At 36.8% G+C, this 60,948-nt stretch overlaps 3 protein-coding genes across 3 annotated transcripts; 2 read left to right on the top strand and 1 right to left on the bottom strand.

Annotated features, from left to right (window-relative positions):
• Positions 1-1,049: 1,049 nt before the first annotated feature.
• Positions 1,050-21,832, top strand: LOC105445308 (deleted in malignant brain tumors 1 protein-like). Its single transcript, XM_030985106.1, has 13 exons — positions 1,050-1,224; positions 12,135-12,206; positions 12,677-12,808; positions 13,216-13,347; positions 13,755-13,886; positions 16,135-16,266; positions 16,485-16,616; positions 17,058-17,189; positions 17,756-17,869; positions 19,105-19,425; positions 19,929-20,246; positions 20,953-21,090; positions 21,780-21,832. The coding sequence occupies exons 1-13, from the start codon at positions 1,050-1,052 to the stop codon at positions 21,830-21,832; spliced, it is 1,983 nt and encodes a 660-aa protein (XP_030840966.1).
• A 13-nt stretch (positions 21,833-21,845) lies between these two features.
• On the top strand, positions 21,846-28,697 carry LOC115923747 (low-density lipoprotein receptor-like). The gene is made up of 5 exons (XM_030985030.1): positions 21,846-22,144; positions 23,534-23,791; positions 24,091-24,253; positions 26,123-26,250; positions 27,473-28,697. Exons 1-5 carry the CDS (start codon positions 22,054-22,056, stop codon positions 27,763-27,765), a joined length of 933 nt encoding a protein of 310 aa, XP_030840890.1. The 5' UTR covers positions 21,846-22,053; the 3' UTR covers positions 27,766-28,697.
• A 29,424-nt stretch (positions 28,698-58,121) lies between these two features.
• On the bottom strand, positions 58,122-58,598 carry LOC100893319. Its single transcript, XM_003727535.1, has one exon. It carries the CDS (start codon positions 58,596-58,598, stop codon positions 58,122-58,124), a length of 477 nt encoding a protein of 158 aa, XP_003727583.1.
• Between the last annotated feature and the right edge of the window lie 2,350 nt (positions 58,599-60,948).

Below are 60,948 nucleotides of genomic sequence, written 5' to 3'. Positions count from 1 at the left end.
TACACTGTGTCGGAGTCATGGTGGCAACCATTTCGTGAACAGCTATGTACCGAAAGCTTGATCTGACACCGAAAGCGATCCACAGCTCATCAGGAGCTGCCTTGCTGAATGCAGCCACGGCAAGTACAACCACATCAGTATCAACGGTACGTATGGTTACCTTTTTGCACCCTTTTTGCACAGCATCTGCCACATGCAAAAGTAGACGAGTGTCAGCCTCCTCGTGCGAGCATGGGGCAAGGCCTGCCAAGTGTGACTCAGCAGGAAAACAGAGTACTCCACTTCCATCTGTTGCGTATAGTTCCTTGTCCTGTGGTAGAGGAAGATTAACGGCTTCGCGTGACAGGAAAGCAAATAATTCAGTTTTGCTCTCATCGACTCGGAGGAAGTCCTTCCAGTTTTTTTGGCAGCACAGTAGAATGAGCCACCCTTTTCCTGGTGCCCTTTCCCTTTTCTGTCTTGTTGAGGCTTTCAGGCCAGCAGGTAAGTATACATCCCAGACAAGGTCAATGCGGATGCTTTTCTCTATTTGAGCAAAGATGTATGGGACAAACACTCTTTCTCCATACTCTTGAAATGTTCTTGATGTTCCAGGATTGAGTATTTGAACCACAGCTGCACCATCAAGAATTATTGCTTGGGCCACAGGTGCACTATTGTTTTCGAGCAGATTTGATTCCAGGCAGCAAAGTAGATCTGCTTTAACTCCAAACCACATTTTTACTCCAGTTGCCAGAGCTGGCGGGGCTGCCTGGTTTTCATGGGAGAAGATATTGTCCATGTCTCCATCCCGTGTCTGACACGAGATGTACAGCCTCGAAAATAGACCACAATCACTCTTAAGTGCTGCGATCTGTGCCTCCTGTTTTGACATAACCTTGGCATTCGCTGGCAGAGGAAAGAAGACTGTCTGGGAAACGTGGAAGTCTTTCCCAGAGGTGAATGATGCTTTAAGTGAACTCCTGTGCATGCCAAGTGAGGTCAGTGAAGGATCAATGTTACTGCTAGAGCTATTTGTAGTGCTGATGTACGACCGAACCAGTGAGAGCATGGAAGTGAATGATGCCAGGAAACAGCTCTTCGCACAGAAATCTAGAAACCTTGAGAACTTTCATCCAACCCAGGCAGCACTTAAGCAGCACATCAAGCGCACTTGCTACCAGGCCATCTGTTGGAACCAGACATTGACCAAGAATCCAGAGATGCCAGAGCCATCTGACTGGGGCTGGACAAATGAAACAACTGGGTGGCAGCCTCTTTGGACCACTCTCCCGGAGGCATCAAAATCGTGCCATGAATTGATACACTGTCGCTGCAAGAAAGGGTGCACTGGACGTTGCAAATGTGCCAAAGCTGCACTCAAGTGCACTGCACTGGGCTCTTGTTCTGGAGACTGTTATATTTTGATTTTGTGGACATGCAGTGCTAAATTTATGTGGATAACTATAGCTGTGGTAATGAGCAGGTTCGTATTTGGAATAGCTTTTTTTTTTCTTCTGGGCCCAGGTTCATAAAGCTGCTTACCGGTAAGCTAATTTTTGTGCCAACTGTAGCAGACAAATTTGCTCAAGCAGGTTAGCATATAGGTCTCACATGTTATCGAGAAAACAAGGTGTCCACCTTGCGCGTTCACAATGGATTTGCATTGCTAAAAAATTCATTTTCCTGCAGTAAGCACCGTTAGGTTTATATTATGCATTTTCGTGTGCTTATACGGTTAGCAGCGCTATGAAGTAGTAACTCGTACGTAAGCACATAATTGGCCGTTAAGCAGCTCTACGAAATTTTGCCCTGGGTAGTCAAAGTGGTGGTACATGTGTCCTTTTTATTCATTTTTTGGAAAAAATGACTCCTTTATTGTCAAAATAGAGGCAAAGTTTAAACAACAACAAAAAAAAAACAAAAAAAAACAAAAACAAAAAATCACTTTTTGGGCCTAATTTGACCTTGACCTTGACCTTATTGCAAATCCCTGATTTCAAATCTGACTTCCCTCCACATCTGAAAATGAATCTAATGGTCTGCAGGGGAACCACTCTTAAACAAAATTGAGATCATAGGGGTAAACAAATGACAAATAAATGGGATTTTGTTGTTGTTGTAAACATTCAAAACTCAATTTTGACCTTGACCTTGACCTTAATGCAAAACCCTGAATTCTGGCGATCTCAAAAGTATTACTAAATGAATTGGCATCCCCAATTTAGTTGGAAATGATACCTTGAATGTGTTTCTGGACTAATGGTTCAAAAACTAAGCGTGTTTGTACATTAGACCATGCGGACTGGCGGCCATTTTGAATTTGACCTCTCAGGGTCATCAGAGGTCAAATCTCATTTCCCTCCACATCTGAAATCAAATCTTATGGTGAAAGCTTACTATGCTAGAAGTTTCATGCTTTTATCAAAAAGTGCACAATTTTCTTGCTAAGCCGCTGCACTACAATATTGCTATAGCGCCATATGTGGCCTTTAACCACACTACTGCATATATTCAATTCATTTCAAAGACTACAATGCGTTCTTTCTCCGAGAAAATTGGCAAAATTGACCAAGATAAGCAATTTTGATCGTAACATTTTGCTGTAATATAAAAACAATTTTCACTGAATGTTGTGGTGTATGCAGATATTTAGGGGTGGCTCTTAAAAAGTAGTTTAAAAAGGAAGTTTATGAAGTGTGCCAACCATCACAGAAAACTTATGGCCATTGTGTGTTGTGAATGGGTGTTGCAATCCACATTATGAATGGTGTCTGATCAGAAATGTGTGTAGACAATGGGGGACACCAGGTCCAAGATGGGGGCCTACTTTCCCCCAGTTGTTCATTTCATGTTGAAAGGCACTATTATGAAACATATTTGGTTGTACGGTGTCACCATTCTAATTTGAATGCATTTTATTTTAAAGATAAACTCGAGTTCTGGTTAAAAAAAAAGAAAATGAATTCTCACAGAATCAAAAGAAACTTACACTGAAAGTTCAAGATTACAAATAAATGTCATGTGCCAAACAATTTTGGAAGAAAATGTATACTGGATGAGTAATTAGCATAGAAAGATAAGGAAATCAAGGTAGGTATACGTAGCCCCTGACACCTGTTGTGTAGTCCCATATACATCTTTCTGTGTTCAGTGCTTGTTACTTTACCGAGACTGGGCCAAATTTATTATGATTTTGATGACTCCAGAACCTTGCAGTGCACACCAATACTTACATGCTACATGATCAACTTTCTCTGATCAATTCCACACCTTTTCTTTCACAATGAAATCGCATTACCAGAACTCACATTTATCTTTAAGAAGTTGTTTCTATGCTGTGAGTTTGATCAACATAATTTAAAGCACCTTTATTACTCTAAACAAAAAAACAACAGAAATATTTTGGGCCACATTGTTTTAAAATCGTTATAGTAAGTTCATTGGCTGCATGTAAGTAGTTATAGCAGTGAGTTCCGGGACGGCCATAGGTTTTGTACACGAATTTTTTCGTACTTATACTATTTCTAATTGACTCGTGTACATTAACTTTGACATAGTCTATTTTCGAGAAAAAACGGACTTATAACACGCGTGTCTATGGGGTTTTGACGAAGTCTTGACTTTTTGAATTTAATTTGGGATTTGTCATTTTGGACTTGTAAATTTTTTCGAAAAAAACTGACTTATAACACACATGTCAATGTGATTGTGACTTTATGAATTTTACTTAGTGATTTTCTCTGTTGGACTTAGATTTTTTTTCAAGCAAAAAGTGAATTATAACACGTGTTTCTATGTGAATTTTGATACTTTGAATTTTACTTAAAGATTTATAGGAATTATTGACCTTTTGAATAGTGCATGATAGGAATTTTCTTTTTTGGAACTGACTTTTAACATGTGTGTCTATGGAATTTTGACTTTTTGACTTTCTTTCTACCAGTATACTTTGTGTTTGACTTTCTAAGGAACGTTTACAAAGCCGTTGTAGGTTGGATCAATATCTACTGTTCGATCAAATAAATAAAGGAATGTGTATTTACCCATACTGTGATCCTCGCATGGCAACACGGGGAAGCGTATTGTAGCCTATATATGTGTAAAGGGTATTGATTTTGTATACCGGTGGATGTCTTTTGTATTTGAATTACGTTTCAGCAATAGTACCGTTGTTTCTTATTGATCGTGCATTGACTTTATGAACCTCTCAATAGCCTTTCGACAAACGAAGCTCGTTTTACTCCGCCCTGTTCATACCGTCCAGTTCTTTGGACTTTCACACAACACTTTGATAATTATAGTTCAGGGCTATGTTTGGACTCTCTTAAAACATCATCAAAACAGATTTGAATACAAAGATAAGAATTGTAATTTAGTCATGTAACTAGGGAAGAGAGATAAAATATACAAAACATTTTTAACTAGAGAAATAGAACCCAAGTCACATTAATGTATTATTTAATCGTAAATATGTTTTATTTTAATTAAAAAAAGTTAACATAATTGTACAGTAAACATACACACCATAAATCCGTAGTTTAGCGCCGTAACATACCGTAACGCCGCATTTGACGGATCATTCATATCTATGCTTTATCACCAACTTTTCTAGAGCACCCACTCTCTTTTAGAGGTCTAACACTCTAGTATCAACTCCGTAACTCTATTTCATACTTTCACCATCTCGACTCTATTTCATACTTTCACCATCTCGACTCTATTGCATACTTTCACCATCTCAACTCTATATCATACTTTCACCATCTCGACTCTATTTCATACTTTCACCATCTCGACTCTATTTCATACTTTCACCATCTCGACTCTATTTCATACTTTCACCATCTCGACTCTATTTCATACTTTCACCATCTCGACTCTATATCATACTTTCACCATCTCGACTCTATTTCATACTTTCACCATCTCGACTCTATTTCATACTTTCATCATCTCGACTCTATTTCATACTTTCACCATCTCGACTCTATTTCATACTTTCACCATCTCGACTCTATTGCATACTTTCACCATCTCGACTCTATTTCATACTTTCATCATCTCGGCTCTATTTCATACTTTCCCCATCTCGACTCTATTTCATAATTTCATCATCTCGGCTCTATTCATTCTGGACATACGGTGTATGTTGTACGACTATTGTGACGTAGAATACACACATCCATGAAATAAAACAATATGTAGTACGGATATTTTACTTTATTTTACTTTATTTGTTTCCGTTTCAATGTGGACAACTTTATGCAAAACAGATTTGAATACAAAGATAAGAATTGTAAGTTAGTCATGTAACCAGGGAACAGAGATCAAATATACAAAACATTTTTAACTAGAGAAAATTAATAGAACCCAAGTCACATTATTGTATTACTTCATCGTAAATATGTAAAAACTGTTAACACAATTGTACAACAAACAATTAGTGTTTATAAATAAATATCTTTAAAACATAAAACACAATAGAAAGTGTTTTTTTTCTCAGAAAGGTCGATTGATGTACAACATGTTGAAATAGAGTAAAATTTTCATCTATTATTAGGGTTGTCTACGAAGTGTTCTTTGTCAGGGTGATGTCAAGCCTTAGTTGTCGCTTCCATCTGCACCCTCCGTCTCCGTCTCTTCTTCACTATCATCGTCATTCTCATCCTGATACTGGAATAACCCCTCGAATTGTGCACCATGTCTCGATAAGACTCTTTTACGGCTTTCAGAAGATTCATGCCATTTTCTACTTTTTCCGTGAGATCAGACATAATTTCATGATTGATGTCAGCGCTTCCAAGGTACACGTTGTGCTGCAAGAAGTTGGAGTAAAGATCGAAAAAGCTGCGTTTGACAGCCCATAGAACTTTCACGTGAGCCTTTTCTTTAGCTACTTCTTCTTCATCCATACCATCGGAGATATATGCGAGACCGTATGTCCAGAATGAATAGAGTCGAGATGATGAAAGTATGAAATAGAGTCGAGATGGTGAAAGTATTATATAGAGTCGAGATGGTGAAAGTATGAAACAGAGTCGAGATGATGAAAGTATAAAATAGAGTCGAGATGGTGAAAGTATGAAATAGAGTCGAGATGGTGAAAGTATGAAATAGAGTCGAGATGATGAAAGTATGAATAGAGTCGAGATGGTGAAAGTATGAAATAGAGTCGAGATGGTGAAAGTATGAAATAGAGTCGAGATGGTGAAAGTATGAAACAGAGTCGAGATGATGAAAGTATGAAATAGAGTCGAGATGGTGAAAGTATGAAATAGAGTCGAGATGATGAAAGTATGCAATAGAGTCGAGACGGTGAAAGTATGAAATAGAGTCGAGACGGTGAAAGTATGATATAGAGTCGAGATGGTGAAAGTATGCAATAGAGTCGAGATGGTGAAAGTATGAAATAGAGTCGAGATGGTGAAAGTATGAAATAGAGTCGAGATGGTGAAAGTATGAAATAGAGTCGAGATGGTGAAAGTATGAAATAGAGTCGAGATGGTGAAAGTATGAAATAGAGTCGAGATGGTGAAAGTATGAAATAGAGTCGAGATGGTGAAAGTATGAAACAGAGTCGAGATGATGAAAGTATGAAATAGAGTCGAGATGGTGAAAGTATGAAATAGAGTCGAGATGGTGAAAGTATGAAATAGAGTCGAGATGATGAAAGTATGCAATAGAGTCGAGATGGTGAAAGTATGAAATAGAGTTGAGACGGTGAAAGTATGAAATAGAGTCGAGATGGTGAAAGTATGAAATAGAGTTACGGAGTTGATATTAGAGTGTTAGACCTCTAAAAGAGAGTGGGTGTTCTAGAAAAGTTGGTGATAAAGCATAGATATGAATGATCCGTCAAATGCGGCGTTACGGTATGTTACGGCGCTAAACTACGGATTTATGGTTCTTATCTTTGTATTCAAATCTGTTTTGATGATGTTTTGAGAGAGTCCAAACATAGCCCTGAACTATAATTATCAAAGTGTTGTGTGAAAGTCCAAAGAACTGGACGGTATGAACAGGGCGGAGTAAAACGAGCTTCGTTTGTCGAAAGGCTATTGAGAAGTTCATAAAGTCAATGCACGATCAATAAGAAACAACGGTACTATTGCTGAAACGTAATTCAAATACAAAAGACACCCACCGGTATACAAAATCAATACCCTTTACACATATAGGCTACAATACGCTTCCCCGTGTTGCCATGCGAGGATCACAGTATGGGTAAATACACATTCCTTTATTTAGTTGATCGAACAATAGATATTGATACAATAGAACAACAATTGATACAATAGAACAACAATTGATACAACCTACAACGGCTTTGTAAACGTTCCTTAGAAAGTCAAACACAAAGTATACCGGTAGAAAGAAAGTCAAAAAGTCAAAATTCCATAGACACACATGTTAAAAGTCAGTTCCAAAAAAGAAAATTTCTATCATGCACTATTCAAAAGGTCAATAATTCCTAAAAATCTTTAAGTAAAATTCAAAGTATCAAAATTCACATAGAAACACGTGTTATAATTCACTTTTAGCTTGAAAAAAAATCTAAGTCCAACAGAGAAAATCACTAAGTAAAATTCATAAAGTCACAATTACATTGACACGCGTGTTATAAGTCAGTTTTTTCGAGACAAATCCCTAATTAAATTCAAAAAGTCAAGACTTCGTCAAAACCCCATAGACACGCGTGTTATAAGTCCGTTTTTTCTCGAAAATAGACTATGTCAAAGTTAATGTACACGAGTCAACTAGAAATAGTATAAGTACAAAAAAATTCGTGTACAAAACCTATGGTCGTCCCGGAACTCACTGCTATAACTACTCATGTATCTCTTTCAAAAGTGTTTGAACTAACTATAATAATCCCACTTTCATTCAAATTGTATTTAAAATGTCTTGATTAGTAACTGTCCCTTATTACCTACACATGTAGGCATGGGTGTCGATCCCGGGGGGGGGGGGATGGGGGAGGGGGGGAGGGGGGAGGGGGGAGGGGGGGATATATCCCCCCAATATTTCAGGTGGGGGGATGGCTTGTACAATCATCCCCCCAATAATTCACATTAAAAACAAAAAATGAAGAGAACAATTAATGATGAGAGCACGATGAGAGTAGTTAATGGTTATTACTCGCAAGATGACCATCAATATACACATTTTGCTATGATTTGTAAGATAGTTCACTAGTTGTTATGTTGTTTCCGTTCATCCTTTTTAAAATTCACGTCATTGTATCTTTATTTGTTTGTTTTTTCACTCATTTTATTTCCTGATATTTCCTAAAATATTTTTCAAAACGCGCTAAAAGTTACTGTCGTGTATTTGTTTAACTCTTTTAATTTGTGCATTATTGCCAAGAAAAAAAAATTCAACAAATTCCTCAATGTAAAGAACTCTTAAAGGTAAAGGAAAGCATCTGGGCAAGAATATCCCATGACTTGTGGCCAGTTGAATCTGAAGTGATTTTAAAGCTAAGTGGGGTTGATGATGCGTTATTTTTTCATAATGCAAGTAAAGTAATAAAATATTGTATCATTGAAGAGAAAGACTGTTTTGTCCAAATGGCAGCATGTAGGACACGTAACTTCCAGTTTGTTCCCTGATCCATACTCAGTATCTATTTTGTTTTTATGATTTCATCCATTTCTTTGTTTATTTATATGTCTACATGTAAAACATTTGAAGAGCTATTTTCCGAAAGGAGCAAAATCTTTTGATAGCAAATAGAGATAATGATAAACGTTTTCCTCTATTTACCTTGAACAAAATTATAAAGCTAAATTACGAGAGAAATTATGAACACATGCATCTTTTAATAACAATTTTCCATGGACACCTGAACAAAATCGGGTAAACAAATAGATCTTTCTTAAATTACACACATGGATCTAGTGCCTCTTGAAAATAAGCTCTCTGTATGTACATAAACAAGCAATACAAGAGAATACTCCAGTTCGATATTTAGGAGAAAGATTATTATGTCACAACTTATTTTTGTTTTATTGAAAAGCTGATGTAGGCCTATGTATTGTATTCAAACGTAACAGGCATAAGATAATTAGGGTGTTTTTTTAAGGTTAGAATGTTATTAAGTTTGAAGTTTTATTTATAACACCCTTCCAATAATAATGCACCTTCTAAGACTGGTTGTAGTTTTTGAAGAAAAAAAATAGTGCTCTGGTCAGGGCCTTAGGGGAATATTGTGCTTATATTTTAGAGCGTATAATTATGGTGTGATAAGTATATCTGGGCGAAGAAGGAGATAATGGAATTTTGTTGTTTGGTAGTTGGAACGTAAGTTTTATATTATGTTTTTAAGTAACAGACCAGAGGCGGCCCTCCCGGGGGCAGAGAGGGCACAGTGCCCCCCTCCAATTTTTCACGCACCCGGCACTTACCCCCTTTTAAACAGGAAAAGTCCCCCTTTTTACATAAGAATAGTGCCCTTTTACTTTGACAAATGCCCCTATTAATTAGTAAAAGTGCCCCTTCAACTTTTAAACTCTGATAAGTGCCCTTTTATTTGGTAGTGCGCCCCTTTTCCTTCGACAAGTTCCCATTTTTCTTTGCAATAAGTGTCCATTTTCCATTCTCATAAGTACCCTTTCTCTGGTAAATGACCCTTTTCAGGTACGAGAAGTTACTCTTTTTCACTACAGATAAGTGCCCCCTTCACCTTCTATAAATGCCCCTTTAAAATCATTTTCTTTCAACTAGTGAACATTTTCCTTTCTTATAAGTGCCCCTTTTTCATTCACATAAATGCCCTTTTTTGATATTTGGTCATTGCCCCTTTTCAGGTGCGATAAGTGCCTCTTTTCATAATTTTCCTTTTAACAATGATACGTGCCCATTTTCGTTTCTAATAAGGGACCTATCACCTTTTCATAAATGCCCTTTTTCATCTTTTATAAATGCCCCTATGGGAGTCCATTTTCCGTCGACAAATGCCCGGCATTCCCTATTCCCATGACTGACCTTTTCCCCTGGTGAGTGCCTCTTTTTGAGGGTGTAAGAAGTGCCCTATTTTTCACCTCTGACAATTAGTCTTTGTATTTTTCGCACTGCGACCTCACAAATCTTAAAAATTTTCCTCGGTCGCTTCGCTCGCTCGCAAATAAATAAACAGACCAACATTTAGCATGTTATTAATTTTATTACCACGATTTTATTCTCTGAAATGTTATCTTTATTGAGGGTGACTTGAAAAAGTTAATTACTTGGAAGGTAGGGGGCAACCTGCCATACGCTTCTACCTCTTTGTTGCTTTGATCCATTGCCGAACATTTGTTGGCACCTATCATCCCCCCTACCACGGATACAAATCGATACCCTTGCATGTAGGTAATGAGAGACCTTCGGTGATGGCGTCATTAATCATTGTTATCTTATTAATCATTCCTACCTGGTAGGAATTTATTCCTTGAAATGCTAGAGCGCCGTATGGCAGCCGTGCTAAAGCCAGGGTAATAATCGGGAGCGCCAGGAGGGTCAAATCTGACTGACATGAGCGCTATACAAGAACCCACTATTATTATTATTATTATTATTTACATCATGACCACAATTTGTTACCAAATAAAGAGAAGAAGTTACTGAAGAGAATACAACACTCTCTGTATGTGTAACATTTTTCATGTTTATGTATATTATGCAAATGTGCTTAAGGGTCTCCAATTCCCTACACCTACCCTACCCCTAAATATTAATAGATCAACAATTTTTTCAAGACCAAGAAGGGCGGGTGTATCGGAGTGGGGAGAGGGGCGTTGGGGAGATTGAACGTGTCGAATTCCCCGTTACAACATATGTTCAGATTTCTATGATTAAGATCCATGACTACATGTCCACAACGGTGCAACTTGTAAGAACTAAATCCTCACATTCAATTTTAAAAGTGTTCCGATGGTACCTTTCGGGAGGGACTTCAACCAGTGTTTCTAACCGAGTACTCCAATAGAAATGTCTTATTGTTAACCTACAGACTGTTCTAGCAACCCTTGTCAGAATGGATGGTGTGAGGAGACTAAGAAGTCGTTCAGATGCCACTGTCACCAAGGCTTTCGGAGTCGTTTGTGTGATAAAGGTAATGGATATGTATTTCTCAGTCAAACCGACACCGCGACAACTGACCGAACAAAATATTACATTGTGCTAAATTGGTCTGTTTGGAATCAGTTTGGAGTCCGCTACTTGGCTTTGTGACCGAGGTATAGGTCGAATACGGAAAAGTGGAACTACGGCGAACATTGTCTTTTTCTGAGCAAAGTACTAATCTAAACCTATATGCTAAAGATGTTTAGAACCTGAAATTTGTCAGACAAAATTCACCTGTTTCAATGTGTGACTCAGCATCTACCCCCGAAACTAAAACCCAAAGATCTACCCCTCAGACATGGATCAGCGGACAAGTACCTCAGGCCAGTTACCCCCGGTCATCTGTCTACTAGGGCGCTTTTATACTCGGACAAGACAGTATCCCCTAAACACATAACCCCCTTGCTAACATCAGTCTTAAAGAAGAGATAATTTGTTGGATTATTTATCCAAGGGATGCTTTTATAGATGGTAGTTGTCAGGGAGGAGGGGGGGGGGGGGGGGACAAATGTCCAGGATAGTTTTCCTAGGATACCAAGAATAGTCCGGGGTTAGTTGTCTAATAATTATCGATGTAGCGTAATTTCTTTATTCCTGATAGTTGACATGTCTAACGTCACGCTAAGATATGTTCTAAAAACCTACTCACTCGAATGCCCCCTTCCTAGAATTGAGGGTTTTTGTGAGGGGAGGGGGGGGGGGGGGGGGTAGTGGACTGACTGGTTATAATGTTGTTGATAAGAAGATAACGGGACGCATTGTAATTGTAGTATTTTTTCTCTCGCTCCACTTAATTTGGCTAAATATCAACATTATTAAATTGAACATCATAATCTATATTCCATCTCTAGTTTAATCAACATTGAATAAATCACATATTTCATATCAAATCTGTGGAAGAAGAGCAACTTGGGTAGATATCTACAAATTCCACAAAAGGAGAGAGAAGTTATAAGATACAAGTAACGAAATTCGATATCAACATAGTAGGATGATATGTGCATATATACCCCACAATTGAATGTTTACCCTAATCCTTTTTTCAGTCGATGTTGACCCCTTACCAACTGGTGATGTTCCTGTTCCCATAGTAACCGTCGCATCTACATCCGTAGGAGGTAGGATGAATTGAGAGGACCAGTGTCTCCATCATGCAACTGCAGTTTGTTATTCACGCGCAAGTAATGTTGCTCTCCTCTTCTACATGGGGCCTCCTTTTAACAAAAAGGCTGATGCATATGAGGGTTTTAGTCAGTGGAATGGACGATTGTGATATTGATATGTAAAGTTACTACACTAGAATATGCCCGCCTGGGTATACTTCTACTCGGATTCCAACAGAAGAAAGAAAAAACTGAAGTAGAAATTTAGACCAGAATGCTCAAGTTAAGGGTTTAGGATGACACATAATTTATCGAAAAATCAACCCATTCTTAGTGAAATAGACTACTCAATTACCTAGATACATGTATTGGAAAATCACAATGAAGTATTACGTGATGCAGATATGATTTTATCTGGCTCACTCAATATCTATGTGTGTGTTTATTTTTGTTCATTTTTTCCTTTCAATTCCACTTCCATACAGATGTCGATGAGTGTGATGTTCATTCAGACTGGTGTGATACGACTAATGGAGTCTGTACGAACTTGCCTGGTTCATTCAGTTGTTCCTGTACTGCTGGTTATGAGTTAGACATGGACGGAAGAACTTGCAATGGTAAGATACCCATATTTAGAAAATTTGGTCTTGATATAGAATACGGCATAACATTATGAAGGTAATTTAAGAGAAAATACAGGAATAACAAAATCTTTGAAAGCATTCACAAGCCTATAAGGTATGATGATATGACATGAATATTGTTTAAAAGGATACTTTGAAATTTCTAAACCCTAATAGGTTATCTAGGCCACAAATATTCAGAGATAACTAAACACACTTAAATATTTTGGCTAAAAGAACCGAATCTTCTTATTCACCTTTTAAATTGATATCGTCACTATTTTATTATATCACTTATTTTGTTGGACCTGCACAACATGCATTCTTTGATGCACCATATTATTCAATATTATTTTCAATTAAAATTTCTTTTAATTGTTTTCAATTTCCCTTTCATATAGATGTCGATGAGTGTGGTGTTCATCTAGACTCGTGTGATCCGACTAATGGTGTTTGTACAAACATGCCTGGTACATTCAATTGTTCCTGCACTGCTGGTTATGTGTTAGACATGGATGGAAGAACTTGCAATGGTAAGATATTCATATTTAGATTATTGTGTCTCGATATAGAATACGGCATAACATTTTAAAGGTAATTTAAGAGAAAATACAGGAATAACGAAATCTTAGAAAGCATTCACAAGCCTATAAGGTATGATGGTATGACATGAATATTGTTAAAAAGGATATTTTGAAATTTTAAAACCCTAATAGGTTATCTAGGCCACAAATATTCAGAGATAACTAAACACACTTAAATATTTTGGCTAAAAGAACCGAATCTTCAAATTCACCTTTTAAATTAATATCGTCATTATTTTATTGTATCACTTATTCTGTTGGACCTGCACAACATGCATTCTTTGATGCACCATATTCTTCAATATTATTTTCAATTAAAATTTCTTTTAAATGTTTTCAATTCCCCTTTCATATAGATGTCGATGAGTGTGGTTTTCATCTAGACTCGTGTGATCCGACTAATGGTGTTTGTACAAACATGCCTGGTACATTCAATTGTTCCTGCACTGCTGGTTATGTGTTAGACATGGATGGAAGAACTTGCAATGGTAAGATATTCATATTTAGATTATTGTGTCTTGATATAGAATACGGCATAACATTATGAAAGCAATTTAAGAGAAAATAAGGGAATTAACTGTCACCAAGGCTTTCGGAGTCGTTTGTGTGATAAAGGTAATGGATATGTATTTCTCAGTCAAACCGACACCGCGACAACTGACCGAACAAAATATTACATTGTGCTAAATTGGTCTGTTTGGAATCAGTTTGGAGTCCGCTACTTGGATTTGTGACCGAGGTGCAAGTCGAATACGGAAAAGTGGAACTACGGCGAACACTGTCTTTTTCTGAGCAAAGTACTAATCTAAACCTATATGCTAAAGATGTTTAGAACCTGAAATTTGTTAGACAAAATTCACCTGTTTCAATGTGTGACTCAACATCTACCCCCGAAACTAAAACCCAAAGATCTACCCCTCAGACATGGATCAGCGGACAAGTACCTCAGGCCAGTTACCCCCGGTCATCTGTCGAGCGCTTTTATACTCGGACAAGACAGTATCCCCTAGACACATAAACCCCTTGCTAACCTCAGTCTTAAACAAGAGATAATTTGTTGGATTATTTATCCAAGGGATGCTTTTATAGATGGTAGTTGTCAGGGAGGAGGGGGGGGGGACAAATGTCCAGGATAGATTTCCTAGGATACCAAGAATAGTCCGGGGTTAGTTGTCGAACAATTATCGATGTAGCGTAATTTCATTATTCCTGATAGTTGACATGTCTAACGTCACGCTAAGATATGTTCTAAAAACCTACTCACCCGAATGCCCCCTTCCTAGAATTTTTGTGAGGGGAGGGGGGGGGGGGGAGTAGACTGATTGGTTATAATGTTGTTGATGATAAGAAAATAACGGGACGCATTGTAATTGTAGTAATTTTTCTCTCGCTCCACTTAATTTGGCTAAATATCAACATTATTAAATTGAACATTATAATCTATATTCCATCTCTAGTTTAATCAACATTGAATAAATCACATATTTCATATCAAATCTGTGAAAGAAGAGCAACTTGGGTAGATATCTACAAATTCCACAAAAGGAGAGAGAAGTTATAAGATACAAGTAACGAAATTCGATATCAACATAGTAGGATGATATGTGCAAATATACCCCACAATTATTGAATGTTTACCCTAATCCTTTTTTCAGTCGATGTTGACCCCTTACCAACTGGTGATGTTCCTGTTCCCATAGTAACCGTCGCATCTACATTCGTAGGAGGTAGGATGAATTGAGAGGACCAGTGTCTCCATCATGCAACAGCAGTTTGTTATTCACGCGCAAGTAATGTTGCTCTCCTCTTCTACATGGGGCCTCCTTTTAACAAAAAGGCTGATGCATATGAGGGTTTTAGTCAATGGAATGGACGATTGTGATATTGATATGTAAAGTTACTACACTAGAATGCCCGCCTGCTGGGTATACTTCTACTCGGATTCCAACAAAAGAAAGAAGAAACTGAAGTAGAAATTTAGACCAGAATGCTCAAGATAAGGGTTTAGGATGACACATAATTTTCGAAAAATCAACCCATTGTTAGTGAAATAGACTACTCAATTACCTAGATACATGTATTGGAAAATCACAATGAAGTATTACGTGATGCAGATATGATTTTATCTGGCTCACTCAATATCTATGTGTGAGTTTATTTTTGTTCATTTTTTCCTTTCAATTCCACTTCCATACAGATGTCGATGAGTGTGATGTTCATTCAGACTGGTGTGATACGACTAATGGAGTCTGTACGAACTTGCCTGGTTCATTCAGTTGTTCCTGCACTGCTGGTTATGAGTTAGACATGGACGGAAGAACTTGCAATGGTAAGATACCCATATTTAGAAAATTTGGTCTTGATATAGAATACGGCATAACATTATGAAGGTAATTTAAGAGAAAATACAGGAATAACAAAATCTTTGAAAGCATTCACAAGCCTATAAGGAATGATGATATGACATGAATATTGTTAAAAAGGATATTTTGAAATTTCTAAACCCTAATAGGTTATCTAGGCCACAAATATTCAGAAATAACTAAACACACTTAAATATTTTGGCTAAAAGAATCGAATCTTCTTATTCACCTTTTAAATTAATATCGTCATTATTTTATTGTATCACTTATTCTGTTGGACCTGCACAACATGCATTCTTTGAAGCACCATATTCTTCAATATTATTTTCAATTAAAATTTCTTTTAATTGTTTTCAATTCCCCTTTCATATAGATGTCGATGAGTGTGGTGTTCATCTAGACTCGTGTGATCCGACTAATGGTGTTTGTACAAACATGCCTGGTACATTCAATTGTTCCTGCACTGCTGGTTATGTGTTAGACATGGATGGAAGAACTTGCAATGGTAAGATATTCATATTTGGAATATTGTGTCTTGATATAGAATACGGCATAACATTATGAAAGCAATTTAAGAGAAAATAAGGGAATTAATTAATTAATTTTATTGTATCACTTATTCTGTTGGACCTGCACAACATGCATTCTTTGAAGCACCATATTCTTCAATATTATTTTCAATTAAAATTTCTTTTAATTGTTTTCAATTCCCCTTTCATATAGATGTCGATGAGTGTGGTGTTCATCTAGACTCGTGTGATCCGACTAATGGTGTTTGTACAAACATGCCTGGTACATTCAATTGTTCCTGCACTGCTGGTTATGTGTTAGACATGGATGGAAGAACTTGCAATGGTAAGATATTCATATTTGGAATATTGTGTCTTGATATAGAATACGGCATAACATTATGAAAGCAATTTAAGAGAAAATAAGGGAATTAAGAGAAAATACATGAAAATAAATCTTAGAAAGCATTCACAAGGTCTATGAGGTATGATGATATTGACATAAATATTGCTTTAAAGGATATTTTTTTACCCTAATGGGTTATCTAGGCCGGAAATATTCATAGATACCTATAACACACACTTTCATATTTTGGCAGCATGAAATAAATTATTCAATCCACCATTTAAATTGATATCGGCACTAAATTGTATGACTTAGTTTGATACTGTCCAACACAGCATATGATTGGACCTGCACAGCGTGAATTCTTTGATACACCATATTCTTCAATATTATTTTCAATTAAAATTTGTTTTGATTGTTTTCAATTCCCCTTTCATACAGATGTCGATGAGTGTGATGTTCATTCAGGCTCGTGTGATACGACTAATGGAGTTTGTACGAACATACCAGGTACATTCAACTGTTCCTGTACTGCTGGTTATGAGTTGGACATGGATGGAAGAACTTGCAATGGTAAGATACTCATATTTAGAAAATTGTGTCTTGATATAGAACACGGCGTAACATTATAAAGGTATAATGATATTGACATGATTTTGTATAAATAAATATAAATATATATATATATATATTTATATAAATGTGTGTGTGTGTGTGTGTGTTTGTGTGTGTGTGTGAGACAGGGGGTGGGCTTTATAGGAACCAAGCATTTCAGAAATCATACAGCAGGATTCCTGTTGAGAATGAGCATACAAGCCCTTAATAACGTTGTTCATTTTTTAAGGGATATTTTACTGAGTTCTGAGACAAATGTATAACAGTTCAAATTCAGTTACGACAAATCATCATGGAGTTTGAATACAGTGTATTTTTTTAAAAATCAAATTACAGCGCAATCGACCGAAGTTCTATGAACCGAATACTTCGAACATCCAGTTTTTCCCTATTTGAGTTGGACACGGTCTCGTGATATTCGAAATCTTGAAATCATGTTTAAAATCGCGATTCCATTGTAGCTTTTTATGTTAGCAATGTTTGGATTAAAATACGTTGCAGCATTATTTATGCTTCCTCTGCAGAAGGAGTTCTGTGTGGATCAGTGATGTGCGTGAATGGGGGTGAATGCGGAACGACCGAAGGCAACGTGAAGTGCCAGTGTCCGCAAGGATACGCAGGAGAAGACTGCGGTACTGGTAAGTAGATAGCCATAGGCAACTTCAACTTGTAGATCTTATACTATTCTGACTCTTTAACAACTCCGCCGCCGACGATAACAATAACAACAATGACAACAACAACAACATCGTTAAATTGTATTACTTTTAGGGCAAATTTCTAAACAGAGTCACAAATTCATTGCAATATTGTGCGGTATAGGTACGTCGGTTACCATAAGGGAACTAAAACTTGCAGACCTTTTTACTATTCTAGTTTGCCATCACCAACAACAAAACCACCATAAAAACAACGGTAGTATATTGACAGTATTTTACGGGCGAATTTCTAACCAGAATTATTGTCATATTAAGAGGTGTATTGGTATAGTGGTTCATTAATAGACTCTCAATCCAATGGTTGAGGGTTCGAATCCGAACCCGGCACTATTAAACGTACGTTGGAAAGACATTAACCCAAATTTCCACTCTTCACCCAAGTGTAAACGGGTACCTGGTAATTACTGGGGTAATCGTAATTGAAGGGCTCTCAAAAAGAACAGCATTGAAGTTAATGAGGCCTCCCTGGGTAAACAAAACCCAAGCTTGATATTATCTATTATCTATTATTTATATTTTGAACATTTTCCCATGTCCACTTCAATCCGTACAGAGGAATTTCCTTGTGGAACTCTAATATGTATGTAGGAAAGGGAGTTAATGCCACAGGGCCAATGACAACGTGGAGGGTCAATGTCCTCGTGGACACGGAGGGTAATGCTGCAGTGGGTGTATAGGTACAGCAGGTAGAAGAAAAAGAAAATCCCCAAAATTCATATACATTTAATGGCGACGAGAACAAATGAACCTTGAAGATCTGATAATCATCCACTGTACTGAGTAAAATTCTCATTGCTTAGGGAGTTGGATGTTGGACGCCTAGAACCGATAAATCCAGTCTTGGTCATTCGGTGTTATGCATTTTGGGGGGTTAGGTCCCCTAACTGTGGACCACATGGTTTGCTGTTTGATTCCATGCCCTAACGTCGTGTTGCAAGAAATTAATATACCCGTGAGGCTGTCCACCCAGGTGTAGTAAATAATAAGAATGAGTTGCCTGAATGTTTTGAGTGGCTTAGGGCAGCTGGGCTAAATCCAGGTTGATAATAGTAAGGCGCCTTAAGCATAATAGGCGCCTCAAGCAGGAACTGGAGAGGATATGTGCACAGTATGCACGTATATTCTTTTATTATTCAATTTCATATCGTTGACAGAACCTTTAGAAACGCGTTTGGTCAATGGAAGCGGTGCATTCGAAGGCAGAGTTGAGGTGTACTACCAGGGATCTTGGGGTACCGTGTGTGATGATCTATGGAACACGGTAAACTCCAACGTTGTGTGCCGATCCTTAGGATATATTACAGCAGCTGGCGATTACGTTACACGCACCAACGTTTTTGGAAATGGGACGGGGGATATTATCTTGGACAACGTCCAGTGTGTAGGTACTGAAACCAATATCGCCTTCTGTCCACATGTGGGTTACGGGAATCATAATTGTGGACACGATGAAGATGTTGGTGTCATTTGTGCAGGTAAGCGTTAGATTAAGAGTTTAAGTGATGAATTTACTCTAAAATAAAACTATAGTATTACCTCTTTGTGATATGCATTGACTTTTATAAAGAGGCAGCTGATAAAAACCTTCTATCATGGTATTAGCTCACGCAGGACTTGTATGGAACATGGTGGTTGTGTCTTACAGGGGTGCGCTCTCGTAATCACAGAACCCCCACCATATCCGAGGGTAGAATTGCATCTATGCAACAGCTGCAGCTTGACCGTATTAATATCCATCTGCCTCTGTTCAACCAGGTGTAGTAAATAGTAAGAATTGATTGCTTGCAAAGCCTTGAATGATCTAAGCATTGGATCTAAGTAGCTTAGGGCAGCTGGGCTAAACCAGGGTATTAATGGTAAATGTTGGAGCCGCCAAGCTGCAATCATCAACTGGTGTGGATATGTGCGGCATATCGCGTGTAGCTTTTCTAACATTGATATTATCTTGGTATTAATTAAGTTTGTATGTCGTTGACAGAACCTTTAGAAATCCGTTTGGTCAATGGAAACGGTGCATTCGAAGGCAGAGTTGAGGTGTACTACCAGGGATCTTGGGGTACCGTGTGTGATGATCTATGGAACACTCTAAACTCCAACGTTGTATGCCGATCTTTAGGATATCCACAAGCTACCGATTTTTTTAGAAGTGCCGACAAATTTGAAGAAGGGACGGGGAATATCATCCTGGACAATGTCGAGTGCGTAGGAAATGAAACCAATATCGCCTTCTGTCGACATGCGGGTTACAGGAACCACAATTGTAAACACTATGAAGATGTTTGTGTCATCTGTGCAGGTAAGCGTTAGATTAAGAGTCTAAGAAGTGATACATTTAATCTAGTTATAATATTTCCTCTTTGTGATATGCATTGACTTTTATAAAGATGCAACGGATGAAAACATTATGTCGTGATATAAGCCCCACTCAGGACGTGTGTGGGAGCATGGTTGTATCTAACAGGGGTGCACTCTCGTAATCCCAGAACCCCCACCATATCCGAGGGTAGAATTGCATCTATGCAACAGCAGCTTGACCATATTACCTTACAAGTTCTACAAGCATCGTCGTCGCATTCAGTGTATATGGCATCCATTTTCTGGACTTCTTTTTTCCCTTCAAAATTAACTATGGTTTGACCGACAACTACGCCTACATCTCAAATAAACGTACTTGTTTTCTTCATCCCACCCCTCCTAAAACGATAAGCAATGGAAGGGGTGTAACAGGCCTGGGTCCCCTTTTTACAGTCCCATCTTCGTGAATAGCTTTAAGTGCACAGATATAAAAACGAATGCCCCCAATCTCAAGTGTTAAAGCTACTTTGAATGCACCTAAAAATGCAATAAACCTCTTTCCGTCAGAGATGTTTTGGTATTGTGCCCCACCTCTTTACAAGATCCACCCCTGGTGGCTAGTAAATACATTCTCCTTTAATTGTGCATATTGAAAATGTATATCAACTCTTGTGTTATTCGCCCCTTTTTTCTTGAATGAATTGTAGAGAACCCCGTAGATGGCGCAGTGGGTGGAGATTTGTGTGGATCTGTGATCTGTCTCAATGGGGGTCAATGTGACATGACTAATGATGCTCCGATTTGTACATGCCCTTCCGGATACGAAGGAGTAGACTGCGTTACAGGTATGTCGAAACCATTGCCATCTATACGTAGAGTTTGGCCAACTTGGTGTCATTTGGTCACAACATGGCGGATGATGGGGATGGGGGGGGGGGGTAGGCCTGTCTGGACACTTATCAAACATAAAGCCTTCTCCTTTGCCTTCAGATTGAAAGAAAAATATTAACAAAAAACCACTAGCCGCCACGAATAATTGTCCTTCATAATATTGTCCAACATAACTCCGATATGAAATATTGCTTTTAAAATTCTCCAAACCCCTGTTTAAAATCAACAGTCCGGACACACAACGTCTGGGTTTATATTATTTGTTTTTTCTTGCAAAACAAAGTAGTATTCAGAACTGCAATTGTATCAACCTTTGTCAATCCCATGATAACAAGTAAAACGTCATTTTCATTGATTGTTTTTTGGTGGAAAATCTATCGGGGGAGGTGAAATGAATCCCTTACCCCTTCGAACACTGAAATAATGAGTCAAAAATTTGGTATTTTATTTTGTATAATGTATATATATATATATATATATATATATATATATATGTATGGGGCACAGGGAAAACTCATTGTCCCTTCAAATACACTCGCAATCACTACCATCATTTATATCTTTCCGATTTCTTTTCTCCTTCTAATGCTGATTGCGAGTGTGTTCTAAATCCCTACATATGCATATTCTTTTTCTTCTCGAGTCACTACACAAAGCCGGTCCAGTGGAGGACGCGTGATCTGGCGTTGGAGCTGAAAACTTCTAGGTCTTTGGGTAAAGGGTTCTGGGAGGAAGGGGGCAGAGCGAACTGTGTTTCATCGTCTGTTCCTCCCCAAAGTCGCACCTAATATGCTTATTGAACGATCTTCTGAATCTTCAATTTCTTCAATTTCTGTTCCATTTAAAAACAATTCGTTGTAGTCCTAGTTTCCCCGACGGACTCTTCTGAAGGTGTTGCATGTGGATTACTGAATTTGATGTGTTTGAACGGCGGTGAATGCCTTAAGACAGCTGCTGGTCATCAATGCGACTGCTCATTTGGCTACACAGGGGTAAACTGTGCGATAGGTAGGTCTATCAAAACGTAACATTTTATACCATCTGACTAGAAAGGTCTTGGTTGATTGGAAATATCTTCCGAGGGGGGGGGGGGGGGGGAGGGGTAGGGGGGATTACAATAACCTCCCTGCCCTTAAAATATGATGGTTATTCCTTTACGAAGGAACAAGTTTGTGCTAAAATTCGGACAAAAATCAATTTGACAAAAAACAAAGGAGGTTTATGTGCGTCATAAATTATGACGCGTTTCGATGCGTTTCAGACATCAATAAACAAACAATTCATGTTTGGGAGTGCATCAGTGTATATGCACTGCGCGCAGGTTCAGTCACAACTGGATAAGTGTCGAACGAGACTGGTCAAGTTCATTATTCGGTTACCATCATTTAGAGAAAGCAATTCCATGTTGTTTTATGATAAATATTTCTGGCTCTCCAATGTTGTTTTATCTTTGAAGAATATTTCAAAGAAACACGGTATTTCGCTCTCCGAATGAATCGCAGCTAATACCTTTACCAAATTGGCGACTATGATATCCTACACCCTAAGTCACCGATGATGAACAACATAGATTCATATAACAGGTCGGTGTATGGGGCCTATGATTCTATTATTCATAAGCCAGCGTTGATCCAATTCAAGAAATGGGTCTAAACCCCGATTGATCATTACTATTACTTACCATTGTTCTTACGTACCATTGATACCTGTTGCCAATTCCTATTTATCAAGAAGTCGGCGCCGCTTTACAGAGTGAGTCAGAAAAAATGTCCCACTTTTTTAAATGTTGTATTGTTTGAAGTATGAATATTTAATCTGTCTGACTGTCTTTGTTCATTGCACTGTTTTATTCCTCACCCAGTAACTTGGCGCAAGTGAGATCTGGCAGTCTTGTAAAGATTGTCTGAAGTTCAGTCATGCATGCAGAGATTCAAATGACAATGGTACCCAAATGTACTGGGACGATAACTCTATCAAGACATATCATGAAACCCATGATTAAATATTCATACTTCATACAATACAACTTTTAAAAAGTGGGACATTTTTTCTGACTCACTCTGTATAGCCAGACATTGAACCTATCCGTCTGCAATCCTGTCCATTAATCAGCACCGACCCCGTATTATGTAAGACGGCGCTATTTCAGCGCTTTTGTCATCTGTCTCAGGATTGGCTATCTATTACGTCAGCGCCGATACATAAACACTCTACAGAAAATATCTAAAGCCAAAATTTAATAGATGATTTTTATACTCACACATTATTTTACCAAGAGTAAGAATCGTTAACAGCTATTCAGATGAATTATATACTCGTCAGAAACATACAGTTTTTGTGTCAATGAATATGAACACTTTTAAATACTTCTTTAATTTCCACCTTCTTTCCGTGCAGCCGGGGATGATGATGCTGTTACGGGTGAAGACAAGATCTTTTTGACGGATATCACTGCTAGAAAGGTTTACGTTGCCGTCTTAGGGATCTACACGTTCACTGCCCTGAACGAAGATGATGATCCTATCGAAGCGTGGGACATCGCGTTCGATGAGACCAAACAGAAACTCTACTGGACCAACAAAACTGACAACAAGATTTACCGTGGCAACTGGGATATGACAGAAAGAATACCTGTGTCGCACGGAAATTACTCAGGTATCAGTTGACGTAAATGATTAAAAGAAGACATTACCAACTATCATACCGCTCAAGCACTCTCAAGGAATTTCTTTTCATACCGGTTATCTATTTTCGTGACGACACGATTATCGCTTTCCTCTTCTTGTACACTGTTATATAATATGAATGCAGGAACATCAGGAAGAATGATGTTAATATCAATGAGGCTGCCTTGGGTAAACATTATTATAATTATGGTTATTATTATTATTGTCATTATTACCATTATGTTTATCATCATTATCTGTATTATTATTATTATTATCGTATTGCAGATCCAACTTCGATCTCCATCGATGAATCGAGAGGCCAGATCTACTGTGCATATCTAGGGGACCAGGTGATTACTCGCATTGATCTTGATGATCCAGACTCGGAGATCAATCTTTTTGGCCAGCTGACCAGACCTAGCGCAGTAGAACTGGATGAAACTAATGGGTAATGCTCAAATTAAATGGAAATCCAACCTTGATAGCACACTACTCTAGAGAAGAGCAGAAAACTCAGAAAAGTAGACTGGTGAAAGTTTGAACGAAATCGTACTAACAATAGAAGTTTATGAATTAAAAAAAATTGTTATCACTATAGGTTTGGTCTATTCAAATTGACTGCATCAGTAATGTCTATGTAATGTATTTACAGAGGAGTTCAGTCTCCCATTCGTCCCAATACCCCAAATGACTAAAGATTTCAATTTTACAAACTTGTATAACCCGGGAGGGTCTTTTCTCCTTAGAGGACCTATAATAATATGCTGTCCGTAATATATTTTGAGGAGTGCCCAAAAGAAGAAGGCATTTAGGAGAAAACAGAAATTAATTATATTTCTGTACACGTCACATGGGAGAGTAGTATCAGCGGCTACGTCACAATCCACTGTCTAAACCGTCAGTTTGAGATCCACATAGACTTAAACATCTCATAATTGTGTCAAGCATTCATAGCTTAACTTATTATTGATCTGATTTATTTCAAACTTTCTAACTACAGGTTATCTTATTTTTTTAATCTGCTTTCATACAAATCAACTTATCAAAAGTGTTGGATTGCCCTTAACGAGACGGTTGAACTGAGTTTTGGTCATGCGATTATACATTGTACAAGAATTAACCAATTCGACAAGCGATGATATGATCCGCTAAAGATGAAAGAATCAATTCCCTCACAGAATTAAAAAGCAGATTAGCCTCTTTACAGTATAATAATAATGATGAAAATAAAAAGTAATAACAATAGTATCCTAATAACAGCGTTACTTCTACTACTACAACTAATCATTATCATCGTCATCATCATCGTCATCCTTTATTAAAGTCAGCATTTAACTCTTACGAGAGTTTACTGATTTTCGTGCCGTGATGACACTCCCCCTTCTTCTTCTGGTCGCGAGCATCATCCACATCCTCCTCACTACAACTATTACTACTACTACTACTACTACTACTACTACTACCACCCCACCACCACCACCACTACTAATACTACTACTACCACCACTACTACTACTACTACTACTACTACCACCACTACTACTACTACTACTTCTACTACCACTTCTATTACTACTACTACTACTACTACTACTACTAGTGATATTAACCTTTTTTGTAACAAACACAATCTCCTCACGCAATGACACTACTGGTAGACCAAAATTAACATCGCTTCATTAATAGCCGATTCGCTAATAATGTAGTGCTCAAGCAAATATTGACCAGTTGTCTTGATATAGGCCTACAACTTTTCTTTCAGACATATTAAAGGGATACTGAACTGATAAACTTTCTACCCTGGCGTAGTGCTTTATTGCACAGCGCCGTCTCATGATCAGCTAGGGAAGCTTAAGACTAAAGATTTGCGCTAGAGGGAATATTACGGTTTTACCTCTAGTACAGTATAGCGTTAAATCGAGCACCACTGGTCAGGGAAAAATATCGACTACAATAAAATGAGCCCCTTTCTATTCACATACACAGATTCTTCTTACGAGTCCTTACGAATCGACAACTCGTATTCAATCGCTGGTATCCGTAAATAACTTGTCACAACTTGTCACAACTCGCAACAACTTGCAGACATTCTTAAGGATCCGATCCATGTCAAAAATCTTCTTAATACCCCCTTCACATACACAGATTTTTCTTACAAGTCCTTACGTAAAAGTCGCCAATCGTAAGGATCCGGGAAAGATCCGTGAATTTGCGCGATCTGTAAGGACTCGTAAGCAAAATCCGTGTACGTGAAGGGAGTATTATATAGAGAGGACAAATTGACTGTACACGACATTATTATTTTCTTTCTTTACAGATATCTGTACTTCACTCAGACTGGTAGAGTTTACCGCTGGAATTATATATCTGAGTCCAATTATGACAAGTTATACAGCAATTACCCTGACGTCAATGATATTGACGCAATCGCAATAGAAGTACCAGGTCAGTTAAAGGCATTGTTTAACAATGTTAAATCTGAGATGACGGCCCTATGTGTTATCAGTGTCTGTGATATGGTGTAATATTAAAGACCTAAACAAAAGTTGTGCTTCAAAATAACCAAGAAGTGCCTCAAAAAAGTAAAAATCTTTGAGTGACCGGTTTTACCATACTCGTTTTCCCCAATAGACTGTAGTGTTATGAAAACCGTTGTAGGAAAACGCAAAATTTGATTTCGATTTCCAATCATAAATATCTTGATAATCAGATAGGCGAGAGGCTTGTAAAAGTCATGGGGCTCCTGACTGTCCTAAAGGTTTATAATTATCACTGCGCATGAGCTAAATTCAGGATTTTGTTTCAGAATCTGAGGCAAAGTTATCCAATCCCTTTAAGAGATAACAGTCCGCCCATTGCATACGATGCGTCATTTGGTTGATGTAGGTCTGCGTCAGGAAATGGCGTGGTCGTTACCACACCGTGTGAGTGTAACATCGTACAAATGGGAAATGAAACATGAATAGTCCAAGCAATGTGTTGAATTACTGACGTATGGGCTAATAGCGTTCAGGCATGGCTCGAAGAACGCTGCTATAATAACGCAACGGGAGTTACGCCTCTTGTAAAACGGCAAGGCATCAAGGACGAGTCAGGTGGAGGCACTGCCTGAGAAAGGTGTAGGTGTGTGTGTGTGTGTGTTTATGGGAGGGGGAACGATCAGCAAAATGTTAAAAAACAATGATGAAAACTTGCTGAAAATCACGACTTGCTTGCAATTCCTATCTTGATTGTCTGCTAATTACTAAATTCTTTCTATCAGCATCGTCATTTATTAACATCGAATATAATTCAATATAAGTGTAATTTCAATATGCGAAATAAGACTTCCAGTTACCCCATATATCTCGAATATTACCTCTTAATAATTATGCTCGTTCACATATTAAGACATAAACCGGAGGGGTTCATCACAGTGTTTTTTTTGTAAAATGTTGTTTGTGAAATGTTTTTTGATAATGGCGCTTCAAATTACAATCTCACGCGCAGATAAGTGAGTAGGAATAATGCGAGAAGCTATTTTATTCATCCACACTTGCCATTCATCTAAAAACAAAGAAACTGACCAAATAACTTAACAAACAAACAAACACGAACAAATTACAAACATAAAAACACGAGAAACAATTCAACAATTTGTAAACGAGACTTCTCTTTGTCTTGGCAGCGAACCGGTTAAGCGTGTGCGACTACGGCAACGCCAAGGTCATCACAATGGACTTGAATGGAAACGATCCTAAGGAGGTAGCGATCCTGTCAGACTACAAAATATCCGACATCCTACTCTACAAAGGGGCCTACTACATGAGTCATTCAGGCGCCGAGGATGGGCAGATGACGTTACTGAAGTATGCTCTCGATTCTGAATCCCTTCTCAACGTTTTCAATGATTCCGACCATCTATTTGGTGATGTGAAGAAAATTCAAGTTGCCAATGTCGCTATGTTGAGCCTTAATTGAGCGATGAAGAACGAATGAACCCACATGTTGTGTGTCCGGACAGGTTTGTTATCGAACAATTGATTTCAAACAGCAAGAAGTGCAATATTTGCAATGCCAGTGTTTCCTAAATCTTTTTTTTTAACTTAAGACTCATTCAGAAATGACGCAATAAACCTAAAAATTGATGACAACTGTAAATACAGCAATGTGATTTTTTTATTAAACTGCCCCGGTTTTAATTTGCAGAGGCTTTAATTGTTGGACTATATCATAAAGGACAGATATTTGTCATGATTAGTGCTATGTGATTCAAATTTTTCCTTAAAATTCAATGGCAAAAGTGAAATCTTTATTTTTTGTTTAGCGTCCGGACACACAATCCACGTCATAAAGGTGGGGAAAACTTCTTCGATGATTTTATACACAATTCGTTTAATGTGTGAGAATCAATTGGGAAGATAACCTTGGCAGTGTTCGTACAAATATGAAAACTTTTGTGTTTGAGATTTACATTTATGCAGATCAAATGATCTAAATTTTCAAGATTTTATTGTTATTATTTTCATTATTGTCCGCTTTCTTTCAAATTTAGACTCAGCGATTTTTCTTTTTTCTGATGTCCAACTTGTTACACAAGTTAGTTTTACCATAAAATAATGGAAAACTGTGCTTTGGCCTATTTTAACTATTAATCATGAGCTAATACGTACAAAAGTAGAACATCTTCTTCTTAGTTGATCCCTCCACTATTTTGGAGATTCCTGGAATCCAAATAAAGTAGACGTGTAAATCCAACTGGTTAGTCGTTTTGGATAGCATTAGACCGACAGGCATTACTTTTGTATAGAAAAACAAGGATAGATGAGGGAGGATGTTTTGAATTTCGGATGGCAGACATGAACTAATAGACTTTAATGACTTACAGTATGTATTTTACTTTTGCATATGTGTATATCTCTCCATATTTTATTTTACTTGTTTGTAAATTGAACATTTATATATATACTAAGAGGAAGAGGACATATATATATATACTATTTTTGAAAATTTGAAAAATTGAAAATTTGATCGATCGACATTTCGTTCCGTTGGGGGGGGGGGGTAATGTCATCTTTTTTAGGTCATCTCTTAGGATTTTTTAATTTTTATTTATTTAATTTAAAAAAAACAAAAAAACTCAAAACTCAAAAGGGGGGGGGGTTCCCCATAAAACGTACACATAACAAAAAATGAAGGGGGGTTAACGCCCCCCCCCCTGCGTACGTGCCTGGTCACATGGACCTGCTGGACCAGGTTTCATAAAACTTGTCACGACTTACAAGTCTCACTGTTCTATGACAAACTTGCTCTGGCCAATCAACAAAAATAACTTGAGGTAATGTTCGTACAAATATGTTAAATTTTAATATTTTACAAATACATACACGCAGATCTAATGTTCTTAATGTTCAGGCTTATATCAGTTCACTAACAAGTCTAATATTTAAATGACAAACTTGCTCTGGCAAATCGAATTCAATGATGATCATTAGCTTGTAACAGTTTTTATATTAGACATTTGTATTGATAGCAAGTTTTTATAAAACTGGACTCCGGATTTTTGAAACCAAGCTTTCTTACTACTATCCTTGGATTAATATTTTGTTTAATCTTTTTCTCAAACCATGCTGGATGTGGCTCATTAGGTTTAATTCTTTGTTGTTGGTTGTATCAGACGTTTCTTTAATAACGAAATGATCTAATAGTAATCTATTCTATAATTAAGCGTAAAAAGACATTCTGATAATGTATTCGCGTCTTAATCTTTAGAATAGATCATGATGGCCATGATATATTTCAGTCCACAATTCGACAGGGCATCGTCAAATTTAATTTTAAATATCTGAAGCAAACTTACTACCATTACAAATTTGCATCCTAGTTGAAATAACACGAAATTTATTGTAAATACTTGCACATTAAATATGACTTATTATACAGCACCTACGTGGATCCTTGTCATTTGATTGGAGGATTGTTGGTCTCATGATATTCAATAGATGTTCTATTGCACGGGCGTGCATTTTTGGTTATATCCCGACTGCGTACCTCTCTGCCGTGCGCGTATCCCTGCGTGTATCTGACGCGAAGGGAATCTGAATGCACGTAATCGAGTAGGCTTGACTCCAACTTTAATTTATCTTTTATATAAGGAGTAATTTGTTGATTAACGTTCTATTAGATCTTCTTCGATGTTGCATAAATCAAATAACGAATGTTTTTCATTCGTTCAATAGTGCGAATATTTTCATGAGTTGAAAGATTAACATTCTATTCAACGAGGCGTCACTATTGAACTCACAACCATTCATTATTTGTATAATAATCTACAGCTGTAAAAAGCTAAATGCTTTTTGTTTATATAAATCATGTTCATCGATCGATTGTTACGTCACAAAGTGGCCAATGCAGGTTTCGCTGAAGGATCTGTGACCTTTGATTTTCGTGGTTCTGTGATCATAGCGTAACCATAACATTTTTTTCTCAGTTATTTTCCCGCTAAATAAAATGTAAATTTCGCAAATTTTTGATTAGGAATTATCGATTCCAATCCATGCGGTAGTGCTAGAAACGGTGCCATCTTCAGTTGCTCAAACAGGGGTATATAGAGGGCAGCACACGGACGAGCGATACCTATACCATCTTGCGGATTTTTTTACGCACGGGAGCGTAATACTTGTTGGCTCAGTGATATACAGTGCGTCCCAAAAAAAACTATACACTTTTGAAATGGCTGCCGAATAAAAAAATATATGATTCTGGGGGAAAAGTTTTATATGGATGGAAAGCTCATAAACTCAACTTTCATATGACACCAAAAAGTCCGAAAATAATTCATGCTTGGTTGAGCACTGCTCACTTTTGTAAAGGGTATGACAATTAGGTTGCGCAGGAATTAGCCTTCCAATTTGTGAGAGGTAAATCCTTTGGTGCTTACAAAATCGAGGGTGATATGATACATTCATGATTTGCTGAGTGAATTACATGGTTTATAAAACCAAACTTTTATGCATGAGTGAACAGGAATTTCATTTTTTATTGTAGCATTGTAACTTTCCCTGGTAGACTCAGTGGATAGGTGTGTTCATGGGAGTCAAGATGGGGTGATGGTACATGTTGTAATTTCCATCTTACAAACTGTTATTTTTTACATCTGTGACTTTGAATAAAAACCTTCACCCCACATTTCAGTTATTGTAAGATACGTTGAACATCTCATTGATTTACTTAATAACCAGATGGGGATTATGTAAATTGATTATTCAAATACGCTTTGTTGAAAAGAGGAACATCACATAATTATGTTGGCTACTTATTCTTCAGGTTACCCATTTACCATTTACATAAACTCAAGTGCTAAAATGACTGGTTGGTTGGTTGATAGATTGAGTGATTGACTAAGTTATTGATTAATTATGATTGAATGCTTGATTGATTAATTGATTGACTGATTGGCTGATACCGTACATTGTTGATTAAGTGATTGATAGCTGAATGTAATGGATTGTCAAGTTATGCACAAGCACACCCAGGCAGAGAGAGAGAGAGAGAGAGAGAAAGAGAGGGGAAGGGGCATACATGTCCTCTTGACCCTTATCCAATCTACCAAACAAAGTCCTACCCTACATTTCACCTTCCCTGCACCATGTACCATCACCCCGTCCTGACTCCCATGAACACTTAACTGAGTCTACCATGGAAAGTTACATTGCTATACGGTAATAACAAATGCAATTCCTGTTCACTCATCCATAAACCACAAATTTCACTCAGCAAACCCAAACTCATCAAAATTTATCATAAATTAGTCATATCATCCTCAATTCCGTAAGCTCCAAAGAATTTACCTCTCACAAATTGGAAAGCCAATTCCTGCGCAACCTAATTTGCATACCCTTTACAAAAGTGAGCAGTACTCAACCAAGCATGAATTATTTTCGGACTTTTTGGTGTCATATGAAAGTTGAGTTTAAGAGCTTTCCACACATATAAAACTTTTCCCCAAGAATTATATATTTTTTTATTCAGCAGCCATTTCAAAAGTGTATAGTTTTTTTCGGGACGCACTGTATAGTGATCGCCAACTTGCCTACTTCACGTTCGATTTACTGTTTGTAATTTAGTTTTTAAATATCAAATTTACTTATGTGTGATTAATTGAATACATTTAAAAATGCACTTTTTAATAGTTCTGTAAAATAAATGTATTTACAATTTAATCTTGGAAGTTTTATTTGATATTTAATGGGAATTCGAAGATTATGTTATGTATAATGGTCAATATCCGGGCGTTGTTAGATCACGTGAGCGAGCACGCAGCGTACGCGTACATGATATTTCACTTTGAATGCACTGTACGTACACTGCAAATGTTCATGCAGACTTCCTAGGACTACATTGTGTACGATAATTATGGTATTACGCGCGGTATTCAGAAACCTGAGTTTTCTTCGGGAGATAATGGCGGCGTCCGTGTGCTGCCCTCTATATACTCAAGCTTGAACATTTTTAAAATTCATTAAATTATCTTATATTTTAAGTGTCGTTAAATTCAATCCTGTGTGCCTGTGTTTTATTTGATGCGGGTGTGTGCGGCTGTGTGTGTGTTCTTTCGTATATGTGGGTGGTGTTTTGTTTGGGGTTGGGAAGTAAGCGAAGGGTTTATAATTTGTTTTATATTATAACTGATTTCATTCCACAAAACAATTGAATGTAACTTACGAGTTGTAATAATAGTAATAATAGTGCGTTCTTGTACAGCGCTCATATATGTAATACTTGACACTCCTGGCGCTCCGCAATCATTACCCCGGCTTTCAAGTTCAAGTTCAAGTTCAAGTTCAAGTTCAAGTTCAAGTATACACAAAACATGATATAACATTTAACATAAAAAAGAACTGGTTATAGTCCATTAAATTGATTACATCATTAAATGAATGGTCTTAGGACCCCTTTAAAAGCTAAGCTAAGTTTGTGAGCGGGGCCCTACACTGTCAACAAAATACATACATTATTAATATGGCAAGGTGAATACAAATAATGTAACGTATCTACAAGGGATGGAAATTCAAAGCTACTGAACACACAAATACTCACATGCGCGCGTGCACACACACACACACACTCACCCACACCCACACAAAGCAAACACACCGATGGGTAGGTCCTTAGAGATCGAATTATTAAGATGCAAAGAAATATTATGTCAGTCTTTCAAGTAGGTACGTTTGAGATAACCTAAGTCTGTTGAATTATGTTATTATGATAAAAGGAAGTGTATTTTAAAGAATAATTTGTATTATTTTGATATTATATGAAATAGAAATGAGAATATGTGGGAGGGTGCGTGTGTAGTTTGAAAGGAAAATGTTATGTTTGCTGTTCCAAATACACCAAGCAAACTATCAGCGAATCGGAATGTCCTTTTGACATTCTCTTTAAGACTCACGAAAGACTCATTATTATATTTTAGTCTGCCAATGACAATGTGGGCAATTTCTCTCTTGATTTAATTGTAGCGGGAGGGTGAATCAACTTAAGATTTTGCTAATTGTAGATTATTGATATAAATGTCATTGTCCGAGAGACCATGTTGATGTGCAAGAGGGATTATTTTAATAATTCTTCAAAATTCTATAGCCATGAAATAATTATGTTATTATTACAGCATGTTGGAAGGAACCCCTATATGTATCAGCTGAAGACAAAGCCATTACAGTGGAAACTATTAAGAAACCTGAAGTGTAAGTTTGTCCAAATGCTGGTTTTAATCCATTTTGCTTTGATACAAACATTCCTGGCTAAAGAAATATAAGAGAAATATCCGAAAGATATATAACAGAAGTGAAAAAAGGAAACAATATTCTGGCTTCTGTTTATTGAACTTTAACTGACATCAAGGTCCACCACCCTCAACAAGATTACAGATATGTATTATGATGTTAGTCATGAAATGAAGTGAAATAAGTACAAATACAACCTCAAGTTAGGTTGCAATAAAGAAAGAAAGAAATAAAGAAATAAATGTAAAGACCGAACTACATTGATACATTTAGAAAATTTGTTCGTTTGGGGACCATTAAAGATACTATGTTCCTTTTGCAGCCAACATCAAATTCTGTAGAACTTTGCAGGAATTACGAATATATCATGTATGTCCAACATTCAAAATACGCAAGGAAACCCGTTTACTTGTTAGACTTCACTGTCAGACCCTATTGAGTGACTGACTGGCTTTCTTTCTTCTTTGGTAATAACATACATAACATGAGCAGAAAGGGTACATGAGCGTTTGTCTATATCAAAAACACATTTCTTGTAATGGCCAACATTAAACTGATTGAATCTTTGCGCAGCATAAAACGTACGACCATTCGGTACAATGGTCTGAAAATCAGACTATTACTTACTGGCTCTATAGCTCTTAAGTCGATTCGACAACTGATAGTCGTTATTTTCCCACTTAAAGACATTTTCAAGACCCCCTTTTTTAAAGGAAGTTTTAAATTAGTATTATCTTTCAAATGCCGTTGGAATTTAATCTTTTCATTTTGTTGGCCTGCAAATGAGACATATTACCTTTAAAAGCATATGCTATGCATCTCATTTGATAAATTCAATTCATTCTCTCATTTTAATACTCTCATGAACACATAACACACACAAATGATACCAAACGATTCAGGATATAACACTTTTTCAAAACACATATGATAACCTTTCGTTTATAGCTGATTTTTAAAGTAAATGACAATTTTCTGAATGTAAACTTTTTTTTTCATGATCTTCTTTTTCAGAACTCATGTTTATAATTGAAAGGTATATTTTGATGTTTATAACGGCGTAGCGTTTAAATCTGAATCATGTATTTGTGAATGGGTAGTCTGTGAAATGTGGAGCGATCATTGCGTGTTTGTATTTTTCTAATGTTTTTCTTTCTCTCTCTCTCTCTCTCTTTCTTTATTCTCCCCTCTTCCCTCTCTTTCTATCTCTCCCCCTCTCTCTTCTCTCTCTTCCTTCCTCTCTCTCTCTCTCTCTCTTTCACTCTTTCTTGGTCCGTCTCCTTCTTTCAGAGTCTACTTACACCACGCTTTTCCTCTCTTACATACACTCTCCAGTCCAATCCTTTCTTATTTTCTGTGAAAAGCGCTTTACCCTCTTTCTTTCTTCTTTCCCACCTCTCATCCGAATTATTCCTATTTACGTGAATAAAGCTCTGACGCGATAATTTGAAAATGTACATGGCTTTCATAATTATTTTATTCGATTTCTTGCGATATTTCCCCGTCCACCATATCTCAACAACAAAATCCCATGAGTTCAATCAGTTATAAATCTAACTTTCTCTTTTATACATTATGTACAAAAACATATTATCTGTTTGTCATTCTCTAAAATTGTGAATATTTATCATTATGTACACAGGTACAATAAACACAATACATAACTCTATTGCACAGTCAGTGTTGGTATAAGTTTAAGGAATTATATTTTCTTCAATTAACAATTTCCGAGGTTGATGATAAAAAGAAACGACTAGTAATATGTTATGTCTTGAAATGTCTGCATTTTTTTAGAAATCTCACTTTGAGAGATTTAAAAAAAAAAAAAAAAAAAAAATCGATATTATTTGTAACCATTCGAAATCTTGGGTCAGAGTTGGTTCACTAAATTATTGATATGTCAACGATGAAAATATAGGGTCAGTCTAGATGAAACTCTGGTAATGCTGATTAATCTCACAATATACAAAAAATAGGAATTTATGAATAATAACAGTGTATTTCGATTGACAATATAGATATTTCTTGCCGGACAAAAAACCCAACGTAACTGTTGTCTTCCCGGAGCTTGCAATCGATTATATCTCAGAATAAATAGCTGCACACACACATTCAAAAGATTTTCACAAAATTACCTCATCAACAATTTGTGTTACCTTTATGAACAAAACTCACAACTGGAACAAACATAACATTAATATAGCCACGGATCTATTAGGTCTACGACATTACCAAATATGTCGTTTATCACATGATAAAACAGTAATTTGAAGCAAATGACAGTCTTACTGCTTTAATAGACAAATACATGAATTGTTGTCTCTACAATTACTGATGAGATAGCTACGAACATTTGATGTTCTTACAACAAATTTCATATTCTACTGTTACGGTACTCTTACCTATTCTTTGTTTCCACTTTATTCACATGCCATTATGTAAACTCTCAGATATATTAACAGAACAAATTTAGATATAACAAACACGTCGTGTGTAGAAATACGTGAAAGAATGAATGCATAGTTATTCCCTTTCTAGGAACATTATTCATGTATAAATATATATATATATATATTTACATAGTTAATATATTTCGGATATCAATAAAAACACGTTACAGCAGTCCTGCAATCCATGAACATGGGAATATATCAAAGAGAACTTCACCGGCTTTCAGATGATTCCAGAATTTCTCAAGGCAATCAAAGAGCCTGTACTGAAGAATTCAATATAGCTCGTAAAAAGAGAACACATTTCTCATAACGCAACGCACACTGTAAGGCTCGACTTAACTTTCCATCATTCAGGTGTACTGCACACCAACTGACAAAAATAATACAACACAGGCAATAATGAAAACGGTCGTTACAATATAGACATAAGTTGAAAGAAATGTATTATAGAGTGTAAATTGATAAGATTTAATGGTAAAAACACTGTTCAATAAAATTGTCAGTGTAGATAATAATACATATTCGACATGTTATAAGATATCATATGGGTCCATATCCTATTCAGATCTACTAATCATAGAAAAAAACTTAACATAACATACATTGCCTTATTGTGATTAGAATTAGAAACGCACTCTAATGCTACTAAAAACAAGGACAATAATCCTGTAAATCGAGAGATGTGTTCCATTAAACGCCATTTTCCAAGTTTACGATTTGATGGAGATTTCTCTCTCTATTACTACCCCCTATCTCGCTCCTCTCTGTAATACTCTCTGTATTACTCTCTGTCGCATTTATACAACGACTGGTGTATGCATGTCTCAAAGAAGTCTTGATTGTACAGTAGGTATACACTATTTGATTTTGATTCGTTTAATACAAGAATATTATTACAACGAGATCGAAACAACTTATTCCTCTCTCTTACTGCATAAACGAGTTTGACATGAAATGCCATAAATATGACCATGATTAGTTGAATACAAAAGTATAAAAACGAGATAGGGTAGACTCTCTCTCAATACAGCAACGGCAGTTACATGCATGTCACAAAATCAGATATAATTGCATACAACATATTATCATGATTAATTAAATACAAGAATATCTACACGAGATAAGGTTACTAATTTCTCTCATATTAAATCGACGACTGTTACATACATGTCACTCATAGACTAAATTGTATGTATACACGCTATGATTACGATTTGATATAAGAATTCCACAACGTGATCAAGATGACTAATTCCTCTTTTTTTACAACATAAATAACTTTTGCATGCATGTCACAAACTAGACTAGATTATATTAAAGTTATGATCATGATTAGTTGGATGTATCCGATCTGGGAAATGATGTAAGGACAAAATACTTAAGAGTGATAACAATAACACCTACAATAGCACGACATGTACGGTTCATATGGTTATATGGTTTGAATGGATTTGAAAGAGTATATTGAGTAGACAAACTGTTATCTTGTCACAGTTAACCATATAAATTATGTAAACACTCTGCAAAATATAATCATACTTTATAATATTGTATTTTCGTCAAACTTGACTCTCAGGCTAACAACCATGAACAACCCTTCAATGAAGTATTTGGCCATACATGGCATGTAGTTCCAAATACAGACATTTATCATGATAAATTTGAATCATGTCAACTCAAATCTAATGTGTATGAATTATTATATTTCCATTTACCTGCACAGCAAAGCATAGTAAAAACATAATTCTAAAACAAAATGATATAATGATTATGACATATTTACACGCATGTACATATCGGATATTTATGTTTTTGTACATCTTATCAAGAAATGAGAATGTTCACTTGTTGACTATAACGATTGAATGTAGAAAAATATGTTCAATACTTAAATGAACAAGAAAAGTATTGGAAAGGACAGAAAAAAGACTTAAGCTTATCTAGATCGAGTATATACATTTTATACACGGTATTTCAACAATGTTTTTTGATAATGGATGAATTGTCGGTTAAACAGAAACAATCGATACAAATGTATTTACCCGTAGTTCATATAATAAATCCTGGTATACTTGAAATCTTTACAGAATACATGTATCACCGTGATGAAGGATATATCAACAGATCCTTACGGATCAGATTCCTGATGACCTTGTTATGATTATCATCATCATTACAGTATAGCCAATATGAGTACACGGATACCGGTTGGAGTTCGAATTCAGTTCGGCTCATTTTATATTTCACGTTTCAAGTTCCACATTGTCAGTTTTATTTACCAGAAATGTAATGATAGTAACAATACAATTTCCTTTCGGATACAAAAAAAGTCCACTACTAAATCAAGTCACTTTTATTTGTTTGTAGTTACTTGTAAAAGAAGGACTTAAGTAAAATTAGAAAAGAGGAAATGAAGAAGCTTAAGGTAAAAGCATTTAACTTCGTGGTGGTAGCCTGTATATCGTAGGCTCTTGGTTGTAATGCATAGATTGTTTTAACATTATCACCCATCTTATGGATATCTTATTGGCATCACAAGGAACCCTGTTTATATGATTATTTAAAATGATAAGGGTTCATAGGCCATCTGCTGAAGTCCTGGTATTATATCTATGACTATCATTATTGCTCTGAAATATATTACACACAATTTCTGGTAATAGGTTATGATAACATGAATACATAAAAACACAGAGTTGAAAATCATGCAGTAATGATATTAGGAGAATATTCAGTTTCAAGAATAGATGTCTGCTTGGACTTAAAAATGGCTTGTGTTAAATTATACGAGCTGCTCTTTTTTGTAGGAGGAAAATATGATTAAGTAAATGTTGTTTACAAAAAACCTCATATAACGTTACAGTACGATATGTAAGGCAAGATTAGTGAGTTGCATAACATTATAAAAATATTGATTGGCAAGCTGTCTTTAAGTTTACTCATAATTCCTATTGTTCTAGACACTTTGCGCAGAACTACATAGACGTGTGTTTTCCCTTTAAGATCTTTATCAATATTAATGCCAAAGAACTTGGTTGAATTTGTATGTTCAATCAGATTCCCATTCATACATATTTTTTTACTTCACTAGCACACGTCTTTGTAAAGTTAAACAACATAACATTGTTATTTTTCATAGTTAAGTTGCAGTTTATTTGCGTTAATACACTCACTAACTTTTAGATATTCATTGCTTAGATTTTTGGTCAGGCTTTCAACATCTTTGTGCTTATAAAATATATTTGTATCGTCTGCGAACAGTATAAAAATCAAAATATGAGAGACTAAATGTAAATCATTTGTATAAATTAAAAAGAGCAGGGAGCCTATAATTGACCTCTGCGGTATGGTACAGGAAACTGATTGTAAACTTGAATTTATGGAATTGAAAACAGTGTTGTTTGCGATCATTTAGATAACTGCGAAATAATTTAAAAGTAAAACCACGAATGTAGTATTATTAAAACCGTTAGGAGAACGCAAAATGAAATATCGATTTTCTATCATAAATATCGTGATAATCAGACAGGCGATCGGCTCGTAAAAGTCATGGGATTCCAGAATGACCTAAAGGTTTATAATTATGATTGCAGCATGAGCTAAATCAAGAATTATGTTTAAGGACCTGAGACAGAGTTACCGGATCCCTTTAAAGGTACGAAACTTTGAAAAGTAATAATTTCTTTTGGCACTACGAATTTGGTTTGTGTAAAGATTACGGAATTTGTTGTAGCAATCTTTTCTAGGTTCAGTAGTATTTTTAATGTACTTTTTATATAGGTAATTTTTCTTGAGCACATCTTTTTCAGTTCTTTGGTAACCATGGCTCATGATTTTTCTTATAAATGATTTTTTTTAGTGGAAAACAAGTACTATATATAGATCTCAGAAAAAATCCTCCATAAATTTATTTTACATCAGGTTTGGCTCCTCAGGATAAACAGAAAGCAAACAGGTAAAATCGGTTGAAGAGAGATCTCTAAGAAAACATTTGATACTCATATCATTCATTTTATGTTTGTATACATCTGTTTGTTATTCATGAATACTTTTAAAATCAAAGACTGCAAATATGGGTAAATGATCAGATATTTCAGAGGTCAATATACCAGAAAAAGATATTATCGCAAATACTTCTTATACATATATTGTCTATCAAGGTTGTTGTGGAATCTGTTATTCTTGTTGGCTTTGTAATTAGAGGAGTAAAACACAATGAATAAAAAAAGTTCCACCTACTCATTACACAGGTTTTGCACATCTGGTTTCATCAAGTCAAAATTTAAATCTCCAAGAAATATACATTTCCTTTTCTCTCTGTACACTTTGCACAATATGTTCCTAATGATATCAACGAAATTAGCCTGTAATTGATCTTGAGGTCTATAAAAAAACACCAACAATAACATTTTTACCTTGCTTAAAAAATTCTATAAAAAGACACTCACGAAGAAGGTTAAAAACCGAAGTGTCATTACGTACAATGTACCTTATGTCATGCCTTATTGCAAATGCAACTCCTCCTCCTCTCTTCTCATACGCTATGCTTGTTTGTCCAGGGGGGGGGGGGGGGTGATTCCCTAACTGGGAACGATATCGTTCCTAAGAGCAATTTTTGGGATTGATTTCAATCTCAACTTAAAAGCAATTCTACCTGACTGGTTCACTAAATCGCTTTTAGGCTGGGATCTATCCGAGCGTGAATAATCATGAGCGCATATGAATATTCATGTACGCGATCAATCCAACCAATTAACAGACTCAAATTTTGGTCAATCGCGCGAGCGCGACCGATAGACATAACGATAATTAGCTAGCTATCGCCGCTTCATTTGTCAATGACGTTCATTTCTATGACGATTTTGTTCCAATATTAGAAGAAACTGAGTGAAATTTCGCATAAGACAGAAACAAAATTATTCATGACTTTTTCATGTAGCAGTGTGAGGATGAATACGATTTTTTGTGGGTATAGTTTGTCTTTCTTTACGCTTGTTTCGAGTAAAATGCAGGATTTAACATACGTAATGTACGTATGAAGTTTAGGGAATTAGGCCTACCGTTATGTAGCCGGCTCTAGACTATAGCGTGGGCTGATCATCGTACAGTCTTGATGTACAATCCAAGTAAGGTGTTTTAATAATGTTGTTGGCACTAATTACGTTAGGCCCACCCTATCATAGAGTAAATCAAATCAGTTAAATCAATCTATCTTCCTCGTGTTTGGCCTAATTTAGCTTCAGTTTGACAGTTCTGTCTAGGCCAGAAAGTGTTGCTAATGAAATGAGTAATAAGCCCAGCCTAATGCCGGTTACACACAAAAGGCAATGCTAAGAGCAATCCGGATCACTCTCAGCCTTAATAGCGATTTCACTGCTAGCATAATCCCAAAAGCGTTAGTGAATCAGTTCCTAAAAGCGATATCGCTCTTAGGAGTGATATTGAGCCTAAGAGCGATTTAATCTCATTTGGGATAGATTTTAGCGAAACGCCCCCAGTATGGATGTGCGGAGGTGTTGAGGGCGGCGTACCGCGTAAGTGGATGTCTTCGTGAGAGGTTTTCAAATTTCGTTGATGTATAGGCCTGAGTCGTGGGGCACGGTGTTGTGGCGGTGAATTTCGATGGCTTCTCGGATTCGGCGTGTAGGGACATAAGGACATTCTTACAATTAATTATAAGTTTCAAAATAATTTAGCAATGAGTTAAAAATAAGCTTCCAGAGATTGAAATTGCAGTAGGTCAGATATCTAACGAGTAAATAGTTTATAATCATTTATAAAGAAACTTTTACATTGTGTTTACATTTAAATTCCAATTAGTAAGGCGATGGATTCATTCACATGTCTACATTCAAAGAAAAGAGAAACTGATGTAAAATGCCAGGATATTATTTAGTAAAATCAAAATTAGATTTGTATTTGACTATACTATTTGCAAGCAATTTTATATTGATAATGAATTTAGTTCAAAAAGGTACTGGAAGCATTACATTTCAGGCAGGGAAGATTTGAAATATATTTATGATGTCACTAGCATGACCAAGGTAGCAGGAGAAGGAAAAGGAGACACATATATACCTACACTTCGTACCTATCACCCATCTTAATGACATCATATGAAATTTTCTTCATGAAATTTTCTTTGTTATTGTTTATATTTTAGAGTTAAGAATATACAGGCAGTTTCATTGAACAAAATGCAAGCCACAAATAACAATAATCATCTGTAACATGTTCTGAACAAAGCAGTGTGATTCGTAGGAATCTCTTTCCAATATACACTCGTATATTTAAACTCATGGATATGGCTATATTGTAAGAAGCATGTTTTATGTATATAATTTTTGCCACGGTGCTAAGTGTACTTTATGTTTGCTATAACGAAAGAGCAACGTTATTCGTTTGAGGTTTCTTTCCAATATACACTCGTATATTCAAACTCACGGATATTGCAAAATGTTAAGAAGCATGTTTTTATCTTTCTACATTTCGCCACAGTTCCATAAAGAGTTTCTTTTGCCGAGATGCATACTATATGATCATTTGACACATTTCTTTAAGTAGAGCTATAGATAATATAGGAGGTCTTATCACTTTGAAAAAAAGAGAACGAAGTACAAACAAGGAAAGGTACTTTTTCAATAAAAAATTTCATATAATTTAGAAAAGTATTTTCTCTATGTTTGTTATATGTCAGTTTTCGGATATTATTACACAGATCAATAACAAAACTATTGCTAGACGTGATCCTTTTAATCAGTCCAGAAAATACAAATTAAAGAAAGCTTAAAATTTATGTACTGTTTATTCTTGGGTACTCAATGGGCGGAGTTAAATATGGATAATAAAAAATAGCCTTACTTTGAATCGATAGAATGCCAGAAAGAGGGAGAAGGAGCAATCGAAGGGTGGGCATGTAATCTAGTGATATATCTTACCCGATTATGCTGCACGGTGACAGTCAGCTTGCCTTCACTGTTAACTTCAGAAATCAGTGGATTCAGATCCGCGCTGGTAAGACATCTATTCAACCTATAGTAATACAACAGTACATTTCGGGGGCAGAATACATTATTTTCTGTACTAACCTGACATACGATTCTCTCTTAAAAGCCATCAGTATACAAATGATGCGCTGGTATGAGTGGGTCAGTAGGAATTGTTTGCACAAGGTAACTTTGGGCATCGTTTAAACACACGCACGCCTCGTGCGTTTTATACCTGCCCAAAGTTACCGCATACACACAATTCCACCGACCCACGAAATCAAACTGCGTATCATCTGTTTTATAGAATGGACTTTAATTTTTGTTTAATAAAAAATAAAAAATAAATAATAATAATTATAGAAAGAAGAAAAAATGTATTAGAAAGAAAAAATTATACAAATTATAATTGACAAAAAGGGGATATCGGCGGTATCGATTCCCTATATTGCATTTATCGTGTTGATATCGCGTGTATCCAGTAAAAGTATCTACACGTTAATTGACCAATCAGAAAGATGTCTGCTAAATGGTGTGAGAATAGATGACAATTTAATAAACATCGGACCTTGCATAATTTTGGTCTGTATTTGATTTGATAAGATTTGATTTATTGGTTTCTGCATCTTTTTTTTTTCATCGTACATTTTCATGAACATAATTTGGTTTGATACAATATTTCATATGTATACAGAAAATATACGAAATTAAACAAATATGTTGAATCCATAATTAACATTGGATTGATATAATATTTCATATGTATATACATTTATATTGCATGACTGAACACCATATTATAAATGTGTATGTAGGATATAGCAAGTCTATGAACATCATGATGAATTCAATAGATATAGATCGAATTTGAATTTATCTTAATAAAATTATACTGGTGTGAATAAATCCTGAAATGAAGAGGTTATCGGATTATATTAACTATTGCAAAATCCCCTATACAGCGACCGTTAAAGATAAAGGTGATTTCTAGTCATCTGATTGCATTGTGAAAGAAAAGGTGTGGAATGGATCAGAAAAAGTTGATCATGTAACATGTAAGTATTGGTGTGTACTGCAAAGTTCTGGAGTCATCAAAATCATGATAAATTTGGCCCAGTCTTGGTCAAGTAACAAGCACTGTACACAGAAAGACGTATATGGGACTACACAAATGGTGTCGGGGTTACTAACCTTGATTTCCTAATCTTTCTATGCTCATTACTCGGCCAGTATAAAATTTCTACCAAAATTGTTTGGCAAATGACATTTATTTGTAATCTTGAACATTTCAGTGTAAATTTCGTTTGATTCTGTGAGAATTCAATTTCCTTTTTTTAAAAACCAGAACTCACCTTTATCTTCATCTTTAAGGCAACCCACTCTGAGATGCATTCCAAACCTTAAAGGTACTTTGTCCCATTTGCAGCCAATATCAAATTCTGTAGAATTTTGAAGAAATTATGAATATGTCACGTATGTCCTATCTGTGAATTTTAAACGTTAGCAGTGTCCTAATATTCAAATTATGCAAGGAAATCCGTTTACTTGCTAGACTTCACTGTCAGACACTATTGAGTAGTGAGTGAGTGACTGCCTTTCTTTTTTTCTTTTTTGGGGGGGGGGGGGGGGGTTATAATAAACATAAAATGAGCTGTAAAGTTACATGAGCATTTGTCTACATCAATAACCCACTTCTTGTAATGGCCGACATTAAAGTGATTGAATCTTTGCGCAACATAAAACGTACGACCATTCGGTATAAGGGACTGAAAATCAGTCCTATTACCAAAGAAAAAATATGTCAGTCAGTCCCTCAATAGTGTCTGACAGTAAAGTCTAGAAGCTAAACGGGTTTCCTTGCATAATTTGAATACTAGGACACTGCTAATGTTTAAATTTTACAGATAGGAGTCATGGGTGTCGATCCCGGAGGATGGGGGGATATATCCCCCCCCCCCCAATATTTCAGGTGGGAGGGGGGGGGGGGGGGGTGGCCTGTACAATCATCCCCCCAATAATTGAAAATAAAAAACAAAAACAAAATGAAGAGAAAAACTAATGATGAGAGCCCGATGAGAGTAGTTAAAGGTTATTACTCGCAAGATGACCATTAATATACACATTTTGCTATCTCATTATCATAATACATACATATATTAATAGAAAACGAAGTTAATGAGACAACCGTATATGAGAAAGATTATTATGCCATAAATTATTTTTGATTTATTAAAAAGCTGATGTAGGCCTCTGCATTGTATTAAAACGTATCAGGCATAAGATAGTTAAGGTTTTTTTTTCTAAAGGTTAGAATGTTATTAAGTTTGAAGTTTTGTTTATAACACCCTTCCAATAATAATGCACCTTCTAAGAATGCCACATCACTAAGATTATTTTGAGGATTTTGCTTTTGAGAGCAAGAAGTAAAATAAGTTGTAGTTTTTGAGAGAAAAAATAGTGCTCTGGTCAGGGCCTTAGGGAAATATTATGCTTATATTTTAGAGCGTATCTGGTATGATAAGTGTATCTGGGTGAAGAAGGAGATAATGGAAGTTTGTTGTTTGATAGTTGGAACGTAAGTTTTATATTATGTTCTTAAGAAACAGACAGTTTGTATGAGGAGTGGACATTTTCTGTCATTTTGAGAACCAAATTTTGCATTGAATTGAGTTACCCGCAGAGAGGATTCAGTTGGTTTAATTAAAGAAGGAAGAGAGTCAAATGAATATCCAAAAGCAATATGTTTTTCATTTACTAATGAGAACTATGTTTTGTTTTTTAGATCTCCTTAAACAGAATATTGCAATGGTTTTTCACGATGAATGTTGTTTGGAGACATCAATATTCATAACATGTATGTTTCTATCACCAGGAAATAAAGAATTTTCTGTCTACATGAACCGTTCCTGGTTACTTATTAATGCATTTACCCACTGGTAACATAATACTTTCAGAACTTGATATCCCTCACCATTGTCAGTCTGGTATGCCTACACTGCAGGCAAGAGTCAGGACTAACATTTAGCATGTTATTAATTTTATTACCACTCTTATATTCTCTGAAATGTTATCTTTATTGAGGGTGAATTGAAAAAGCTAATAACTTGGAAGGGAGGGGCAGGCGCATAGCTAGGTGTGGCGGTCGGGGCGGTGGCCCCCAAAAAACGCCGGCCAAAAAGGAAAAAAAAAGAGAAAGAAGAAAGAAAGAGGAGGTAAGAAGAAACAGGATTAAGAGTCGAGAACGGTACAACGAATCGTCTTATTTCTCTAATAATTTAAGGAAACGTCAAAGCTTCCTCGCTTCGCGGGGGAGGGAGGGGGGCGGGGGAACGAATTCAGACAAGGATTAAGAGTCGAGAATGGTACATCGAATCGTATTCTTTCTTTAATATTCAAATGAAGAATTTGATTCAAACAAGGATTAAGAGTCGAGAACGGTACAACGAATCGTCTTCTTTCTCTAATAATTTAATGAAACGTCAAAGCTTCAGCGCTTCGCGCAGGAGGGGGGGGGGGGGGAATGAATTCAGACAAGGATTAAGAGTCGAGAATGGTACATCGAATGGTGTTCTTTCTTTAATAATCTAATGAAATGTCAGAGCTTCCGCGCTACGCGCGAAGGAAGGGGAACTTGATTCAAACAAGGATTAAGAGTCGAGAATGGTACATCGAATCGTATTCTTTCTTTAATAATCAAATAAGGCATCAGAGCTTCCGCGCTATGCGCGGAGGAAAGGGAACTTGATTCAAACAAGGATTAAAAGTCGAGAACGGTCCAACGAATCGTCTTCTTTTTCTGATAATTTAATGAAACGTCAAAGCTTCAGCGCTTCGCCGGGGAGGGGGGAAACTCCCCCTCCCTGCACCCAAGTGACCTAAGTGATACGTACGCTTCGCGTGCTCACTACCACCCCCCTAAAATGGAATGCTAGCTACGCGCTTGGGGAGGGGTGCAACCTGCCACACGCTTCTACCTCTTGGTTGCTTTCATCCATTGCCGAAAACATTTTGGCACCTATCATCCCCCAACCACGGATACAAATCGACACCCTTGGATAGGACATACATGACATATTCACAATTCCTGCAAATTTCTACAGAATTTGATGTTGGCTGCAAAAGGGACATAGTATCTTTAATATCGTTGTAAATAACAGATTTGAACAAATCAAATGCCCAATCCATTCTCAACGGTACAATATAACAAAATGTATATATATAAATTATATATGTAACAATGATTTCAACGTAGAGCATACAGTAAATAAATCAGATAACAGAAGGAGGCAAAAAACAGCAAAGCATAGCTTGTGTTGGGAACGTCCTTAATAAGTTAACACATGTTACTGAAAGAACATTATAGACATTATTATAAAAATTACATATTGTATAACAGAATGTTGACAGGAAAGAAAATATAGTAAAGGAAGGAAAACTGAGAAAATAATTGAGTATAGGAAGGCATGTTCACGTATAAAGAGAAATGATTGCATATTCCGAGCCCTCCTGGCCTGTTTTGCGCTGTGCATGTATCTACGATTACATCATAAAAGTGACAAAGTACTACGATACTAAAATAGGCAGCGCGTACATATCATTACAAACAAGCAATATCACAAACAAACAGCAGCTTCACTCAACAACATTGTCCTGAGGAATATACAGTTTGTACCTAGCAACAGCTGAGGCGTGTACGTAAGTGATCAAAATAAATAATCAGTCATCCAACATGATATTGAATTCTACAAGAAGTCACTTTCACACATAAAACAAGAAAGTGTATTAATATCGAGCATTTGAATACATGTTTGCCTCACGGGGAAAAGTCTGTAAGGAGAGCGACTTCTGTAGGATAGATGGTAAGGTGATCCAACATTTTGGCCCAGAGTATCGAATATCAAATTGAAATCTTCGGGTTCTATATTTAGGGAGATGAATGTTTGCAGCGATTCTCGTATTATACGTATGGGTTTCCGAGAAGCAGTGAAAATTGATCATCAAAAAGATAATGAAATTAATATTATTACTGGAAGTATTTTTGCATATTTTGCAAACATTAATCCTAATATTGATTCAAAAACTTGTCCACCCTTTTCATTGACTTTAAAAACATTGTAACGAACATTTGATTTGTTCAAATCGGTTAGTTACAACGATAATCAGATGACAATATGAATTTTGATCTCTTTAATGTTGCATTGTGTTCACTGACCTTTAAAACATCATTTTGAGACCTAAAAACCTGCAAATTAAGTATTTGAATGCATATTTTCCAATAAGTCGATAGCTAATTTGTCATATTACGGAATTTTAACAGCTTTCCACTTCCTAGATTTTCTCAAACTTATAGTATATTGTTTTGAGCATTACATGCCTTCCTAGCTCACTCAAGTGTAATAAATTATTTTGCTATTTGTTCGGGTAAATTAGTTTTTTGACTGTACTTAAGGAAAAAAGAGAATATTAGTAAAGAGATAAAACATTAATTAAGAGAGTGGGACTGAGAGAGAGAGAGAGAGAGAGAGAGGGAGAGAGAGAGAGAGGTAAAGAACATAAAGGGAAATCAATCACAGTAAAATGTAACACAAAAGTGTTCCACAATTGTACATCTAAATTTCTAAGATTTGGACTATAATATGGCAATCATAACCCTGGTAAATCAAAATGTGACTCACGCTATGCTTGTCAAATATGGATGCGTCTTCATGAATTTGATGATATCAGCTGCCATCTTGTCGTACAAGCAAATGCAGGTAATAGACAGTTTGGTGAGCCGAGGACATGATGTTTTAACCGATTGGCAGAATGTCACAGGGTCATTCAGTGCATTTGATTCAATACGCGAGTATCTCTGGATGTGAAGGTGAGTTAGATGATGGAATGGAGAACAGGCCATTGTGACGATGTCTGATGAGACATTCTCCTCGTACGACCAGCCCAACTTAAGAGTTTTCACTCGGGGACATGATGTATGAAGTCCAAAATTCCACAGACTGGTCACATGCTTGACTTCCACAGATAGCTCATCTACTGAGGTTATTTTAGGCGTCTACAGAAAACAGCAATGCATAAAGGCTCACTACATATGATTTGAATGGAAACCAACGTCAATGTAAGAAACTATATCAGATAGCCTGACTCATTATTGTTTTAATATAGGACTTTTACTGTGAATATCATCTTTGGTAAATATTACACAAATACACAATAATAAAAACTTAATGGTTTAAAGTAAGAAGAAATAAACAAACGCGTAGTTTTTTGGAAAATAGAACAAAGAATACAACATTTTTGAATTTTGGATGCCGAGATTTTAAATGATTTTGAGACGCTTCCATTGATATTACAGTCACATTGGATGCCGTTCTGGATGAACTATAACCGATTTTTTTTTTCCTTCTCCAAAATATTAAAAATACCTCTCTGTTTTCCATTTTAGTAATCCAGCTGTTAAGTTTCCATTATGCCTAAATTTGTATTGTCCTACCTAAAAGATTGTCTATCATAAGACTCTAGAAAAGGTGTTTGCTGTATTTTGGATAAAAAACAATTAGAGTCTTTCTCCGCTTTTTCTGAAACCTTTGTTAAAATGTTTCTTTATGTTTGTCTGGTTCGGCCACCAAAATGACAAAAGCCAACTCAAGCCTCGGTCACAAATACCGTTACGGGCTGCTACAAACGCCATACGAAATATTTTCAAACCATTTCGTAAGATCTTCTTAAGAAGGCCATACAAAACCACCGTTCGTAAGTTCGCAGACTGGTCGATGGACTTGTCCAAGATTTTTTTTCAACCTCGTACGAAGCCCTCTATTTGTAAGGCGGCAGTATTAACGTCGTACTAACATCGTAAAGACCACGCAAGATCTTTGTACATTTCGTAGGGTCGAGAGACAATTCTAAAAGCCTCAAATTCTTACGATGATCGTAAGAACACCTAAAGTTGTTCACAGAGGGCTCTTATGGCGTTTGTAAGAACGACTTACTAACGGAGATTCGTATGTCCTTCGTATGAATGTCTGGCGTCTGTAAAATGTGCGAACACAATTTTTGCAATATATGCAGCGCAACCCGACAAAATATACAAAAAATCGTACGAATGACTTCAGAATGCCGTCAGTTTCACGTACGACCATATTCCGAGAACTACAACTCGTAAGATGGCCGTAGGTCTGACGTAAGGACTCAAGGCATTCTTACTAGGAAAAAAATTAAACGGTGTTCGTACAAACTCCGTAAGAAGAACGTAATAAATTATGCACCATCTACGAATCTGTACAAACTCTGGAATTCATACGCACAGGGAGATTCGTACGAATGTTTGTGAGCGTAGCTTTACACATTTGATGTTGAAAAAAATCAGCAACAAAAATCTCTATAGGAAATAGCGAATGGCAATCATCAAGCTTTAAGAAAATATGCATGATTAAATTTCATCCCAATTTATAAAAATTATAACCGTGCATGCATTGATGTTTGATATATAAAATTATATCCCTCATGTATAGTTTTTTGCATTCGATCGTACAGAGTACGAAAAAGGGATAGTTTCAATATAAATTTGAGAGCGTGAGAAAATTTACTATTTGGCGTGGTATAGTACATTCTGGAATCCATTTTTTCCCGATCACCGATATTTCTGCGATCGATATCTGAACTTTTTCAATTTTTGGAGTGCAACGAGCGCGCAAGCTAAATCTCCGGCTTGAAGTTTCTTCAGCCGGTATGGTGTGCATAACCATCAAAAGAGTTCCGGCACGGCGTGCGCGTAGGATAGCGGATATTGAGAAAAGCAGCTGGAAAACATAGTTCGACAAATTGGCTGCCGACTATCCCCGTATTCTGTTGTAAGTTAACGAAGAAAATGACAGCAAAAACACGAAGAAACATATCAGGTACGGACTTTCTGGGATTCGGGATTTTTATAAGGAAATAAAAGCCGATTTTGGTGATGATCTTGTGGCCAACGAAGCCGTAGAGTAGATATCCTTCTCTTGCAGTTCTACGCTGAAGCGCGGAATCAAAACGGTGAATACTATAGCAAGAAAAAATGTGCATGCTTTGTTTCTTCAATAGTGAGATGCTCACGAGGGATATAAAACAAATATACAATGTCTTCTCTTAGCTCTAGCAAACTATGAGCATTCAGAGGCATAAATAGTACCTTTTCCTCGAGGCAAATTTATATCAAATTTTCCCTCGGGAAAGTTACTATTTAAGGCCCGGTCACACAGCCTTTCGCGTCTGTATCGCGGGTAAAATTTCGCGATTTTTTTTTTGCCCGCGGTTGCCCGTGGTGGAAAATGTGCAAAATTGGCTTACCCGCGGTTTACCCGTGGTATGCCCGCGGAACAGACGCCGGCGACTGTTCCGCGTCCTTATCGCGGGTGAAGCGCGGCGGTACCGCGGCCTACCACGCTTACACGCGGTACACACGCTAATGCACGTGATAACAACGCGGTACAGACGCGGAACAAACGTGCTATGACCGTGCTCCACCCGCGATTACCGGCTAAAATTTCGCGTTCAATTCCGCGTGTAACCACGTCTTAACCGCGGCCGTAGCACGTCCTAGCACGTTCGTTCCGCGTCTGTACCGCGTCTTTACCGCGTGTGTACCACGTGTACCACGTGTACCGCCCGCGATTACCCGCGGTCTAAATTTTTGGGCAGCCCAAAACTTTTTCGCGCGGCTAACCGCGTGTGAATTTCTTACCGCGTGTAACGACGGGTAAAGTACGGCTGTATCGCGTCTTTATCGCGACCTCAAAGCGTCCAACAGCGTCTGCTTCACGGGCAGAAATTTTTGGCCGTGATTCGGCCGCGATACGCCCGTGGAGGGCTGTGTGACCGGGCCTTTATACCTCTTTGTGACTGCTTGTGAGGCTGAACAATTACAATGACTTAGGTTTTTGTACGGGAGTGTCAGTTTCGTCTCCAATGCGTTTAATCATTCGCTGTACCTTCACTCCGTGAAAACTGTACATGATAAAGCATAACAGGAATGCATAATAAGTATGTGTTCATGAATCTAAGTTTCACAATATTATAGCATTCTACTGAATCAAAGGCATTGTCTGAATTCAGTTTCTAACTCCTTTTCATGTTTGCTTGTAAATCTTATATAATAATAGGGTGATCACAATGCCTGTGCACACAGTCTGCCCCATGCACACACACACACACACACACACAACAGCAGTCAGTTGGTAGAAAAAGCAATGTTTGTAAATTTATTTTAAACAAAAACCAAACAATATTTATTTATTTTTATTTCACATATATTTCAAGCATACCTTTAACTACAATTCTGTATAGTTTCATTGTTATAGGCATGTGGGAAATATGTTAAATTATTTAATTAGAATATTGTCTTTTCAGCCATGTGTGACATGGCCCGCTGATCGCCCATTGACTCGCATTGTTATTCTGCGTGGTGAAAATGCACCTCAATGTATAAAACTCCCCTACAAAAAATGCAATATCCTCATGTGTTTCACTCATTATAGTCAGTATAGTACTGATATAGTCTTTATAACTGTTTCATTGTTAATGTATTTATGCTAGTTGACGATGTACTTGTTGCTACTGTTCCTGAATGAAATGTTTTGTTATGCAAGTGGAAAGAAATAAATACATCTTGAATCTTGAATCATTGAATCAAATTGTTGTTTACACTCAAGGTAGCCACAACTGTACTGGGATCACCAAACTTTTTGTTACTCTGAAATTCAGTCCCTGTGGAATGTTATGGCCTGTTAAAGGGTTTCTCGGAAAATCGTCATAAATCCTCAAATCTGACATTTTTTATAATACAAATATACTGTAATGTAGCTGAAAGTCTGCAAATTTTTATAATATAATTGGTTTTTCTAAATAATTTGCAAAACATATGAGGAAATAGCTGTGACGGTGATCCAAGTAATTTCCATCGGCATATTTTATTGGCATTGCAAAAATATTTGGAATTTAAGGTTAATATTTGGTGTAAATATGATCTATGAATAAATGATTTAAAAAATGCGCCCAAAATAAACGGTTTGACTTTCCTAATTTGCATAATGAGTGCGCGAATACATATTTTGCTGAAATGACCTAATTTGCATATTTGATGAATATTCATGATTTTTTAATATTCCAAATGAAATATATTTCCATACCTGTCTGATATACATAGGTTTCACTGATGTATCATGTTCGGTTTTGATTTGATTACATATGTGCATATTAATTAGGCGGACTTAGTTATTTTCACAACTTTTTCATATCTGCAGATTCGCAAAAATGGCAAAAATGACTTATTTTGTTGGTTTCTGTTTTCAAAACGTTAATATATGGAAACGTTTGCCTGTATTTGTCTCATAAAAGAATTTGACCCGACAAACTGACTCCCACACGGTGTTGAGTGCTCAGGGGTCACAGGCCACTGGCTTCATCGGGCAAGTAGTTCCATTATGTGAATGGGTAAATTAACTATTACAAAATGAGGGGACACATAACATTGTACAATAGGGACACACATTGTTTTTATTTTGCAGAACATACTCTTTTATTGACTTACTTATTGCATAAAACTATAAAACCAAAATGCATTTTGTATTCTATTAATTGGAGTACAAAGAATAATAACAGGTGAATGAAATGCATTAAACACCACAAACACCTGGGGAGCAAGCATTCATAAATTTGAATACATATAGTTGATAAACGACTCCGATGAAACTATAAAACCAAAATGAAATTTGCGTTCTGGCAATTGGAGTACAAAGAATGATAACAGGTGAATAAAATGCTTCAACAGCAACACAAACACCTGAGAAGCTAGGAAGCATCCATAAATTTGAATAATTTAGTTGATCAACGACTCCGCATGTGGACGTTTGTTGGAGCAGAAAGCAGTGGATTCTTAACAACACGAACCCATTTAACAGAATGTCGGAACGTAAATTAAATTTGGCGCGGTTGGAAAATGCATCTTTCTACCCTGCGACTTTAATGGTACGATCCAGTAAATTAAAACAGTAAAATGGCTCTTATTTTAAAATTACTCATTAAATAAAACCCCAAACTTCAGTGATATTAGAAAAAATATATTTTATCTTACTAATAATTAAAAAAGATGTATAAACATTGTGAAAGTGTCGCATTTTACGATGAAAGACACCGATTTAGCGAAGATGACGTTCTTAGTGCACTTGCATCAGGGAATTCAAGGTCAAAAGGTCAATTCAGACGCTGATAAGTTATTGGTCGAGCCTTTTTGTTTCCTTTATTCCAACAAAAATTACGAATCAATCAAAACAAGTTTAATACCAGAAGAAAGCTAGCGATTAGTATTTTCATTAACCGCTTGCCCCAAAGTCGCTTGACTACAGTGAAACGAGTGAGAGCTTGCGAGAGTGGCCAAAGTGTGATTGAAACTCGGTATTTGCTCTTCTCCAACGCAAAAAGAGACGACATTGTGCTGGATAAATGTATTTTTTCCGACGAAAGTACAGAAAATTTGCATATGGTCTTTTTATATTATACTTTATGAAATGTTACCCGAGTGACTTCCGGGCGCCCCAATGCTAGAAAGAAACGCACATTTTAGAAAACTTGCATCAGGGAATTCAAGGTCAAAAGGTCAATTCAGACGCTGATAAGTTATTGGTCGAGCCTTTTTGTTTCCGTTATTCCGACACAAATTACGAATCAATCAAAACAAGTTTAATTCCAGAAGAAAGCTAGCGATTAGCATTTTCATTAACCGCTTGCCCCACAGTCGCTTGTCCACAGTGAAACGAGTGAAAACATGATCATTGCAAATCAGCCAACAACAGGGGTGGTATTCTGAACATTGTTGTAAGTTTTGTGTTATCTTTTGTTGTATCTCCCAGAGATAACACATCGCTAATATTGTTGTAAGTTGGTATTCTGAACATCATTTTATCCCTGTGTTATCTCTTGAAGGACCGCCTCTATCTTATCTTTGACCACTGTTGACACGCCCATGTGTATGGACCCTACCAATCAAAATCTGTTTGATATAAGCATGATAAGTAGGTCAACCAATAGGAATACTTTATGCCATATCTGAGGATGCGCCTAGCGCATACTAATCTCGGGCGTAATTTGAGCGCGCGTCATCATAAATGCGCTGTGCATGTGGCATGTGGATCATGAAGACAAATAACGCTTTCACCATATTTGTTAAGCTAGATGAGAGCATCAAAATCGTCATATCCTAGCATGTAATTTCTTAGAAAGTTCTCATCTGTGATGTTTCCGGTCAACACACAATCTTCTTCTAACTCGTCTATTGGCACACAGTTGGTTCTGGGCAAGAAATATTGCCGCCATTATATCACCACGAAAGATACAACAACCCCCTACCTGTTGTAAGTATTTTTGTAAATACCATGCAAGATAAGATAAGATAAAAGATACAACAATTTTTAGAATACCAATTATCTTGTCTTTCGTGCGCATATGTAAATGAGGATTTAGCGCCATTTTATTACTAATAAGCACAATTACAAGCGCACCAAAGTTTGAACGCAGGCGCGACCAAAGAGGTGAGAGAAAAGAAACAACGAAAGGTACAACAAAAGTTTCAACAATGTTCAGAGTACCAACTTTATCTTATCTCCAAAGATACAACAATATTAGAGATAACACAGGGTTCAGAATACGGCCCCAGGTGGCGCCAAACCAGTTTCTGACCTTCAAACAAGAAAAACTTTAAATAAGAACTGTCAAAATAATCTTTGACCAAACGCCCTCTGTACTTCTATTATTGCAATATCAAGCTAAACCAATACATACTAAATGACTAAATGACTTTAACTGGCAAATACAAAATTACAACTTTCACATGGCTCCTTTAAATTAGATACTAATTTACCAAACAGTACGAGTTTTAAAATGAACTTTTTTCATTACCGAACTATAATGTGCCTTTAAGTTCCTGTTAAGCGGAATACGTACTATAATCATGAAGTGGATTATTTACGTCATCCACTATTATACCATTCCAAATATAATGCATAACTTGTAAAACTTTGTCACTATACTACCATTACAATAAGTATATGCAATTCTATCTAAATACCTTCAAAGTACCTAGCAAGGTATAAAAACATCAATATACATGCGATAATTTTATGAACTTTACAATATCAGTCAAATGATCAATTTATAGCATGGAACTCAAAATTGTCCAAAAATGATTGCCTAAATCATTGCTAACAAACAGTTTCTGCAGAAAGAGTCTGATATTTTAAACGATCCAAAAAAAAAACAACCCATTTTTCAGCCAATTTTGCGGCATTCCCCTGGTGCCATAAATTGAACATGCTTGTTCACTTAACATGTTGTGCGTAGAGAATTCCCAAAAGAATAATTGCCTTTTGTTTCTTACTAGCGACTCTGACTTTAGACTTAACCAATAATACTCGACTAGTCTTGCTTCGGTCCTTTACTACAAATTTGTTACTAGACTTAGTTTCAGACTTTACAAAATAAATTTGTCTTCTTCAAAAATCAAATTGTCCATCAAATTAAGAACATAAAGTTAGTCTTGCTTTTAGACCCTATGAATAAATGTTCTTCTCTGTTCTAGTCTTTTACTCAGACCCTAAATTCAATATAATTAGTCTTTAAGTTCATAAATGTCTAGATTATGACTTTCTGCCATAAACAAAAGCTCCATAAACCTCCAGTTCAAAAGAGGTTACTTAAATTAGTTCCAAATCTCATTATTTAACTGTCAAAATGTAAATTCCCTTGTTTGTTGCTATTAATGTTCTTGGCTCCTTGGCTGGGAATTACACTTGGTCTTCTTGTGGTACTAGTAGAACCAAGTTGTGAATTGGGCGGTCAAGGTAATAGACAGTGGAAAGGTTCGCTTTCCCGGTCTATTCAGTTCTGGATCACCCGCTGCAATCTCCACCTTGCGGACATGACCATCGTCAGGCGCGAACACTTGAGCGATTCTTCCCAGCGGCCACGAGTTTCTAGGAATGTTATCGTTCTTCATTAGCACGATGTCGTCTACTTTCATTTTGTGTTGTGGCTTCGTCGTTTTCTGCTATGACTGTAGTTGGCTCAGGAATTCTTTCCTCCATCGAGACCAGAACTTGTTGGCTAGGTGTTGTACTCTTCTCCATCGTTTCTTGGCGTACACATCTTCTCGTGGAAAGTTACCTGGCGGCGGTAATATCACCCTTGATTTCTGTGTCAACAGGTGATTTGGAGTTAGCGGTTCTAGATGAGTCGGCTCATCAAATGAACCCTCTGCTCGCTTTAATCGTCCTCCAACCCGTAAAACACCCCTTTCATTCACAAAGGGGTCTAGTTTATACAGATGACTGGCCCCTTTCATGCTCCATTTGTAGTCTCTGGTGTGTTTTGTTCCTGGTGTTCTTGAGATGGGTGTATCTTGCAGTCTCTGCATCTCCTCTGGAAAGGAATTTTCTTAAACCCACCTCAAGATGTCATTTTGGGCTTGATTCAAATCTTCCACACACAGTAGTTTGGTGGCAGACTTTGAATGCTGTTTGCATCTCTATCTCAGTTCGGCTTTGAATCTCCCACAGTTTGCTACCGCTCTCTTTGCTTGATACCAGGAAGAAAACCTTTTCAGTCGCTTCAAGTAAAACGTAGTGACTACAGACGTGGCAGACACACCCGATTTCTTCACATCTGGGTCGTCTTCAGGTACATCATAACTTTTCCCCATCACTAGTGTAGTGTGCACTAACCCGTCGATGCCCTGCAGTCTGAGGTAAGTGCAGTTTCCGTATCTTATGGTGCTGGCATCAGAAAAGTGATGAAGTTGTGCAGATTTCACTTCCTTGAATTTCACTGGCTTGTAGCATCTGGGAATCGACACATTTTGAAGACGAATGACATCTTGCCTATATTTTTCACCATCTTATTTTCATCTCGTCTGTCAGTGGATCATCCCAGTCAGCACCTTCTCTGCACAATTCCTGAACAATATGTCTGCCTCTCAATGTCACTGGGGCAATGAGTCCACGAGGGTTGTAGAGTGACAGGACTATTGAAAGCACTCCTCTTCTGGTGCATGGCTTGTCAGCAAATGAGATGCAAAGGTTGAAGAGATCCGATTATATGCACCTGTGCGGCCCAAGGGCTCGTTCAATCGGCAGCTCATCATGCAGTAGATTGAGTTCTTTCACACTCTTGGCTCGATCTTCCATAGGCACTGCCTGCATTACTTTTCTTGAGTTGGAAACAATATTGTGCAGGTGCAGTTTTCCTTCCTTGCAGAGCACTCTAGTCTGTATGACCAAGTCGACTGCCTCTGCTGATTTGGGAACAGAGAGCAAACCATGGACAATATAGAAGTCACTGTGTACGAAGTTTGTTGCAGCTTCTACATACTTGTCTTTGTGGGCAGTTGCAGTTTTCTTTAGCCCATAATTCGCGCACACTGGTGATGAGGCGGCCCCAAACAAGTATACCTTCATTCTATAGTGATGAACGGGTTGCTGGTAATCGCCATCGGACCACCACACATCACACATGAAGGCTAACTTTTCCATCCAGAATCTGCACAAGACACCAGCCAGTGCATTTGTCATTTCCGGTCCTGTCATCAAATGTTCGTTCAACGATTCTCCTTTATACTGAACACTACAGTCAAAGACGACTCTCAGTTTTTTCGGTTGTTGAACGCCGTGATGTGGAATGTACCAAACTTTCGTCTTAAGCCTTGTAGCCTCATCTTGGCTTGGAACAGATTGTTTGGCATCAACGGTTCCTCCATCATGAATGGTACTGGAATTTCGTAGTGCCCATTATCCGCAACATGGATGCCATCTTCCATTACTCTCAGAAACTTTTCATCATGCCGCGGATATGGCCTCTCATTCGTGTCTGCATTAAAACCTGCTTCCATTAGTTTCACGATGTGGCTCGGGGTGATTTCTTCCTTTGACTGTGAGAACACTGCATCGGACTTCTGATGTTTGTTGACATCATGTAATTCAGTGGGCATTTCGCAGCCCAGAATCCTTTGACTAGGTCCTATTGTATCCTCTGCACTGCCTTGATAATTGGAGTCCACTGTCCTGAAAGGTCCGTCTTCGTTGTTGGTGGCAGCTGGCAGTCCGTTGTCAACCCTTTCGTTGCACCTGTCTTGATCAAAGGCAGTGGAGGAGGCCTTTGAGGCCACATCACCGCCTAAGAGAACCAATGTCTCCATGGCTTCTTTCATCAAGCCGGAATGCTCTTCCTCCATCGCTTCCAGCTTGTCCTCGCTGTTGTCCTCTTTTGACAAGGCAGCTGTGACTTCTGCCAGCGTTTCCTGAGCTGCGATGGCCTTCTCGAATGCTTGTTGGGTGCCGTTTCGACCATCTCTAATTATTGATGATTCGTGGTTTTCATCACTTAAAAGCTCCATCAACTTGTTGGCTGTTCTCTGTCACGTTCTTATTGCACCCTTCCAGTTCTTGGTTACAACGCCAAGCTGGGATTGCAACACCTTTTCGGTTGCAACTGCTTCTCGTCTTGATGGTCTTGTTTGACCCTCAGCTGATTGTCCCTTGGCTTTTTCTTCTCCTTCTATCATCTTGTCTGATCGTTGGAGAGAGCTTACTTGAAGAGCCGAGAAGCCGGTTTAACTCAGGAAAAGGTTGGCTGTTTCCCTGAGTTCTTTTCACTCTTCTGAGTAAGAGTTTTCACTGTGACTGCTTGTGAGGCTGAATAATTACACTGACTCAGGTTTTTGTACGGGAGTGTCAGTTTCGTCTCCAATGCGTTTAATCATTCGCTGTACCTTCACTCCGTGAAAACTGTACATGATAAAGCATAACAGTAATGCATAATAAGCATGTGTTCATGAATCTAAGTTTCACAATATTATAGCATTCTACTGAATCAAAGGCATTGTCTGAATTCAGTGTCTAACTCCTTTTCATATTTGCTTGTAAATCTTATATAATAAGTCAAACACTTGACAAATCTCTTTGAACTTTATGTAGAATGTCACAGCTAACAATTAAGTTCACATCATCTTTATCATGTCTAAATCAGATTTAACACGGTTTCAACTCAAAAAGTGACCATATTAAACGAGCTTGAATGCTTGAATGACTTTTTCATAGTCAATAAACACAATAATAAAGTCATAACCTTGACCTGTCATTCACACAAATATGCGCACAGTTATCATCCTATTTCATTCTAGAATGTCTTATTCTGCATCATACGTTTTACTTTACTATTTCTTTCAACCTTAAGCAAAACCAAAACATCAATTATAGATGTAATGACATATTAAATGTTCAATAGATATCTCTGGTAAGGTAATTGTAATATCATATGTGTGAGTACACAGTTTACACATGTTATACATTTGCCATACAAATTACTGCTGCTACTGTGTAAGTTTCATACAATGTAAACATCTTAAAAACTACCTTTCTTACATTCATTTTCATAATGTTCAAATATGTGTTTTGACTAACCTCTGTGCCTCCATAATACTGTAAAAACAGCTCTCAGGAACAAAGGATGCTCCAGAAAACCACAGATTTTCCTCACAAAATAGAAATCATGTTGCACACATGATCATTGCAAATCAGCCAACAACTGGTGGCGCCAAACCAGATTATGACCTTCAAACTAGATAAACTTTAAATAAGAACTGTCAAAGTAATCTTTGACCAAACGCCCTCTGTACTTCTTTTGTTGCAATATCAAGCTAAATCAATAAATAGTAAATAAATGACTTTAACTGGCAAATACAAAATTACAACTTTCACACTCTTTATTAGCTCATAGTTTTTGTTAGATCCTCGAAAGGTATATATATATATATATTATGGGCGACTTTAATATTGATTTATTAAATTGTGCTTCTCATGATAAAACAAATGATTTTTTTAGAAAAAATGCTTTCATTTTATATGCTTCCACTAATTTCGAAAC

This window comes from Strongylocentrotus purpuratus, unplaced genomic scaffold (genome assembly GCF_000002235.5).
Source record: "Strongylocentrotus purpuratus isolate Spur 01 unplaced genomic scaffold, Spur_5.0 spur5_scaffold_14, whole genome shotgun sequence".
Classification (NCBI taxonomy): Eukaryota; Metazoa; Echinodermata; class Echinoidea; order Camarodonta; family Strongylocentrotidae; genus Strongylocentrotus; species Strongylocentrotus purpuratus.
The sequence above is the reverse complement of the archived record's forward strand: the minus strand, read 5'-3'. Positions and strand labels throughout refer to the sequence as shown.

Bases quoted from the DNA above. Each gene is read 5' to 3' on its own strand.
- LOC115923747 (XM_030985030.1), top strand. From the start codon at position 22,054: ATGTGTTTGAACGGCGGTGAATGCCTTAAGACAGCTGCTGGTCATCAA. The intron at 22,145-23,533 runs GTAGGTCTATCA...CTTTCCGTGCAG, and splicing joins AGGGGTAAACTGTGCGATAG to CCGGGGATGATGATGCTGTT. The intron at 23,792-24,090 runs GTATCAGTTGAC...ATCGTATTGCAG, and splicing joins GTCGCACGGAAATTACTCAG to ATCCAACTTCGATCTCCATC.
- LOC105445308 (XM_030985106.1), top strand. From the start codon at position 1,050: ATGGAAGTGAATGATGCCAGGAAACAGCTCTTCGCACAGAAATCTAGA. The intron at 12,207-12,676 runs GTAGGATGAATT...ACTTCCATACAG, and splicing joins CGCATCTACATCCGTAGGAG to ATGTCGATGAGTGTGATGTT. The intron at 16,617-17,057 runs GTAAGATATTCA...CCTTTCATACAG, and splicing joins GGATGGAAGAACTTGCAATG to ATGTCGATGAGTGTGATGTT.
- LOC100893319 (XM_003727535.1), bottom strand. From the start codon at position 58,598: ATGACAAATGCACTGGCTGGTGTCTTGTGCAGATTCTGGATGGAAAAG.